Raw genomic sequence first — 72,089 nt, 5'->3', positions numbered from 1 at the left:
TGTTTCTTTATCACTCTAAGATTTTGTTCATAATATATCTATACTTATAAAAACTTCAATCCACCCCTATCTAAAGGGACAGTGTTCAGTTATGTGTTCTACTAGTACTATTAATATTATAAATTATGATTATTATATATAAAATAATAATAATATTACTATTATTTGGTCCTACTATAAGCCAGGCATTTTGATAGGCACTGGGTTGGGATAATACAAGGGTGAGGGAGTGGGAGGTACAAACTATTTGGTGTGAGAGGCTACAGTAATGTATTGTACGACATGGGGAATATAGCCAATATTTTGTAATAACTGTAAGTGGAGTGTAATCTTTCAAAATTGTATAAAAAGTTTTTTTTTAAGTTTTCATCCTTTTAGAGTTAATGTTCTAATTGGATAGATAATAAAATATTGTGTGTGTGTGTGTGTGTGTGTGTGTGTGTGTGTGTAGCAAAGAAAGAGGAATTGAAGATAGAGAATGGCAAGGACATTTTAAATGGGGTGATCAGGGAAGGCTCTATGAGCATATTTGAACAGATACTTGAAGGAATTCATTGTAGCTGGGCAAACTCATGCTCTCCCCAGGAAACAGCCAAGTATCACCCTTTAGAAACTTCTCTGGCATTGGGCTCTTAGGGCAGAATCTATGGCACCCCCTTTGCTCTCGCTGCCACTTCCTTGCTTTGCCCCATTCGGCGCCTGTTGGGAACACGGTATCATTCAACGTCATTGTCTTGATGCAGATCTATATAACGAGGAAAGGTGAAACTGAAATTGCCTTTTGTATTTGTGCTCTGCTGACAAGGCGTGACATTGTGAGTTTGCAGCTGCCCACAGATGAGTTTGGATGTTCTGCCCTGTTACTCTTTAAAAGCTTCTATAAGGGGCCACATCCCAAGTCACAGCAATGTTCTTCCTCTTTTCATATTTTGCTCAAACTTGATTTTATTTCCTTTCTTTCTATATCTTGAACGCAAACTCGGTTCTTTTCCTCCAGTGTACTGTTTTCATTTCACACAGTAGTTTCTCCTTCCTTGCCTAAATCAGGAAGGAGAACAGACGAGGAATCAGATTCCGTGTCACGGTGTGGTCTGCTTTCTGTTAGTGCTGTCTCAACAAGTCTGTAAAAAGAAGAGTCCAGGTCCACAGCCTCACTATTCATAGGAAACTGATAGCAGTTTCTCACCACCCCAGTTATTTTTGCAAAGTTGTGTCTGGCTTTGCCTATTTTCACTGTGATCATTCAATTCCTCCCTGAGTGGCAAAGCCTTCAGCACACTCAGAGGGCCTGAGACTTTGGTGCTCAGGAAGCATCACATGTTTGCAAAGTCATCCCACCGAAAGGCTTAACGATTCATTATCAGCATGGCCTCCGGGAGTTCTGCCCTCTCTCCTTGGCTTCCCACAGATCCCATTCTAACCCACTGCACGGAACTGCTTCAAGCTGACTCTCTCAGGAATGAGAGCTTTTCTTTATAAATGCACTTGTTTGGTTGTCGTTTTGTTTATTTCTAAAGCAACAGGCTGGAGGTGTTTGAGAACCATCCTTGACAGTAATTTTTTGCAGTGTTGTTGTTAGCAGTTCTTTTACAGCAGGGTATGGTTTCACACAATTAAAGTAAGAGTACTGCTTTTTTTACGAGGATACTTTTCCAGAAAATTATAGCAATAATAGCCTAATTTTATGACCCCAACTTTACACATCATTCCACACTTTTCAGTGCGCCAGTTACTGTGCAAAGTGTTTAAAAGCTTTATCTACCTTATGAGAATACTAGAAGTTAGAGGCTGCTGTGATCCCTATTTTATACATGAAATTCAAACAGGTTAAATGGTTTTCCAAAGTTGCACAGCTACCAAATAGCAGAACAAGTGCTCTGTTGAATTAGCAAGTTAATCTCAGGGCGTGACTTTTTGGTTCACACCGGTTATCAATTTAAAGCCAGCTTTTATGTAGAATGCGGTGCCTTGATGTCTCTATCTGGTTGTGGCTAAATAGAAGAGAAAACTCATAGTTTTCATGCTCACTGTGCATTTGTATACTCTTTAGACACTATGGACTCAGCTTTAAGGTTGAGATTTTATTGTGTCCTTTTGGACAATCTCAGTATTATGATAAGTGCAGTCTACGTGAAAGTGTATATGAAATGGCTAAGTTGAAAAAAAGTCCTGTATAGAAGGATCTTTAATAGTGCTGTACAAAAAGTACCCATGGTATCAAGTTAATATATAATGAGGGATCCCTCTTCTACTCTGATGGTAGGAGGCAAATGCTTATATAAGAGAGTAACAGAAATCATCCCCAACCCCAAGTAGGAGAACAATGATGTTGTAGATCAGAGACGGCTCTGATTAGAAAACACCCAAAAATTAGAAAGAAATTTTCTTAAAAAGTAGCATGCTGGGCTTCCCTGGTGGTGCAGTGGTTGAGAGTCCGCCTGCCAATGCAGGGGAAATGGGTTCGAGCCCTGGTCTGGGAAGATCCCACATGCCACGGAGCAACTGGGCCTGTGAGCCACAACTACTGAGCCTGCGCATCTGGAGCCTGTGCTCCGCAACAAGAGAGGCCGCGATAGTGAGAAGCCCGCGCACCGCGATGAAGACTGGACCCCGCTTGCCACAACTAGAGAAAGCCCTCGCACAGAAACGAAGACCCAACACAGCAAAAATAAATAAATAAATAAATTTTAAAAGAATAACAACCCAAGCCAAGCTGCAGGATGTTAAAAAACAAAACAAAACAAAAAGTAGCACGCTGCACAGTATTTTGAAGAAGGCAAACCTCTGAGTATAGAAATAATATTTCTAAAATGTCTAATACAATGGGAGCATTTGAGGTGAGTATTGAGCAGGTTCATAAGCAAACCTTAAATGTTTCCTGCATGCAATAAAAATAACTTTGAATTAAAAATGGGACATCCTGGGCTTCCCTAGTGGCGCAGTGGTTGAGAGTCCGCCTGCCAATGCAGGGGACACGGGTTTGTGCCTCAGTCTGGGAAGATCCCACATGCTGTGGAGCGGCTGGGCCCCTGAGCCATGGCCGCTGAGCCTGCATGTCCGGAGCCTGTGCTCTGCAACGGGAGAGGCCACAATGGTGAGAGGCCCACATACCGCAAAAAAAAAAAAAAAAGGGACATCCCAGTCCAAAATGTATTGTGTATTATTAATGTAACATAAAGAGTTTTAGTGATAGAGTGAATGATTAATAGAATTTTCAAAGTACAAGAAAAATTAAATTTTTTCACTTAGTCATCATGTTAAATAATTTTCACCAATCATTTTTATGAAGGAATTTGAGGTTTACATTAGATCCACAGTGAATATTATTTCTACTTTTTTTCTAAACAGTTTTAAAAGTTTATTATAAAATATTTATAATTTTCATTTTATAGCATAGAGTTGTCAATTTCAATCAGTTTTTTTTTTTTTTTTTTGCGGTACACAGGCCTCTCACTGTTGTGGCCTCTCCCGTTGCAGAGCACAGGCTCCGGATGCACAGCCTCAGCGGCCATGGCTCACGGGCCTAGCCGCTCCGCGGCATGTGGGATCTTGCCGGACCGGGGCATGAACCCATGTCCCCTGCATCGGCAGGCAGACTCTCAACCACTGCGCCACCAGAGAAGCCCCTCAATCAGTTTTTATCCTTATAAAATCTTATCCAAGAATTGCAGTCATTGATAACTGACAGTGTAGGCTCATCCTTTCTAAGTAATGTAATCGAGATTCTAACAACCAGAGTGGGCAAAACCAGGGATATATTTGCAATGTAAGTAATCTATATATTTGATGTCTATCATTCCTATTTGGTTATAATATGAATTATGAAAAAATTACTGTCCCTTGTGTCCTTTTATCAGTTTACAATAACAACGCTTACTTGGAATACAATGATAACTCATTTTGCTATCATTCCTGTATTGGAAACTCTTCATTATGATTACCACATTATAAATAATCCTCCCAGAAGCCACAGCATGGACAATGGCTGTCATCAGTGTGTGAAAATGGAAACAACCTATGATTTACTCTTTAAATTCAGAGATTTATCTATATAAAGCTTTCCTCACAACCCATTCCAATCCTGTTTTTGAAAATGCTCAGACCTTGAGATTCTTTTTCTATGTATTTTTTATGCTCACCACCATGTGGTGCTTCACAAATTCTGAATCTTTTTTTTTTTTGCGGTACGCGGGCCTCCCACTGTGTGGCCTCTCCAGTTGCGGAGCACAGGCTCCAGATGCGCAGGCTCAGCGGCCATGGCTCATGGGCCTAGCCGCTCCGCGGCATGTGGGATCTTCCCGGACCGGGGCACGAACCCGTGTCCCCTGCATCGGCAGGTGGACTCAACCACTGTGCCACCAGGGAAGCCCAATTCTGAATCTTTATTAACAATTTCCCTTATTCTACTCTGCATAAGCACAATTTCTAAACACTGTTGGAGCAACTAACAAAAGTGTTAAAAATACCTCAGTAAGTTTTAGTCAATGTCATTTTTAAAAATAAAGGCAATTATTGCTTGATTTATGTGCTTTATCTACTGCCATCTCATTACTAGGAATTTTCCAGGGTAATTGGTTTAACGTGCTTATTTTTAAATACATTTATCCATCAAGCAAAAAGGTTCATGGGTAATATTGTATATTATCCAATGGAAGAGTTTTCTCTCTATTTCCTAAGCAGATATGTGCTAGAATCTGATGATATAGGCACACACCAACCTGTGAGTTGCCCTTCATATTTCCTGAGAGCCATTGCTTAACTCAACATTTCATAGAGCCTTTTTTAGTACTATTGAGAGTAGCTTCTTCAATTTTCTTTCTCTTATGCTATACATAGTGCCATCTATTTAATAATATAGCTTCTTTTTAATCTTTACTTTTTGCTTAGAATGATTTTAAGATGGAGCTTGTTAAATAGACATTTCTCTAAAGAAGACATACAAATGGCCAACAAACACATGAAAAGATGTTCAACATCACTAATGAAATGAAAATCAAAACTACAATGAGGTATCACCTCACACAGGTCAGAATGGCCATCATCAAAAAATCTACGACCAATAAATGCTGGACAGGATGTGGAAAAAAGGGAGCTCTCCTACAGTGTTCGTGGGAATGTAAATTGGTACAGCCATTATGGAGAACAGTATGGAGGTTCCTCAAAAAACTAAAAACAGAACTACCATATGACCCAGCAATCCCACTCCTGGGCATATACCCAGAGAAAACCATAATTCAAAAAGATAGATGCACCCCAGTGTTCATTGCAACACTATTTACAATAGCCAGGACATGGAAGCAACTTAAATGTCCATCACAGAGGAATGGATAAAGAAGATGTGGTCTGTATATACAATGGAGTATTACTCAGCTGTAAAAAGGAACGAAATAGTGCCATTTGCAGAGACATGGATAGACCTAGAGACTGTTATACAGGGTGAATTAAGTCAGAAAGAGAAAAACAAATATCGTATACTATTGCTTATATGTGGAATCTAGAATAATGTTACAAATGAACTTATTTGCAAAGCAGAAATAGAGACACAGATGTAAAGAACAAACTTATGAATACCAAGGGAGAAGGGGGGAGTGGGATGAACTGGAAGATTGGGATTGACATATATACACTACTATGTATAAAACAGATAAATAATGAGAACCTACTGTATAGCACAGGGAACTCTACTCAGTGCTCTGTGGTGACCTAAATGGGAAGGAAATCTAAAAAAGAGGGGATATATGTATAAGTATAACTGATTCACTTTGCTGTACAGCAGAAAGCAACACAACATTGTAAAGCAGATATACTCCAGAAAAAAAAAAAAAAAAGACTCTTTGAGTAAGTAAGAAAAAACCATCCTGAAATTGTTAAGTGGGCAGGTAAGCCTTTTATGACAATATTCCCCACATGAGGAGTTATGGTACTAGTTATTTCTGCAATTTAGAAAGTTAGTTAGTAGACAACTACAGTTTTGCTCTAATTAAACTAACAAGTGACACCTTAATACACAAACGAATGTCTGTGTTATGCTGTATTCTCTTATACGATTTTCCTTTTTTTTTTTTAAACAAACCTGTTGTTAGGTTTAAATTAGCTTTCTTGGTTACAATTGAAATCCATCCAATTAAACAATAGATTGTCTGGAATTAATGGTAATTGAACAATCTAAATTAAATGGGAGAAATTGTGGACAAGTGAAGGGGAAAATAAACATGACACAATTTAAGCTTGGAAAGTCACATACATTAATGGGATCATGGAACCATGTTTCTTGGGATGCCATTTGCCTTCATACACATCTATAGAAAAACCTTTATGGAACCCTACACTGACTAAAAAATGAGTACCTTGGCGGACATTGAGGCCACTTGAATTGAAGTAGCCATAAGTCCCTATCTTTGCAATGGATTTACTTTCTCTTGGTTAATAGGACATAGCAAAATATCCCTATGTTGACATCAACCACATAAATGTGACAAGGAAGGGATTGTCCACTGCGTATATTGTAATATAACTCCATCAAAGGGTCTAAGTCTCCTTGCTCAGGCAGAATGCAATAGCTAAGACTCTAGAAAATAAGTACCATGGTGAAACTTATATTGATTTGTTGCCAGAAAGAGAGAATTATAGAAATGTAATCTAGTTCTTGCATAGTCACTGCTAGGTCTTTGGAGAGCTAACTCAAAAAACTTGGCTTTTCAAAAAGGGGTCCCTGACTGGTGTTCCAAGCAAAGCAAGCAGCCTCTACCTAAAGAAACTGCTACAATCACTTGCAGAGGCAGATGGATCCCTCACCCAAAGTTTGGTTCAGAGACACTGATGATGCCACAAGTGCACCAAGAAGGTATAAAAGAGTTCATTAATTACATAATTGAGGTCTCTCAGTTATGAGATGAGCAGGCAGGCCTCTCAAGCAGGTCAGAAATGGCTTGAGAGAGTAAAGAGAAGACTGGCATGAATTTTCTTGTGGCTAGGAGGTGGCACTGGGGTGAGGGCCCTCTGGTATGGGTTGGGACTTTCATGGTTTGAAATTCCTGCTTGTACCAAGGGAGCACCCAGGTTTCCTTCTTAGCTTGTCCAGTTATGGGACACAAGGCAAAGAGGCTTAAAAGCTGCATGCAGTCAAAAATAATTATTTTTAGATGGAGTCATACTCTTCATTACAGAGACTGGGTGTTGAGGATGAGCAACGTCTGAATGGGTATGCCTCCAATTCCACTGTTGCTCCTTCAGACTGAGCTACCTAGTGACACATGGCACTCTAGCTGATCCCTTACTGCACTAAATCAAATGCTATTATTTGTTCTCAGTGTTCAGGTGGTCCCCAACTATCTCTGCTTCTCCTCGCCCTGAACCAATGGCATCATTTGCTTCTAACTCCCAATTTTCTCTGAATCCAGACTGTTGGCACAGTATCCATATTAGAAACATACTGTGGGAAACAAAGTTTGGCAGCATCCTAGAATCGATGCCTGCTGCTTAGACTTCTGTCTTCTTTCAGAATCCTCAGCTGTGCTTATCAATTCAACGTTAGTATTTCTGCACTCTCCCCACAACCTTTCCCTTTGGTGAAGACTTTTCACTCTATCCAGGTGACAGGTGGAACTTCCCAGCCAGTGCACCTCTATCCTTAATTGCTAAGTGATGAATTTGAATATTGAGGCTCCTTATGTTTTGACTATTTCACCATGTCAGTCTTCTCTCTACCTGTGGCTATATTGTCCTTTCCAAGGGCTTAAGTTGCCTTCTATATGCTGAGTATTCCCAAATAACTTCCAAATTTACTGAAAATACAACTACCCAACATGTTTCCTCATCTAGGCATCTCACAAATGGGGATCACAAAAACTCTAAGTTCAAAACTGAACTCACTCATAATCTGCTCCAAAACTACTGCTTGTCCTTAAACCCATCTCAACATCCTCATAATTTCCTAAGCCATAGATTTATCTGGTTTGCCCTTATCTTTATCCTATATCTAAAGAAATTCCAATTATGTGGAGTCTAGCTCCTAAAATTTTTTGGATCTATCCAATTATCTCAAAATACATGATCATTTAACCAGTTTAGGCCTCCAGCATTCTTTTCCTGGATTATTTCAACAGCCTGCTAAATGATACATCTATTTCAATTCTTTTTCAGTCCAAGCCATTTGATCTATAACTGCCAGGATTATCATTATAAAATGATCATCTGATAATGTCTCTCCACTGAGTAAAATTCTTGGGAGTTTTCTCATTATCCTAGGAATAGTCTCAACTTCTTATGATTGTTTACACTTTCTGTTCTGAGTTGAATGATGTTCCTCAAAAAGATATGTTGAAGTCCTAATCCCTGGAACCAGGGAATATGACCTTATTTGGAAAAACGGTTTTTGCAGATGCATTCAAGTTGGATGAAGTCATACTGGGTTAGGACGGGCCCTACATCCTATGACTGCTGTCTTTATAAGAAAAGGAAGATTTAGAGACACAGACACACACACAGAGGGAAGACGGGTATGTGAACACAGAGGCAAAAATTCATGTGATAAAGCTACAAAGTCAGGAGCACCAATGGTTGCAGGCAACCACCTGAAGCTAGGAAGAGGCAAGGAAGGATTCTACCCTAGAATTTTCAGAGTAAATACGGCCCTCCTGACACCTTTATTTCATATTTCTAGTCCTCAGAACTGTGCTAAAAATTTTTTCTGTTATTTTAAGCCACCCAGTTTGTGGCAATTTATTACAGCAGCCCTACAAACAAATACATTGACTCAGCACACTCTGGTTCTTTCTTATTTCCACAGCTATAATTGTCACCATTCTTTTACACACACTTTCCTGTCCTGCCTCATACGTACACACACACTTTATTATTCATATTTAATACCCTCTGTTATTGATATATTCTCATTTTATATTTTATTTTATCTGCCTATCATCACCTATGTATTAGTTTTGTGTGGTTTTGTTGTAACAAAGTAGCACAAATTTGGTGACTGAAACAAACAGAAATTTACTGTATCATCGTTCTGGAGACGAGAAGTTTATCAGCTTCACTGGGCTGTAATCAAGGTGTCCACAGAGCTGCGCTCCCTCCAGGGTCTCGAAAGGAGACTTTTTTCTTTTCCTCTTCCACCTTTTGGTGACTGTTGGCATTCACGTGCTGTGGCTGCATCCTACCAATCTCTGCCACCATGTTCACATCACCTTTTCTTCTTCTGCACGTGGGGAATCTTCCCCTGCATCTCTCATATAAGGACACTTGCCATGGCATTTATGGCCCACCTGTACAGTCCAGGATAATCTCATCCCACTATCTTTAACTTAATCCCACCTGCAAAACTTTGCCTAATAAGGTAACATTCACACAAGTTCCAGGAATTAGAACTGGAATCTTGGGTGGCCATTATTTAGACAGTGCATTCTATATCAATCTTGACCCTCTGTCTCTTCCTTTAGTGGTTCTCTGTGGAGCATTTTGACCCCCAAAGAACATTTGACAGTATCTGGAGAAATTTTTGATTGTTACACGTGGTAATACTACTGGCATCTGGTGTGAAAAGGCCAGAGATACTGCTAAATGTACTGCAAGGCATAGGGCAGAATCCCACCCTACCCCCACCAACTGTGAGTTATGGTCCAGACTGCAATAGTGCTGAGGTTGAGAAACACTACAGCTAATTCAAATCTCATTTCATGCTGTTTACTCATAATATCCCCCTGTGATCCTCCTTTGTCCCAAGATTGATTTAGATGTCTATGATTATTTCTATAGCATCTTGTGATTCATTTGTAATAACACTTATAAAGTTATATTGTGATTGCCTTTTTTATTTTTTGTTTAGTTTTTTTATTTTTTTGTGATTGCCTTTTTAAATGTCTATTTTCCCAACTAGGCTGTCACCTCCACAAGGCTGTATGAGTGAATATCTTTTTTGCCCTTGTATTAATTGTGCCTACCAGGGTCCCCACATAGAATAGATAATCAATATTTAAGTAGATGAATGATGACTTAATTAACAGAGTAATGAATTCACAGTTGGAAAAATGGGAAGTATGGATCTCATTTGTCTCCAATTTATTGGATAGTTTAGACTTTAATTTGTTGACCACAAAAGAACAACTTGATGAATCGGACTTTATCAAAATTAAAAACTTCTGCTCTGTTTTCAAAATACTGCTAAGGACTGTTCAAAGCACTGTTAATGAGAACAAAAAGATAAGCCACAAAATGTGAGAAATTATTTGCAAAATATAATTGTATTTGTATAATATAGAACTTTTGTTCAAAAAATATAAGTAACTCTCAAAACTCAGTAATAAAATTTTTTAAATGCAGTTAAAATTTGGTAAACTACTTGGACATAAATTTCGTCAAAGTTTTAAGCTTTGGGTGCTTTCTTAGTAATTTTTTTTTTTTAACCATGTGGGGAAGGAGAGTACTCTGACTTCTCCCTCTCTTCTTCTCTCCCCCCAATTCCTGTCCTGAGAGCTACTGTTTCCTGCCCTGTTCTCCACCCCAGAACTTAAGAAACTGGGGGTGACACCAGGACCCTGAGTCCAACTGCTAGAGATGGTTTCACCTAGGAGGTGGCACCTCCTGGCCCCCATCTGTATAATGGGCATGTGTGTAGAGTTTTTAAATTTTATTTTCTACCTAACAAAGCCAATCTCCATTCCTGAATGCCCTTCCGCTCTGGCTCTGTGGAAGCTCCCACACAGAGAATTCCCTTCCCATCTCTGGTGGCCCAGGTCAGCCTGGCCTCTCCTGTTTCAGATCAGCAGTCCCAGGACCCAGCAGGAGAAGGGGAGAGGCAAGGAAGACAGGAGGCTGTGTTTTGTTTCAAACAAAAAACACAATCTTGTTTTCTTTACAAAATCAAAGAAGGAAACCAAAAAAGGATGCCACCCTTTGAACTCTGAAATCTGTTATATTACATTGTTCACATTAAATCTATGTTATATAGCTCAAGTGTTAAAATAAGTTCAAAGGAAAGGCTGATACCCATGACAACCAACAGAAGACAAACACTCAAATACCATACTGCATCACAAAAAAAGAAAAGAGATGGTGTAACATCCAAACATGCACATCTCTCTCACCTACAAAGTCTGATGTAGCACACTTGAATACACAATCTGAAAAGCCCAAAGCAAATTGAATAGCTTTCATGAAGTCTAATATTCAAAAACAGTTGCCAGACAGTTCACCTTCTAACAAAGCTTATTTAGGGGGACAAACTACTTTGGGAAGATAAACATAAGAAGTAATAGAAAGAAGTTAAGGGCAATCACCACTATATACTGCAGAAACATACTGGAAGACAAACTTGACCCATAGACAAAGCTCCATTGGGAGGAAAAAATGATTGAAAGTGGATTATAAAACTAGTGCCCTGCTCCAAGTTCAACAACTTGAACAGCCAAATCAATGAAAAATTCCTGGCCCCATCCTGGGGTCAATGAGATATGATGTATGATGGTAAGTTAGATAAGAGGTATGATGACAAAGAAGCCCATGGAAAAATAATTAACATCATTAGTCATTAGGGAAATACAAATTAAAACTATAATGTGACACTCCTACATACCGATTAGAATGGCTAAAATGAAGAAGACTCACCATACCAAGTGCTGGAGGGGATGTAGAAAATTTGGAAATACCACACACTGTGATTCCCACTTAATTTTTGACACAATTATACCTATTAGTTAATGACATTTAATAGTTTAAAATATTATTTGAAAGGATAAAAATAATGTCAGCTATCACCTGCCTCTTAACCCCTACTTTCCTCATCTGTAAAATAAAGCACTCTACAGGACAATATATTTTAAAAGTCTTAAGAAACCATAGTGCAGATAGATGAGTAACTTGCCCAGGGTTATACAACTAACTAAATGTAAAGTATACAACTATTCTAAATATTAAATTAATTATACAGCTAATTAGATGTGAATTTAGGGTTTCAGAGTCATCCAACTTAAGCTTGTGCTATTTCCACTATTCCTGTTTCCTCACTTGAGTTTGTCTTTGCAGTAATAAGCAGATGATTATGTCACAACTTTATTGGGCATAAATAATACACATTAAAATATAAATTTCAAAAGTATAATTTGATTATCTTAACATAGGTATACACCCATGAAATCATCATCACAATCAAGATAATAAATATATTTATCACTCCCAAAAGTTTCTTTATGCCCATGTATAATCCCTTTTTTGTCACTGTAGATTACAGTTCCTGGATTGTTACCCACATAGAATCATATAGAATGCATTCCTTCTTTTTGTCTAGTATCATCCACTTGGCATAATTATTTTGAGATTAATTCATGTTGTAGTGTTTATCAATCATCCAATCACACAGTCAAGGCAGTCCTATGCATACATTACTATTTTGTGTTTATAAAATAGTTCCTCTCTGATAGACTCAGGTGGTTGTCTCGCATATGGCTCTTGTTTTTTAATTTAATTGGATTATAGCACTGTTAAACTGCACTGTTGTGTTAGTTTCAGGTGTACAGCAAAGTGGTTCGGTTATACATATACATATATTCATTCTTTTTCAGATTCTTTTCTCATATAGGTTATCACAGAATACTGAGTAGAATTCCCTTGCTCTACAGTGGGTCCTTGTTGGTTATCTATCTTATATACAGTAGTGTGTGTATGTTAATCCCAAGCTCCTGATTTATCTTTCTTTTCTCACGTGCGTGTGTTTGTATGAGAGAGGAAGAAAGCTCTGATATGAAGAGAGATGTAATGAACTATACAGGGAATGAGACTTATGAAAAGTAATTCATTTGTGGTAATGAAAAGATGTCTTTCTTAGAGCTTATGGCAAAGCACTTTGAGATATTAAGTACATTGTTAGAGGGAACATAAACAAAATTAAAACACAGACATAAAACAGATTACAACAGTGGGCTAAATGGAATTAGAATAGAAAAAAAAAGGATCTTAAATTTTGAAATGTGCTGTGCTGTGTATATCACATGATTCTAAGATAAGTAGAATTGCATATTACACTGGAGGTATCTGTTTTCTATAAAACTGTCTGCAATAGATCATTTCAAACATTATGAACCATATATTTCCTTTCCAAACCTGCCTATCTATTACAAGCCCACAAGTAGTGAAATTGAAAATCTGCACATGAGGAAACCTTTTAATTATACAAAGTGCTACAAACAGTAAACCAGAGAATGGATTTAAAAAATCCATTTAGAAATAATGTGTGCTACCTTTTTAAAGTGAACCCTGAGCCTATGTATTTTCCTGGTAGAATTCCTCTCTCAATGGTTTGGTGTCAATGGTATTTTACTTTTTCCTCTCTTAAGCCTGATTTTCTTTTGATGAAAAGAATTCTTTCCAAATACTCTCCTATCTATAGGATATATGTAATGCTGTCACTTATCTACCCTGTATGAGGTAGGCACTTCAGAGTGGAAATAATATATCATTTTCCAGTTTTACTACTTATATCTACTTTCTTTGAAAGAAGCTTGGTGGTTATTTGCTGCAAATTGGCTATCGTAAATAGAAAATATAAAAAAATATATTTTGAGGAATTAAACAGGGCTCCCAGCAACTTGAGAAAAATATATGCAATGGGCATTCTACATAGAAGAAAATTTTTGTGGCTATACATTAGTGACATAACACATGCATATTTATTTTTAAAAGTATGGACACTTAAACATAGACACATTTTTTCCCCAAAATATTTGCTTCACAGACATAGTTCTGTGTACCTGTTCCACTGCATTTAAAATACACTGAAATTTTCTTCTCCCTTGAAACTAACTTAGAAAATATGTATAAATAAACCCATCACCTGAGAAACAAATAAATAGCTCCAACTGTAAAACATATATAATGTATATTTTAACAAAAGCACTTAAATGTACAATTTATAACAAAGAAATATGAAGATGGAAGAGAGGATGGGATTAATGACAACTAAGAAGCAGAGATCCTGAGACCTGGTTCAGACACAGATCTCTCTAAAGTAAGTGTTAACATCTTGAAATATCTATTTAACAATGTTCTGATTAAATATTTGAGATCTAAGGCTATGGGTGGGCCATGAAAAAAGAATACTATATTTTTTAATGGTAATTGAGTCCCATATTATAGAATGAAAGGAGAGTGATGTTTAGAAAAGGAGGGGACTCACAAATATGTGATATTACTCTTTTAATACTTATCTTCTCTTCATAAGATGCCTTCTTATATTAAGATAAAGAAGGAAAGATAAGCTTCAAGGTACATCTATGAACCACATGAAGCAAATTTATTAAGATATTGATCAACAGGCAGCACAGGATAATGATAAATAGGAGAAGATAATAAAAATAAAAGTGAGACCTACAATAGCCTCAGTTTACTGATTAAAGAAAGTTTCAGGCTTCAGCACAGGGACGAGAACTCAAACAGAGCCCACTGTCCTTGCTGAGTTGAAGAGACAGAGTTTAGAATTTGGAGAGGCCAAGTTAGCTCAAAGTTGAGCAAATACTAGACAGGAACTTCACAGATTGTTCTAGAGATCTACAGAATGGTCCCCTTGGATTCTAAACTAAACTAAGCAGTTTTCTGCACATGCATCTGAGGCACTTAAGACTTGAGAAGGGAACACCAGAAAAGAATAAACAGAACAATCCAGATAGCTCACATAAGGACCAAAAGTTCATGTTTCTACTAACCAGAGTAGAAAGACCACCTAATGCAGGGAGCAATGTGTATAGTCCTCAGAATACTATTGTACTATTAGTAGAAGAGTACTTCTATTCTACTATTATATTATTAATACTTTTGTACTATTGTATACAATAGTAGAATAGTAGTACTATTCTACTAATACAATACTTCAGTAGAGGAGTCATATTAGCTGCTCTGGACTACTTTAACAAAATTAAAAATAAAAGGGTTAGGGCTTCCCAGGTGGCGCAGTGGTTGAGAGTCTGACTGCCGATGCAGGGGACACGGGTTTGTGCCCCGGTCCGGGAAGATCCCACATGCTGTGGAGTGGCTGGGCCCATGAGCCATGGCTGCTGAGCCTGCACGTCTGGAGCCTGTGCTCCTCAACGGGAGAGATCACAACAGTGAGAGGCCCGTGTACAGCAAAAAAAAAAAAAAAAAAAAAAAAAGAGGGTTAAACAGAATCCAAATAATATAATGCACATTCATGAACAAAGAACAGTAACATTTAAAGAAATATGATTAAATTCAGAAAAAAAAATCTAAGAAACAGAAAAATATAACCAAGGAGAAATAATAGTCAATAGAAACAGACCTAAACTGACAAAGAAAGAGAAAACTGCAGACCAACATATTAAAACACTTATTATAAATATTTTCCATATGTCAATAGAGATAGAGGAAAGCATGGGCAACAATTTAAATAGAACTTCTAGAAATGGAAAGTACAGTTTCTTAAATAAAATTTACATTGTATGAAATTAACAGCAGATTAGATACTGCAGAACAAAAGTTTAGAGGACTTAAAGACATAACAATGGGAGCTATCAAAATGAAACAATGAGAGAAAAAAAGGTCTCAGTGAGTTGCTGGAAAACTTGACATGGATGAATGTATATGCAACTGGAGTTCCAAGAGGAGAGGAAGTGGAGCAGAAAAAATATTTGAAGATATATAATGACTTTTCCAAATTCATTAAGAAATATAATATTAACCTCCAGGCCCAAAATGTTCAACAAACCCCAAGCAGCAGAAACATGAAGAAAACCACAACAAAATACACCATGTCAATTTGAATAAACCCCAAAACAACAACAGTAAAACATTTATAAGTAATAGTCTTAAAAGTATCCAGAAGGAAAAAAATAAATATTACATATACAAGAAGATAAAGAAATGACAGCAGACTTGTCTCCAGGAACCATGCAAGCCAGAACACAATGGAATGACATCTTCAACGTAGTGAAAGATGACATTTGTAAATTTAGATTTCTGTATGCAAAAAAAAATCTGCAAAAAATAAAGGTGAAATACTTTAGTTTTTTTTTTTTTCTCCAACATAAAAAGGGGGAGAGAATTCACCATTATAAGACTACTATTACAAGAACCATTACAGGCAGTGTTGTCCTTCAAAATTAAGGAAAATGATACCAGATGTAAATTTAAATATATCATAATTAACCAAGTAACCATGAATAAAAGTAAAGAAACTATAGGTTTTCCTCAGGAGAGGAATTGGGGTGGATGTTGTGAGGTGTTTGTGTAGTAGTAAATGCTGTGATGACATGAGAAAGGTTTGAACTGTGAACAACTTAAACATGTAATCAATAAACTTTTGGACAAGATACACAAGTTTTGTTTTTTCTCTCCCATGGACATGTTGCAACTCACATATAAATCAAGTATTCCTGAATTCATATTGTCTTACCTATAGTTAATATCAGAATTGTTGCCAAAAGAAACTATGTATTGAGAGACAGATGGGCATGTTTATCCACCTTCAAACATTCTTCCATATTCTTTCTGCTAATTTATGTCATGAAAAATAATCTTTTCTACTCAGCTTGTGTAGCAGAAGGGGGGATCAGTAGAATTATAGGACACAATGTAAGTAATGTAAACGTTGGCAGTATAACTAACAATCAAGAGATGGAGAGGAAGGGCAGTGAGAGGAATTGTAGTATAAGCTAAATTCCTTACTTTTCATAGCAGAGCCTCACAATAATGAAATTGATAACATATTAACATTTCTTCTGCAATATTTTTGCTTGTGTTTTTTGTTTTGTTTTGTTTTAATTTAGAAGTCTGTTTCATAGAGTGATTACATGATATAATGAGAACATACTTCCTATTATGTCCTTTTCTTTTTTGTCTCATTTTGCTAAATGCCAATAAAATTATTTTAAATGAAATGGTGTACCTAATAAAACCACTTTAAATACACAGGCATATATATAAATGGAAACATCTCTCGATCCATTTAACCCTTCTCCTGTCTTCATATCTACATACAAAAATATTTAGCTCAGCCTCATCAATATTAACTATGGTTATTTCTGGATGTTGAAAGTTGTGGAAGTTGTTTTTATGATCCTTTTTTAAAAAATCTTACTTTATTGTTTAATTTTTCAAGATAATCAGCATACATCATTATTATTTGAAAACAGTTTATGGCTTAAAATGTCATTTAAGGTTTATCCAAATTTTCTGGGAATAAACTGGGGCTTAAATTCAGAAAGATTTTGTACTTCTATAGTAAAAATAAAGAAATCAAATTATATCTAAAGAACATTGAAACCTCTTGACTTAATTTATTTGATTTTAAACATATTAAAGAAAACATATGAAACAAAAAATAAACATTTCAATGCACATTTTTAAAAGTGAAAGCTTAGAAAATAAATTACCTAACAATAAGATAATAGGTAAACAAATGATGAAACATTAACTGAATGGAATATAATCCAATCATAATATTTATGAATTATATAAACAAATTTGAAAATGCTTAATATAATTTTAGAGAGAAACTAGGAAATAAAATTGTATATACCGCATGTTCACAACTCTATAAACGTGCCTGAATTGCAAGATGAGAACACATCAAATCAGTCACCTTCTTGGGATGATTTGGGATTTGTTTGTTTGTTTTTAATTTTTCTACTTTAACTCCTTTGTATTTTATAAATTTGCTCTTGTGGCCATTTTTTGTTTGGGCCATAAGAGTGAATATAAATTATTTTTTTAAAAGTATGCATGCATAAAAATGAGGAGCGGGTAATATATTTTTTCTGTAAATATCTACTGATCATTCATTTTACAAGTTAGCTTGTTATCTCTTTGGAAAACAGAGAACAGAACTAGGGAATGTGGGGAATAAGGCAGGTCCATTTTAATAGAAGGCACGAAGGGAGAAAGAACACTTTACAAAAGAGGCCAAATACCCCATCAGGAGGTTTAGCTCTGCTCCCCTTATGACTTGTTTAGCAGATTTCAGTAGATCAAGCCCAATCTTTAGAAACTCAGCATAACATTCTCCTTTGTCACTGGTGTCTTTGGCATGGTAAGCCTCTTACAGTATCTGGACTGCAGACTCATTATAAGTCCCTTTTAGAACTGAGTCCCATCCCTGTCTTTTGATTCCACAATTTTTTCTTAGGGATCTGGGTAATTTCACCACAATGGATCCTCATTTCTCGTTGACAGACCAATGCAGTGCTTCCCACACCGGGGAGATCTAGAATATCTCATTTTCCATTCGGTTTCCTTCCATCAGTATCCAGTCCTACGTTATTGAAGACAGTACTTCTGACCACTGTTGGACTATATCCTGCTATTCTCTTGGAAAATATGCTCCATCAAGATACAGGTATCTATTCAAAATTGACATCTAAAGAGATGATGAAACTAACCAGGAAATGGTCAGTCAGGCTCTAGGTAACTTAATGCTCTTACAATTAATTAATCAGAGACCTGTAGCAACTAATAGTGTTACTACTAAAGTAAGTATGCAAAAGTCAGAGTGTGTATGTGTGTGTGTGTGTGTGTGTGTGTGTGTGTGTGTGTGAGAGAGAGAGAGAGAGAGAGACAGAGAGAGAGAGAGAGAGAGAGAGAGTTTTTAACACCATAAGAAATACCTGTGAAATTACCCAACCCAGTGGTCCTCAACAGCCCTTTTGCTTATTTATTTTTTATAATTGAAGTATAGTTGATTTACAATGTTGTGTTAATTTCTGCTGTACAGCAAAGTGACTCAGTGATATACATATATACATTCTTTTTTATATTCTTTCCATTATGGTTTGTCACAGGATATTGAATATAGTTCCCTGTGCTATACAGTAGGACCTTGTTGTCTATCCATTCTATATGTAATAGTCTCTATCTACTAACCCCAAACTCCCAGTCCATCCCTCCCCGATTTCCCCCTTCCCCTTGGCAACCACAAGTCTATTCTCTATGTCTCAACAGCCCCTGTTGTGATAGATTGGTTGGTCATAATCGGTTTATAGGGTGTTGCATGTAACATCATTTTGCATGATATAATTTCATGTTAATTAGAGCAGATAATTAAAGTACATTGTTGTCATTTTCATTCTTCTGAATTCCGCTATGGTCCCTTATCTGACAGAGAAGGAGAAAAGCTTTCAGCACCCGAATTTTAGCACTCAAGAGTAGTATGTTATGGAGAGCATACGAATGGCTTTGATTAGGAGAGTTGCTGATAAATTAACATTGAGAACTGCTGATCTATCCAAAGCTTCTTTTTTCTACTGAGGATAAAATTAACTCTCCAAAAGGGATAGTGACTTTTCCAAGGTCACATAGCAAGTTAATTTCTGATTTATTTTTCACCCAGCTCTTTGAATTCTCTCTACTCCATCTCCATGCAGCATTATTGGGATCTGATCCAGAACATTCAGGATAGTCATGGGAGATTCAAACCTATGGCAATGTCCTATGCAAGGGGCATGGGTCTGTTTCTGTACACTAATTATGGATACAACTAAACTGCTTTCAAAGAGGAAAATAATTGCTCTCCTCTAATGTCCTTCATTTATTCTTTACCTGTCATTTGCAGCTTCCATTAACTTTTCCAGATGCTGAAAAAATGAGAAAAAAAATGTGCAAAATAGCTCACATTAATGATGTGTCATGGATATATTTCAACTACTTTTAAGTATAATATACTTTAGAAACAGAGACTTCATCTTCAGACAGGGAGCAGTAGGAAGTTGTGAAACCCCTAAGTTAATATTATAATATATTTTTCACAAATCACATAAAAAATTCTTAACATCTGATTAGTCTAAATATTTAATTAGTACTGAAAATGAGATAGAGAAAAATAGTTAACACATGGAATTTTCTGAGATAATCTGTTATCTACAGAATTTTTTGTTGCTGTCTCTGAAGCTACTGGGATGATGAACCATTTACCAAATCTAAAGTCTATATGGCTTCTTAGGAGCAGATGGTAAGGGAGTGTATCAATTGAGACAATCCCTGGTATCCCAGTGACATTTATTTTTAAAATAGTAATTGTTTATGAGGCTGCTGCAGCATTTTAGATTTTAAACAAGATTAAGAAATATTTTAATTTTAGTAGACCGTAAATGTGGCTTGCTATTTCAAGCACAGTGTTTTTTAAAAAATATTTAATACTAAATATAAAATAATATAGTTTTAAAAAGAAAAACTGGACTTCCCTGGTGGCGCAGTGGTTAAGAATCTGCCTGCCAATGCAGGGGACACAGGTTCGAGCCCTGGTCTGGGAAGATCCCACATGCTGCGGAGCAAATAAGCCCGTGAGCCACAACTACTGAGCTCGTATGCCACAACTACTAAAGCCTGCACACCTAGAGCCCATGCTCCACAACAAGAGAAGCCCCCACTCGCCGCAACTAGAGAAAGCCCGTGTGCAGCAACAAAGACCCAACACAGCCCAAAATAAATAAATAAATAAATAAAATTATTTTTTTAAAAAAGAAAAACTAAGGTGATTTCTATAGATTAGCATCTTGTCAGTTAGTAGCTGTTAAGCAAGCTAGTTAACCTGTCTGAGCTTCTGTTTATGCATCTCTACATGGATAGGATTTAGGTGAAATTTATATTGGAAATCTTTCCAATATAAAAAAGTGTGTATCACTGAAAAGAGGGCTATATGTTTTTCTTATGTGGGGAAATAAGAGCACTGTTTAGTATAAATAAAAGGATCAGACAGAGAATCTACATGGTTTCTATAAATGTGTTTATGAAACATATTTAACTGTGTTAGGTAAAATGAGTCCCTTGTTGAGGGCAATGGCTTAATGTGAACCATTGTGTCAATAGGTTTCTGCTAAGAATGGTTTCATATAGAAATTGAGTTTTAACCACTACTGTATAGGCCTTAAATAGTCTGATTAATTCAAGGGTGAGAAAGTTCATTCTTGGCACTTAGGGGAGGGCTAGTTATGACAGTTGGTAGGAAGATTTCCTATGAGGAATATGGCTGTTAGAAAAATAGTAGGAGGCCAGTGAGATTTCCTGCAGGGAATGACACATAGAAGAGTCCACTTTGACATTTTTTGGCATGAAAACAGGAGATGAAATACTATTGCTGCATCTTTATTATGTCCTACAATCTATGCTTGACACACTACAAGCCTACATCATTTCATTTTTCAAACCACCCTTGATGTAATGACAATAACACAAACACTAATAATGAACAGTTTTTAACCACTTCTTTCCAGGTGCTATTATAAGAAATTATGCATTCAGTACTCAGAACTGCTTTACAGGATAATCTAATTTAGAGATGAGGAAAAGGCACAGTTAAAAAACCTTTACCAAGAATATAGACCTTATAAGTGATGGGAACAGAATTTGAACCTGGGAAGTTTACTTCCAGAGTATGTGCTCTTAGCCACAAGCTATAATGCCTCTTCAGTAGGCAATATTACCTTCCTTTCATATCAGCGGTACTGAAGTTCATGGAAGTTAAGTAACATACCCCATCTCACAACTCAGATGTGGAAGAGTTGGAATTTAAACTCAAAATGTCAGCCATCAAGCCCATTCCTTTCCCTTGTGAACTTTGAAGGAGAGTCTCCCCAGCAAGCTTTATATGGAGAAAGCCACTTCAGGGGTATTGTTTTGTTTTGTTTTGTTTTGTTAATGTTTTGACCTACCTTTCTAAACGTATGACCTCATTGCTACCTCAAATACCATACCCTGACCACTGACTTATCACTCATATTCCAACAAACCAGATCTTCTCCATCCATGACATGTCTTCCCTATAAAGCCCTTCTTGCTTTCATTTTAAGGCCTGACTCTTCTTGCATGTCTTTTCTGACCACGTCAGTTATTATCTAATCTTTCTCTTAATCTTTAACACTTGCTATTTACTGAAGACCATTATCTAGCAGGCTAACTAACCATATATGTATGAAGTCTTCCCACCTTACCATCATATGTTTATGCCTTTCCTTTCTTTTTAATTTTTTAAACATTTTTTTTTTTTAATTTGGTTGCATCGGGTCTTAGTTGTGGCATGCGGGATCTTCATTGCAGCATGCAGGATCTTTAGCTGCGGCATGCGAACTTCTTAGTTGCGCATGGGGGATCTAGTTCCCTGACCAGGTATCAAACCCAGGTCCCCTGCATTGGGAGCGTGGAGTCTTAGTCACTGGACCACCAGGGAAGTCCCTCTGCCTTTCCTTTCTAATTTAATTCAACTATGAATAAAATCCAGATATTCTTTTAGCTACATTAAAATGAAAGATATTCCAAGTACTCTAGCTGGCAGAATCAAAGGCTTTATTCAGTCTTTTGGATGTTCTCTTTTAGCATGGTCATAGCGCTTGGTAAGCCAATGCTCTTTCTGGGGACCATAAATGCCGATGAAACCCAAACAGTCTTCTCATTTTCAGTCATCAGCGTCCCTGAACAGGGCCATTTATCCCACCTTCAGAAGAAGTCTTTTTGCCTCTTAGATGCCTTTGGTAGCATGTAATTAAGGAAGAATCAGATCTGACTTACACATACACATGCACAACAATAGACACACACCTGAAATAATTCATTTAAGAATATATAAAGTACTCATATTTCTCATGACGGTCTTTAACAGCCAAAAAGTATCTGCCTTCATTTTTCAAAATAAATTTATAAATATTGGGGCATCAGGACTAGTTTATATTCTGAAGTCAGAAGCATGAAACTAATGTGAGCTTTAACTTTTCTTTTATAGTAAAGTTTGTATAGCTGTGAGCCACTGTTTGTGTTCCCAGTAAGCTATACGTGTGATTGTGATTGCTTTATCCATGATCAAAATCCAAAATGTACACGCACACACATTTCACCTATTTATTAGTTGAATCTACCAGGGTCAAAATCACCCCCAAGATACCCATTTTGACTATTGCTTTCCCCAAGAATACTCATGGGAATTAAGAATATGGGTCTAAACACCCAGCTCTGCTCATTCGGTTTTCTTTGGGTCACATCAGTTCTTTTGACATTTTTAATGGGGTAGCATTAATGGATTTTTATATAGTTAGAACCATTCAATACTTTTCTACAAAGACAAGGTGCTGCTGTCTGAAAAGGTGATTACTCTAGTTGTGCTATCTATTCTTTGAGAGGACAATGCCACTTTTTCCATTTAGATTGAGTTGACATGGGTCAAGAAGCATCAATCAACTTCCACATAAATGGCCCTAGAGAAGTAAATTTGGTATGACAAATGAAACGCTTAGAGATATCCAAAAACATAAGTATTGTGGAAACTGTTGTTTTCACAAGATCTTGACATCATATTGTTTATGAGTGTAATGTATGTGTTTGTGTGAATGTGAAGATAAAAGGGATTGGAGGGCTAATCAAGTCCTTTATTCATTTTCACACTTATAAAGAAATGATAAAGAAAATTAATTACATGTTTCCTTGGACCATTCTATTCTTGGTCTCCCAGCTATGAAGTGCACTGGGGAAATAGAGGCAGTTTAATAAATATGCTTTTGCCAAGACTTGCAGAAGAAACTAACAAAGAAAATATCTGGAGGAAAAGACCAAAGCCATGTGATTTCTGTAACCACAGGAGATCTTTTCATTAGCCTCCTCTTTGGCTCTTAATAGCTTTTCAGATGCATCTGGAGACTGGCATGATGATTATCTCTGTACAACTGCTCTCTTTATTGATACACAGAACTTCAGTCTGAGTGAAGAGAAAAATTCTATCCAATATGCTTTATGTTATGATAAAGTTATTGCTGAGATAATGTTATGTTAAAGTAAAATTGGATCCAATTCCCTTTTAAGTATTTAAGTTGAGACATTTCAAACACCACCGAAACCCTAATAATTAGCTCCAAGCAACTCTTGCTTACCTGCAAGGATTGGTAAATGCCTAGGAAGACCCAGAATCTCCTTCTACTATCAGTGCTAAAAAGTATGAAATAAACTAACTTTATCTTATTTCTTTGCCAGTTTTTTTCCTGCCATAGAGTGCCAGACATACACAAATTGTGCCCCACCCCCGCAAAAAAATAATAAATTAGGCAATCTTCTCCCTATCATTTCTTCTTTCCAAATCTCTCATAAGGAAACACAACCACAAGCAGCAACACCAGCAGCAGCAGAATCAGCACCAGCATCATTATATCTCCACACTTACTGAGACTGGATTAATCCAATTTTCTCTTTCTCCAATCTGCTCCCCACACTGAAGTCTGCCTGAGCTTTTTGCCTAAAGCTCGTAAGGAGTTTTTCTTTGTTCTAGAGATGAAAACCAAACCTCTCCACAGCATGCAAGTCCCCTGTATAGCCTGACTCAAATATTTTCAGCACCACGTGCAGCATAATCATCTTCAAACTCTGCTGCAACCACAATGCTTTTTTCCATTTCCACCCCTCCAGGCTCGCTTCTCTTTGGGGGCTTTGTCGCATACTGTTTCCTCTGTCTAAAGCAATCTTACATACATTATTCACCAAAATAACATCTCCTATTTTTATTTACATCTATGTTCAATCTCACTTTCACAGGGATACTTACCCTTCTTATGAACATTAATATGAACTGGAGGTCGGCCAGTTGAACACTCTTGTATTATTACTGGTAAGCTATCATCAATTTTATATTTGCGTATGTTATTCCTACCACCAGACCAAGTTATCTTATTACACATTCTTAAGTCATCATAAACAACTCAATATCAATTATTTCATTCGAATTTTCACGTATTTATTTGATACTTGATTAATGTGTATCTTCATGATTAGACCCATGAACAGGAGTAGCTCTGCTCTCACAGTGCAGTATTTGACATATAATACACATATAGCAAACTATTAAATGCTATAGAGTGTTAATATATATGTCCAGCAATATCTAAGGTGGTGCATATATTATTTTCTTTAATCTCCACAAAAAACTAGTGGCTTTTGGTATCATTACCATTTTACAGTTGATTAATAAAATAACTTGCCCAAAGACACATCAAGTAATATAACCCATCATTTATCCATGTCTACTACTCTAAGATATATCCAAGTTGCCACAATCTCTTGCCTGTGTTTCTGCAACTGACCCTCTCTATCTAATTTTACAAAACAAAACAACAAAACAAAAAAAAACTCTCCACACATTAACACACAGAGTACAGTATATAAAGGTTAAATTCAGTAACATCACACTCCTAGTTAAAACCCTCTAAAGGTTTCCTCTTCCTTACATTACAATCCCAAATCCTTGGAATTCTGCTTCAAGAAATGTTATCAGAGCTTGTAGCCAACTATTCATATTTCAAATGATTTTTATAAACTCTGAACCAAATTTGAACTTACATACTCACACATATATACATACAAACACAGACAGAATTATTTGAAGGCAATAGAGAATGAGAAAAACAAAGAAGAAAAAAATAGGAGGGTTGTCAAATTTTGAAAAAGAGCAAATGTATTAGCTGATAATTCCATTTACATGGTTTTTACCTAAGGGTTATCAATATTGTTCTGGATGCCTAAAACGGAAATGGAAAAATCACATTACTGGATTGGGGACTAAGAATAAAGGTTGGAGCTTCCTGAGCAACTGGAAAGTCAAAAGGGGGATAGCTTGGAAAGTAGAAGTCCACAGATGTGGGATTTCAAAATCTGAATATAAATACTGCTCAAACCCTTGCAACATACCTGAATTGCACTAGAGAGATGCTGAAGAACCAGTAGAAAACAACTGAAAAGATGAAAGACCGGAGCAGAGATCTCACCTACTGCTCAGTACAGGAAATACAGATTTTGGAGTTTTGAGTCCAGCCAAATTAACTGCCTAAAAGAAAAAAAAAATCAATAGTGTCTGAAGGAAGGTGACAGAATCCAGATTCTCTAAAACATTCCATCTACAACTTCCACAATATAGCTAAAGTCACTATGCTTGTGAAAAAGTAGCAAAATATTTTCCCTAATCAAGAGAAAAAAAAAAGTCAATAAAAATGACACCAAAATGATCTAGATGTTGGAATTTGCAGAAAAGATTTTTTAAACAGTTAACATAAATATGTTCAAAATACATAAAGAAAAGCATAGTTGTAATGAATGAGTTAGTGGGAAATACCATCAGAGAAAAATAAACCACAAAAAAAGAACAAAATAGAATTTCTTGGACTAAAACTACAATACCTAAAAAATAAATAAATAAAAAAAGCACAGGCTTACAGGCAAAATAGACATGTCATAAGATAGTGTCAGTTAATTTGAAGATATAACAATAGAAATTATTCAATATAAAGAAATAAGAGACAATAATGAAGATAAATGAGAAAAACCTCCTAGATATGTGGGGCAATATTAAGTAATTTAAAATATTTTAAATTGAATTCACAGAAGGAGAGGAAAGAGTAAGTGGGGAGGTAAAAATATTAGAAGAAATAAAGGACCCCAATTTTTAAAATTTAAATAAAAATTTTAAATTAAAAAAAGCTTAGAAAACATTAAACAGGATAAATATGAGGAAAATAAATAAGATTTAGACACATCATAGTCAAAATGATGAAATCCAAGATAAACATAGATTTTAGTAAATAGTGTCTTTTCAACAAACTGTATAGGAAAAATCGAATATCAGTACCCACAAATTAACTTCAACCTAAACCTTATACCTTATATACACATTAACTCAAAATGGATTACAAATATCACTGTAAAATTTTTAACTATAAAACTTTTAGGACAGATTATAAGAGAAAATATTAAACCTTGGCCTAGGCTAAGACTTCTTAGATATAACAGTAAAACATGACCCATGAAAGAAAAAAAAAATTGATAAACTGAACTTTGTAACAATTAAAAACCTTTGCTCTCTGACTCTGTTTAGAAGATGAAGAAGTAGACTACTGACTGGGAGGAAGTATTTGTAAATCATGTTTCCAATAAAAGACTTGTTTCCAGGCTACTTAAAGAACTCTTTAGACTCAATAGTGAGAAAACAAATAAAAAATAAGCAAGCAAAGAAAAACATTCAGAAAATGGACCAATGACTAGCTAGACACTTTACCAAAGAAAACATCAAAACGGCAAATAAACACATGAAAATATGCCCAACATTTTTGGCCAACAAGAATATTCAAATTAAAGCCACAGTAAGACGTCACTATAAACTTACTAAAATGTTAAAGTTAAAAAAAATATGGATAGGGCTTCCCTGGTGGCACAGTGGTTGAGAGTCCGCCTGCCAATGCAGGGGACATGGGTTCGTGCCCTGGTCCGGGAAGATCCCACATGCCGCGGAGCGGCTGGGCCCGTAAGCCATGGCCGCTGAGCCTGCGCGTCAGGAGCCTGTGCTCTGCAACGGGAGAGGCCACAGCAGTTAGAGGCCCGTGTATCGCAAAAAAAAAAAAAAAAAAAAAAAAAATGGATAATACTGAATGATGGTGAGGATGCACATATACCAGATCTCTCATTAATTGCCAGGGTGAATGTAAAATGGTACATCCACTCTGGAAACCTGATTGGAAGTTTCTTTAAAAGCTGAACAAACACATGTTTCAGCAATTTCACTCCTGAGTTACATCCTAGATAAATTAAGACTTAAATTCACACAGAAACCTGGACATGACTGTTCACAGAAACTTTATTTGAAATAGCCCAAAGAGGAAACAACCTAAACGTCCTTCAAAAGGTAAGTGTGTAAACAAACTCTGATACATCCATACAGTGGACTACTAGTCAGCAATAAAAAAGCAGACTCTTGATATATGAAACAAATTAGATGGATCTCAAGGGCATTATTAGAAAAACCCAACCCCCAAAAGTTATATACTGTATATAGTCTTGTACCTAACATTTTCTCTCTAACAAAATTATAAAAATGGGAAGTTATACATAAAGATTTGTATTGGTTTCCTGAGGCTGCTTTAAAAAAATTACCACAAATTTGTAGCTTAAAACAAAGAAAACTTATTCCCTTAGAGCAAGTTCTGGAGGCCAGAATTCTGAAATCAGTATGACTGAGCCAAAATCAAGATGTTGGTAGGGCATTTAGTGTCCATTGGGATAATCAAGGATAACCTCACCATCTCAAGATCTTTAAGTTAACCACAACTGCAAAGACCGTATAAGATACTATTTGCAAGTCACAGAGATCAGGATGTAGTTGTTTTATTTTTTTGGAGGGCCATTAGTCATTCTATCAAAACATAGCACAAAAATGAAAGTGCATGTAAAATCTCATGAAACCTGAGTAAGATCAGATTGTATTCCATGCCAATCAACCTCCTGGTTTTGAGGATGCATTATAATTATGTAAGATTCTACATGACAATTTAAAAAGCTGGGTAATAGGCACATGGAAACTCTCTGTAAAATTTTTCAACTCTCTGAGAGTCTGTAATTACTGTAAAACAAAATGTTACCCCAAAAAGAGAGCTAAAATAAGCACACATTACATGCAAGGGACACAATACAAATGATGGCTGACGTGGGTCAGCAGATGCCAGAACACTGGAATCACATTTCAAAAGAGGAAAAGAAAAAAAAGTATAAATTCAGTAGTCTATATGTAGCTACATATCCTTCAAGGGTAAAAGCAGAATAATGATGTTTTTAGAACAGATAAAAACTAAGGTAAATAAAACTCTTGCCAACAGACATGCACTAAATGGCAGCTGAAAGAGAAAGAACACAATATGGAAACTCAGATTTGCAGGAAGGAAAAAGAGCACCACAAACGTTACATATGTGGGCAAGTGTCAAATATTACATATTTCTATATACTTTATTATCTTAATCACTTGAATAATATAGAATTATTTTAAGCAAGATTATGCCTCTGCATTGTAAGATTTATAATATAGTTGGGTGTAATAGATATGATAACAAGAGCATAAATGATGGATAGAAGAGAATAAGTAGAATTATACAAAAGTATACAAGACTCTTTCATTTTGTGAGGTAATACAATGTAAAATATATTTTCATGTGATACAGGATACCTATTGCAATTCCCAGGGCAACCACTATAAAAATAACAAATTAGAGCTAAATAGCTAACAGAGGAATTAAAAGGGAAAAATAGGAAACACACACACACACACAAATTAATAAAACATGTTAAATAGTCCATCGAAAAGGCAGAGATCATCAGATTGGATTTTTAAATCAAGGCTCAACTATGTAACAGTATGCTATTTATGAGACACACACTTTATACATAAGGATAGAAAACCTGAAAGTAAATGAATGGGGAAATATATATATTTCAAATAGTAAGCATTAGGAACCAGGGAAACCTATATTAATTTCAGGGAAAATAGACTTCAAGACAAGTTGTGTACCCAGATATAATGGGGACTGTTTCTTTATGATAAATGGATCAATTCACCAGGAAAACTTAACAGGCAAAAATGTGTAGGTGCAGACTAACAGAGCTTAACAGTACATGAAGAAAAGCTGACAGAACTCAATGGTTCAATACATAAATCTATAATCAGATGTGGAGATGTTAACATCCCTTTCTCAACAATTGATTGGAAAACTAGACAAAAAAAATCTGTAAAAATGAACAATAACAACCATGTTTACCTAATCAAAATGTCACCCAAGTAACACAAAATTTATATTCTTTTTAAATGCAATGGAATGATAACTAAATAATCCTTATGTCAAGCCATATGGTAAGTCTCAGTAAATTTCAGTATATTGTAATCTTACAGAGCATGCTTTCTGACAAAAAATGAATTAAATTAGAAATCTATAATAAAAAGGTAAACAGAAAATAGTTGGAAAGTGAAGAAAATCCTAAATAAATCATTGTACAAAGAAGTAATAAGAAAAGTTAGCAACTATTTTGAACAGAATGATAATGAAAACAGAATGTATTTTCAGTTCGTAGAATGCAGCTAAGGAGTGAGTGCTTAGAGGGAAATTTAGAGCTTTAAATGCTCACAGTAGAAAAGAAAAAATGCTTAAAATCAATGATCTAAATTTCTATTTTATGAAGCTATATAAATGAGCAAATTAAATTTACAGTGAGTAGAAGGAAGAAAATTAATTGCAAGAAGTGGAATTAATAGACAACGAAAGATAGAGAAAATTAACAACACCATATGTTGGATATTTTAAATAATAAAGTTGATTAAGCTCATAGGAATAGCGATCAAGTAAAAATAAAAACTATATAACCATCATGTAAGGAGCTTGAAAGTTGCCACTCCAGCCTAACAATAAGTAAAAAGATTAATTAATTGGAAAAATCAAAAACTGTTCTTAGATCTGTCAGAGAAGTGAGTTACAGAGCACCTAGCTGTCCCCAGAATTGGAGAGGAAGACGGAGGGATACAGAAAATCACAAGTCACCAAGAGCAGAAACACACAAACAGAAGCTTCCACAGGAACCAATGCTGGGTAAATCATGTCTGGATTTCAACAAAAAAGTATAAGGCATACTAAAAGACCAAAAGCACAGTTTGCAAAGACTGAACAAACATCAAGACCAGAGTCAGATATGGCAGGAATGTTGAAATTATCAAACTAGGAATGAAAACAAACTATGATTAATATGCTAATGACTCTAATGGCAAAAGTAGACAACAAGCAAGAAGAGAGGGATTATGTAAGCAGAGAGGTGGGAATTCCAAGAGAGAATCAAAATGAAATGGTAGAGTTCAAAAATACCGTAACAGAAGTGAAGAATGCCTTTGATAAGCTTATTCTTGGACTAGACACAGCAGAGGAAAGGATCTCTGAGCTTGAACATATGACAATTGAAACTTCTAAAACAAAAAAGCAAAGACGAAAAAGACTAAAATAACACAGCAGAATATCCAAGAACTGTAGAACAACTACACAGGGTGTGACATATGCAAAAGGGTAATACCAGAAGAAAAGAAGAGAAGCAATATTTCAAGCAATGATGACAGAGAATTTCCCCAAATTAATATCAGATACCAAAGCAAATATCCAGGAAGCTCAGAGTATGTTAGGCAAGATAAATGCAAAAAAAAAAAAAAAAAAAACTACATGTAGGTATATCATATTCAAACTTTAGAAAATCAAATATAAAGGAAAAATCTTGAAAGAAGCCAGAGCGGGGGAACACATAACCTATAGAGGAGCAAAGATAAGAAGTACATCTGACTACTCCTCAGAAACCATTCAAACAAGAAGAGTGAAGATTGATATTTAAAGTGTTGAGAGAGAGAAAAAAAAAAAAACAACAACATCGGCCTAGAATTCTGTATCCTGCAAAATTATCCTTCAAAAGTGAAGGAAACAAAGTCTTTCTCAGGCAAATAAAAATTGGTGGAATGTGTTGCCGGTAGATCTGCCTTGAAAGAAATGCTAGAAGAAGTTATTTAGAGAGAAGGAAAATAATAAGCTCAGATCTACAGACAGAAAGAAAAAGCGTTCAAGAAGGAATAAGTAAAGGGAATAAAAACTTTTTTTTATTCTTAATTAGACAAATAACAGTTTCTTGAAAAATAAAAGCAAGTATTACATTACATATGCTTATATATCTCTCTTATGTATATGCTTATATATAAGTGAAATGAATGATAGCAATGATACAGGAGAAAGGAAGAAGGAATTAGAATTATTTTGTTACTATAAAGTACTTACACTACCCATGAAGTGGTATCATGTTATTTGAAAGTGGACTTGGACTAATTGTAATTAGCTATAAATGTATATATTGCAAACTCTAGGCCAACCAATTAAAAAAGTTTAAAAAAGGAAGTATAACTGACATATAAGGAAATAAGAGAAAATGGGATCATATTAAATGCTCAGTTAAAACAATAAAAGGCAGAAATAGGGTGGAAGACAAAAGTAAGAACAAAGAACAAGGGCAAGAAATAGAAACCAATAATAATTGTGGTAGATATTACTTCAACCGTATCAATAATCACTTTTGAATGTCAATGTTCTAAATGCACAAATTAAAAAACAGAAATTGCAAAGTGTATGAAAAGACATGATCCCACTAGTATTTTCAAGAAACCCACTTTAAATACAAAGACACATGTAGATTAAAAGTATGAGTGGAGAAAATTATACCATGCTGACAGTAATCAGAAAAAGGCAAAGGTAGCTATTGATATATCAATTTTAGACAGAACAGACTTCAAAGTAAAGAAAGAAATAATTTTCTTTCTTTTTTATTTCTTTGGGTGCTCTTCACTTGATTGTGATTGTCTGCATTCTCTTGGTCCTTGATTTGTTCTTTTTTCCAAGAAAATTAAAATTTATTTCTCTCTGATTTAGCAGTTTAGTATAGGCACATGGTTCAGGGCAGTAAGCAACACCATAGCAACCACAGAGGCCGCTGGAGATGCAAGGACAAATCAGAAGCATTAATAATAGGAAGGAGATTTACATATCTCTCAAGCCAAAAGAAGTTCCCTCTTTTCCCCCAAAACAGTATGGTTATAGAAACAGTAAGATTGTGTGTGTGTTGTGTATGTGTGTGATTGAAGTAATATAAATACTATGACCTTATTACAATTAAAACCAAAAAAAAAAAAAAAATCCCCAAATTATAAAACAGAAAGCCTCGTCCACCTGGAATGAATTTTATATATATATATATATATATACACACACGTACATATGACTTATTATAAGGAATAGGTTGGATCGTGCAATTATGGAGGCTGACAAGTCCCAAGACCTGAAGGGTGAGTTGGCAAGCAGGACACCCAGGACACCCAGGAGCCGATGTGTAGTTTCTGTCCCAAGTCCAAAGGCCTGAGAACCAGGAGGGCTAATGATGTAATTTCCAGTCTGAAAGCCAGGCAGTCTTGAGACCCAAGAAGAGCAGGTATCTCCGTCTGAATCCAGGGGCCAGTTTACAGCTCAAACAGTCAGCAGCAGGAGTCCCCTTTTATTTGCTGGAAGGTCAGCTTTTTTATTCATTTCACACTTTCTTTTCTTTTTTTTTTTAGATTTGAGATGCTCTTTTATTACAGATTAGAACTGTACATTTTGAAGATCTGTGTAACACTCTCTTCTCTATTTTTTTAATTTTTAAATTTTATTTTTTTATACAGCAGGTTCTTATTAGTCATCAATTTTATACACATTAGTGTATACATGTCAATCCCAATCTCCCAATTCATCACACCCACCCCCCGCCACCGCTTTCCCCCCTTGGTTTTAATCCTCTGATTTATTGTCTGGAGCAGCCATACTACATTAGCAAATAATCATCTTTATCAATCTACATTGAAAATATGAAGTATGTATGTGCAAAAATACATACAAACACACACACACAACTGCACATATGCGCATTGGCAGTAACCAACAGAGGAAACTTGATCTCTCCAAGGTCCTACATAGCTCCATTTTGAATGGATGAAGCTAGTTGCTGCTTATTTGCTGAAAAATTATAAAAAAGCAATCATTAATTTTACCTCGAAAAAACTCTGTAACCTATTTTGTTCTGTCTTCTGCCTCAAAAGGACATCTCTGGGCTTCCCTGGTGGCGCAGTGGTTGAGAGTCCGCCTGCCGATGCAGGGGACACGGGTTTGTGCCCTGGTCCGGGAAGACCCCACATGCCGCGGAGCGGCTGGGCCCGTGAGCCATGGCCGCTGAGCCTGTGCGTCCGGAGCCTGTGCTCTGCAACGGGAGAGGCCACAACAGTGAAAGGCCTGCGTACCGAAAAAAAAAAAAGAAAAAAGGACATCTCTGCTCTGGGTATCATGTCAGTGGGTCTTGAAGCACTGGATTGTGGTGGTGAAAAGATCTGGTAGTCTCTACTCCCCTTCCTTTCTCACTTCAACTCACAATCTGCCTTCTCAGTTCACAGGGGTCTGGGTCGCAGAAAATCTTGGTTGTTGACTTGCAGAGTCTTAACCTCAGCTGGTGCTATCTCTGGTGCCATTCTGTGGTATTGATTTCTTTCATGCCATGGTATCTTGATATCACTAGGTTTTACCTTTGTAAATAATTCTGGATCTTGATACTTATTTCAGGGAAATTTCCATCTTGCTTCTGAACTCTCAAGTTCCCTCCATTTTTCTTGTGGCCCAAATTTCTCTATGTTTCAAAGACTATTTTTCTTAATGGCTGATAGCCATGGATTTCTCCTTCCCTAATTCCATTAATAATAGAGCATTCACAGCAATCAGAGAAGAAAAGGAAATAAAAGGAATCCAAATCGGAAAAGAAGAAGTAAAGCTGTCACTGTTTGCTGATGACATGATACTATATATACAAAATCCTAAAGATACTACCAGAAACTACTAGAGCTAATCAATGAATTTGGTAAAGTAGCAGGATACAAAATTAATGCACAGAAATCTCTGGCATTCCTATACACTAATGATGAAAATCTGAAAGTGAAATCAAGAAAACACTCCCATTTACCACTGCAACAAAAAGAATAAAATATCTAGGAATAAACCTACCTAAGGAGACAAAAGACCTGTATGCAGAAAATTATAAGACACTGATGAAAGAAATTAAAAATGATACAAATAGATGGAGAGATATACCATGTTTTTGGATTGGAAGAATCAACATTGTGAAAATGACTATACTACCCAAAGCAATCTACAGATTCAATGCAATCCCTACCAAACTACCACTGGCATTTTTCACAGAACTAGAACAAAAAATTGTACAATTTGTATGGAAACACAAAAGACCCCGAATAGCCAAAGCAATCTTGAGAATGAAAAATGGAGCTGGAGGAATCAGGCTCCCTGACTTCAGACTACACTACAAAGCTACAGTAATCAAGACAGTATGGTACTGGCACAAAAACAGAAATATAGATCAATGGAACAGGATAGAAAGCCCAGAGATAAACCCACGCACATATGGTCACCTTATCTTTGATAAAGGAGGCAGGAATGTACAGTGGAGAAAGGACAGCCTCTTCAATAAGTGGTGCTGAGAAAACTGGGCAGGTACATGTAAAAGTATGAGATTAGATCACTCCCTAACACCATACATAAAAATAAGCTCAAAATGGATTAAAGACCTAAATGTAAGGCCAGAAACTATCAAACTCTTAGAGGAAAACATAGGCAGGACACTCTATGACATAAATCACAGCAAGATCCTTTTTGGCCCACCTCCTAGAGAAATGGAAATAAAAACAAAAATAAACAAATGGGACCTAATGAAACTTAAGCTTTTGCACAGCAAAGGAAACCATAAACAAGACAAAAAGACAACCCTCAGAATGGGAGAAAATATTTGCAAATGAAGCAACTGACAAAGGATTAATCTCCAAAATTTACAAGCAGCTCATGCAGCTTAATAACAAAAAAACAAACAACCCAATCCAAAAATGGGCAGAAGACCTAAATAGATATTTCTCCAAAGAAGATATACAGACTGCCAACAAACACATGAAAGAATGCTCAACATCACTAATCATTAGAGAAATGCAAATCAAAACTACAATGAGATATCATCTCACACCAGTCAGAATGGCCATCATCAAAAAATCTAGAAACAATAAATGCTGGAGAGAGTGTGGAGAATAGGGAACCCTCTTGCACTGTTGGTGGGAATGTAAATTGATACAGCCACTGTGGAGAACAGTATGGAGGTTCCTTAAAAAACTACAAATAGAACTACCATATGACCCAGCAATCCCACTACTGGGCATATATCCTGAGAAAACCATAATTCAAAAAGAGTCATGTACCAAAATGTTCATTGCAGCTCTATTTACAATAGCCCAGAGATGGAATCAACCTAAGTGTCCATCATCGGATGAATGGATAAAGATGTGGCACATATATACAATGGAATATTACTTGGCCATAAAAAGAAACGAAATTTAGCTATTTGTAATGAGGTGGATAGACCTAGAGTCTGTCATACAGAGTGAAGTAAGTCCATATGCTAACACATATATATGGAATTTAAGAAAAAAAAAACTGTCATGAAGAACCTAGGGGTAAGACAGGAATAAAGACTGTGTCCTACTAGACCTACTAGAGAACGGACTTCAGGATATGGGGAGGGGGAAGGGTGAGCTGTGACAAAGCGAGAGAGAGGCATGGACATATATACACTACCAAACGTAAGGTAGATAGCTAGTGGGAAGCAGCCGCATAGCACAGGGAGATCAGCTCGGTGCTTTTGACCGCCTGGAGGGGTGGGATAGGGAGGGTGGGAGGGAGGGAGACACAAGAGGGAAGAGATATGGGAACATATGTATATGTATAACTGATTCACTTTGTTATAAAGCAGAAACTAACACACCATTGTAAAGCAATTATACTCCAATAAAGATGTTAAAAAATAATAATAATAGAGCATTACTTTCCATTCTGTTTTGCTATTGATATTATATATTCTGATGGTAGTATTATTATTGTTCTTGACTTGGATGTATCATAAATGAGAGAGAAATAAAAAAGTCCTTATACTGTCATTTTTAACTAAAAAATCAGTGCTAAGTGTTTTATAAAATGTACTACTGTAGTCTATCCTCAAAGCAACCTTAAGCAATAGGTATACTTAATTTCATTTTGCATGCAAGAAAGCTGAGTTTCAGAGTCAAGATAACGTGCCAAAGGCATATAATTAGGAAATGGCAGAGTTGGGGTTTGGTGCTAGGAGCTATCTGATTGTGAAGCTATAAAAGCATATTATGCTAAATAATAATTAGAAAGGATAGATTACAATAATATACAAAAAGGGTTTTCTCTGTTTTTCTGGTAGTAATATAATTGCAATATATTACTTATCCTGATGATATGGATGTTTGTAGTCAAGAAAAGGAAATAATTGATTTTTCACTCTTAAGGTGAAACATTAATTTAAGTCCTCCTCCCATTACAGCATAACTGTGAAATAACATTGATTTTCAGGATACTTAAAGATTTGTGCTGTGTTCTAATTATCATGAACACCAAAGTAGCATGTGTGCTTTAAGCTCTTTTGACGGCACTTAAACATTCTGTAATGAAATCTACCTTTTAACAAAAAAAGTTTTGGTGGAATGAATCTCATTTGTCAGTAGTTTAATTTTGCCTCTTGATAAATTAGAAACAATATGCCATTGTTTAGCAAGTAAATTATTCATTGTAAGTTTAAAAAAATATAACTTTAAAGAAGTTTTTTTCCTCTTCAAATATGTAGATATTTTTATTTTAGTATGAGGAGAGTTAGTTCAAATCATATGTTAATATGTTCAGGTTTGAAATTAGAACCTTATATGAAATTATTTCCGGTACCATGGTATACTTGAAAATCTTGGTGAATTAAATATGATTGACATATTTTAACACTCTGTTATGCTTATGGTGTTTGCAAGAGGATTTAAACATTAGCTGTTACATTTTTTTTTAATTCTGTTCTCTTTTCTCTAGTTTCAAAAGAATTCTTCAAATGAGTAAACCTATTGGAAGTTGAATATGATATAGAAGCAAGTACATAGTTTTAAAACATAAGCTGTGAACTTTAAAATTATCCAAAGTGTTTAACTATATAGATATCATGTTTATGTTTTGCATCACCCTTATTTAACATTTTGTTGGAGTGAGTGTAATAAAGATCTCCTCTTCGTAATCAAGAGTATAAACTTCATTAGACTCCAGTTCAGCATGGCAGTGTTTTTTCTTTGACATCCAGACAAATTTGGCCTGGGGTGAATTTTCCTGGAAAAACCATACTTCCTGTATTGTTGCATTATTACACAACTTTAGGGGTTACATTGTGCTCCAGGAACTTGAGTTTGCATGCTCTGTAGTATATGTATTTAAATAGTACCACCAGGAGGTGTGCACTGGGCAGACCTATGTCCAGGCATACAAGTTTATGACCGTCTAATGCCATAGTTATACTAATGTGACACCAAGTATGTCACATATATAGACACCATGAGCTGAACTAATCAAAAAACCTGGGAATCCCATATTCAGCATATGGGCAATGAACATTTGTGATAGATTGCTGCATGGTATTCACACAACCTCCTCAGCCAGAATATAAAATTCATAGAGTGAGAATACTTAATCTTGGACCCCTGGGTTCACAGTTCTTTGGGGGAACTGTTATTCCCATGAAATTGTGTAAGACATTCAATCATAGGTTTGAATGTGTAAAGCTTTTATTACCTGATTCTTCAATCTTATGACTCAAAAGCGATGAAAAAAAAACCCACCATAGGAAAAAACCCAACAAAGGAAACAAAGACATGGAGACAGGCAGCAAAATAAATCAAGCCAACCAGGAAATAGAATTTTGATCTCACTTTCTTTCCTTTTCCCTCTTTTCTTTGGCTTACTGATATGTGTGATGGAATAGCATGTCAAAGATAAAGGAGTGACCTCTTGGCTTTCTAGCCATAATATCCACAATGGAAAAGTTATATATATTTTATTTTATATACATTGTTTTCTAGCCATAATATCCACAATGGAAAAGTTATATATATTTTATTTTATATACATTGTTTTCCACAGACTTTCATTTGCATTAAATGTAGATGTAAATAGTACCCCCAAGAGGTATTCACCAACAGACCTACATCCAGGCATAAAAGTTTATGATGGTTTAATACCATAATTATGCCAATATAATAACAAATGAGACTGGTTCTACAAAGAAACATGATATTCTATAAAATTAAAAATATACATATTTTAATTTGCTCCTATGTATATATCCCCACTTGCCTAATCTGTGATTTACTAAGAATTATCTAGTAATAATAATAATAACAACAGAAACAACAAGAGTAGAAAAAACCAACAGCTTGACAAATAGTACTTGAGTCTTTGAGCTGGATATGGGAAGGGTGAGGTCAAGAAAGGTTTTCCGTTGAGGAAGATATAGCAACAAAATGACAAAAGTAGATGATTACTGAACAACTACTATGCCTCGAGCTATGAAATAAACCCCCAAATACTCTGTAAGTAAATAACGCTAATATACTTAACCACTCACAGGAATCTTCACGGAAGAAAGAAAAATTAGCAAAGAAGAGTAAGACATCATAGGTGAAAGGAACATAATTAATAAAGGCAAGGAAACATGAAGTAACATGCTGCATTTGGGCCCTGCAACTTGTTTAGTATAATTGGGAAAAACTTTCTGATATATCAGCTAGGGAGTTCCAAATCTAGGTTAGTATAACTCAAACCATTTATAAAGTGAACGTCACAACATCTTAGGTTTGGGAAAAAGCTTTATAATCACTTATCCATACCATTCTCTGCTTCAGGCATCCTCTAGTATCCTGACCATGAACACTTTAATGGATCGGCAACATAGGGACTCTTTGGCATGGCTGTTATATGTTTAGAGATTCGTCTAAGTAAAAAACAGCAACAACAGTTCTCATAACATCACAAAATCAATCTCCCTGAATTCCACACATGCTCTAAGTTTTAGATTCTCAAAGATCCAATGACTTGTCCTTATGTAACACTTAAGGTATCTGAAGAAACCTCTTCTCAGGCCTCTACTCTGACATTTTTTCAACTGGGAACACAAAGATAGTACAGTGACATTTGGATAGTGAATATTAGACCTAGATATTTATTTTTCCTCCTCTTGGAAAGCGCTACTCCAGGGTTCATTAATTGTACTTTCTGCCCTTTATCAGTTTTTCTCCACGTGTTGTCAGCGTATTGTATACCGTCAAAATTCTTAAAAGCAAATAATCTTTAGAATACTAATTCCTTAAATAGGACAAAATATTAGAATCATTTACCATTTTAATAACTGGTTATCAACTTAGCTGTGTTAGGTTTGGAGGTCAGACCCCACGTTGAGCTACAAGAAAGTTGAAGGTGAAATTGATAGGAAAAGAACCTTTGTGTCTTCTTTTGGTTGAACCTCACTGTTAACATTTCACATAAATTATAAGTTGGGCCACATATAAACCACTTGTTAAAGGTTTCAACCATATGGGGAGTTTGAAGACAGCTCATAGAACTAGTATTCCTAAACATGGTTTGTCTGAAAGAGTAGAACCAGTAGTATGGTGAACCCAAAACGATGATGAAGACTAGGTGCTTATAGTGGTGGTGAGACCTTGCTGAGAAGTTGTTGGCTCATTGCAGTCTGCAACAGCAGAGGATATTTGGAAATTCTGAGAGCAAACCCTAAAAACCTGATACCTCAAGAGGGCAGAATTAGATGTAGGAACATCTAGAGACTAAAGGAGAATGGACAATGGGAAGGCAGATAGCTAAAGTTGAAATGAGGAGATGGCGCTTTTGAAGAGGTAATCTCAAAACTATTGAACACTTCCCTAGGCTTATCTCCAGGGAATTCTTAAAAGGCAGGACTGATCACATTATATAGGATAATCTTGGGTAATTTTATATCCTATCTGGCTCATCCAGTATTACTTACTACTAATAAAAGCATAAAGAGTTATTGGTGAATGCTCAAGTTCAAGTCATAGAATAAGTAAAGAATAATAGTTTATTCTCAGTACAGCCTAAATGTTTTCTTTAAATTTTATTGGTAAAATACATCATACATGATGGGGTTTTCGAAAGCACGGTATCATTTAGATTCAGCTTTTAAACAGTGTATAGTTTGATGTATCATAGAGTCTAATAAAAATGCTAAACCAGGCCATTAAATATTTATGTGCCATTTGTATATTGTGCAGGAAAGGGACATTAATTAGTTCGCTTCACAAGAGAGAATCTGCATTTCCATAAGGAGAAGAGATGTTAAGATGAATGTTTTAGCCATAACTTCCTACATAGAATGCTTTTGGGTCCAATCTGGAAACTATTCAAACAATATTATAGAAATAAGAACAAGATGGACTAAGGGCAAAAAAATATAAAATGAAGATTACTCAACCAATGTCAACATGTTACACTGTAATTAAGGTTGATGTGATGAAATGTAAATTACAGAGCTTTCTGTTTATCTGATGGTACTTTAAAAACCCCATTTTATAGCCTTACTCATGCCAGTTTGGGCACATTCTTAAGATTTTAATTAAGCTAATACCTTTCAATGCCTCAGGAGGGATGCCTGGAGAATTGGAAATAACTTTAGATTTTGAGGTGATTGGGCTCAAGAAAATCCAACTCTCCCATATCTGAGCTGTATAAACTTGTGCAGGGTATTCTCTGAGCCATATTAGTTTTGATTTATTCATTGGCAATACTCATTGTTTTCATGGAGACTTTGTGAGAAGCTTGGAGAAGTTACAACTTAATTAATAATTACAGTTGTTGGCTTATAATAGATGTTCAGCCAGTGTTCTTCTTCTCACCCTTGTCTGAGTCATTATCCTGTATACATTTTTATTCCTCTGTTTGCATTTTCAATGAGTGTGTTTCTTCCAAGTCTTCCTGACTGCCATGACTATGATTTCCTATCAGTCCTCAATGCCACAATTTAAAATTAGATACTTAACAGAATCAGCTTTCTAATGAATCAGTCACCGACCACTCAAACTCTGCCAACTCATGGTTGTATTAATTGTTCTAAAGTATTGATTCCAGATTAAATTTTAATCCCTTGCCTATCTATCAAAGTCCTCATCAGTGCATCTCTAAACTTAGATTCCATGACTCCCAACATCAAGTTTTTGCTCTAGATGGTGGAGAGTAACTATGAAAAAAATGATGCACACTAAGAACATCACCTGCACACCACTTTCTTCATTGTTTTCCCCGAATAAAATAACTCTCATCTCACTCTCTCTGAGCCAGTTATTTTATCTATGACTCAATATCCTCATCAATAAAATTTATATAATAAATATTGTCTAGCACATAGAGGAATGCTCAATACATATCTGTTGTCACTGTTAGAGTTGTTATTAAACTCTGCACATCCTTAGAACACCAATCCCCCAGGGGAATTTTCCAATCCCCACAGGAATTTTCATCCTTAGAACACCAATCCCCCAAGAATTTTCCTGTGACCATGTAACTTCACAATGATCTTGCTCCTTTGAACTCTATGACATTTGATGCTGATCACATTATCGTTAATTCACTTGGCTTTTGTTTAAGCCTTGACCTCCAAGTAAAAAATAATTATTTGAGGGCATGACCTATGAGTTATAATTATTTTGCATCTCCAGTAGAATTGTGGGTAGAGTGAAGTGGAGAATGAAGAAAAACTAGCTATCATAGGGACCTCACAATAAATATGTGTATGTAACACAGACTTAGTTGTTTATTTTTATTGTTGTTATAATTAATTTTATAATAATGTGTTTTAGAGGTTTTTCTACATTAAAATTATATAATTTACTTCAGTATCCTGACCACTTCCCAAGGAAGTCTTCTGTTTTCCATCTCCTCTCCAAAACTTAAGTGCTTATAAGAAAGGGAACCATTAATTAGAAAAGTCATTTATTTGCTCACTTAGAATTTGAATTAAATTCTAACACTTTGATCAAGTTTTGCCATAGCTATACAATAACTCAGAAATGGCAGTGAAGCAATAAGTGTTTCTCAATTCATTTTTTTCTTTCTTGTTTTTGCTTCTTTCTAATCACACTTTTCTACAAAGCTTTCTATGATTTTATTCATCCATACTTCCATCTATATTATGCTGTTTCCTTGAGCTCAGAAGTCAATAACTCATCACTATTACTAAAACTTTAATTAATGGTAACAAATTAGAGAAGTATAACTGAAATCACCAAGGTGATAAATATTCTATGTGGAACTTGGTGTTGAAAACAGGTGGGATTAATTACCAACACTGTGGAGTGATTCAGGTCTTTTTATTCCCATTATCAGGGGATAAAATCAGAAGCACAGAGTTCACATTCTAATAAAGAATCGAACACATTTAAAATAAGAATCTAACCAATGGAAAAAAAAAATACCAATCAGTAAAAGTGCTGTGCTTGACATTAAGTGGTAATATTTCTAAAAAACTCAGTAATATTTGGTGAAGAAATTCACACTGGATATTTAGGACATAGATAATAGAAGACAGAAAAAAAAGCAGTCAAAGTACTATGACCTTGGAGAATTCTCAAATGTGAAAATATGAGCAATGCTAGGAAATATGATAAGAAATTCTACATTAAAAGGAAATGCACATTCCAAGAAAAAAACTTCATATTCTCTTTGAAATCATCCGTCCTTTTCTGAGGACTTACCCATTTGGCATGGTGAAAAAGGAACTGGATTAACCATTTAAGAAATGCAGACGAAAACAACAAATAATAGGAGCATTTTTAAAATTCTGAATCATTTCTAATCTATAATTTTATGACAACAGTATTATCTGGCACATAGTAGGTACTAAATAAAATTTACTTTATTTGTTTCTTCAAATGTCTAATATTTTTCTACTGCATCTCTTTCTACTGCAGTTACTTATACAATGCTTTGTAATATTAAAATAAAAGTCAAGTAGCATTAAGGCAAATGTGTTATCAGTCTTTCTTAACTACATGATAGCAGTTTCCTATAGTTATATTTTAAAAGGTTTCAAAGACTAAAATAGCATGAATATGATGTCATGATTGAATGGAGAGACAAAAGATTGACAATTTTCCAAGCTTTATTTACTCTATTTCATAATGTGGGTTTAATATTTCCCATAATTCTTAATTATGGAATACTCATTCATACTTGATGGCAGAAAATTATCCTTAAGAGTTAACATTCACTAGTCTTTTTAGGAGAAATGGAGAGTCCTACATGACAGATGAATGTGTAGTGAGCCGAAAGAGGGTTATGCACATTAGTGCTGTCATAGTGGATAATATATGATGTGCCAGGAACATAAATAACTTCTAATATGAGGACTGAGCATAGGCAGAAAGGCAGTGGACTATGAAACCTTATGAGCAGGATGGAACACATGCACCTATATCTTTAGTGAAACCTGAATTAGATTGGACATAATACCTTGCTTATTTTTCAAAAAATATGAATAACTGACCAAAGGATCGGAACACAGTCAGCTACATCATAAGGAAAATATTATGACCTGCTTAAAACCCATGACATTGTCTCTATCCACAACCATAGTTTACCCCACTTTCTGAGTACCGCCAAATTATCTATCTTTGTTGCCTGACACAAAGGGAAGTATTTTTATAATAGGAATTTGAACATGGACTTCGGAACCAGATATGATTGTAGCATTTATTTGCTGTCAGATCTTAGATAAGTTACTTAACTGATCTCAGTTTCATTTAACTCATTTGTAAAATGTCAATAAAAATAGCACCTTTATAGATAGTGGTGAGGATTATGTGAAACGATATTTGTAAAATATTAAGTCCTTCTCTTCTTCCCATAGCATCTTGTGTGTGTGTGTTTTACATACGCTTCTCATGAGGTACTGTAATCATTGATTTACTTGTCCTTTTTATCTGCACTCACAGCTCTCTGAAGAAATAAATAGCCTTTTGAGCAATGCCAAACCCATAGTGGATATTCAATATATATCCATGAATAAATGGAAGTGTTGTGAATGCCACTGGTTATCTGACAAAATCTTCCCAATATTCCCCTACGTCAACTTTCTTTACTCATGTTTTATCATATTTGTCCCATATGACTTTCATGTATATAACTTTGAAAAAAAACATTTTGCTAAAGATATGAGTATGAAGGTGCTATGGAGGAATGTAAAAGTGATGAAAGAGAGTTCTTCATCAGCCCCATCTCTTTCAGCTTAGCCTCACCCTCAGTCAGTCGAACACCTTACCTTCCTCTGAATGTGTGCTCTTCTCCACTCTTTTGGTTATGTACCAATTACCCTGCCTCATATATACTCCCAGACAATCTCTACCTTTCTTAGGACTACATAATTATCCCTTGACCTCTGGCTTGCAGGTGGTTTTAGCCATGGAGGCACCAACAGTAGTTCTTAGCCAAGGAAGAGAGATGTTGGGATATTTATACCCCTGGCTCCTTTCCTCCTGGGTACTGTGGTACCCCCTACCAAATGCAACAGCTTTTATCTTATAGATCTCTTTATCCAGTTACACCTCTCCAGGTTCCTTTAACTCCTTCCACTCCTGACCCTATATACAGGTGGGTGGCAAAACTGCATACTCCCTACTCTAGGTAACCCAGTGGTACACTACTACCCCTTGTTCTCCTAAATTTACCCAAACTTTATAGATAACTCCTTTATTAAACTCCCATCAAATTACCCTGTTTCACTGTGTGATCTACCTTGTGACCTTAGACAACTAAATCCCTCTAAACCTTTCTGCCTTCATGTGTAAAATAAGATTAATTATTGTATAAGTGCAGTAAATATTTGTGGATTAAGGGGCTTTCCCTGGTGGTGCAGTGGTTAAGAATCAGCCTGCCAATGCAGGGGACGCGGGTTCGAGCCCTGGTCCGAGAAGATCCCACATGCCGCAGAGCAACTGAACCCTTGCTCCACAACTACTGAGCCAGTGCTGTAGAGCCCGCAAGCCACAACTACTGAAGCCCGCGTGTCTAGAGCCTGTGCTCCACAACAAGAGAAGCCACCACAATAAGAAGCCTGTGCACCACATGAAGAGCAGCCCCTGCTCGACGCAACTAGAGAAAGCCCAAGTGCAGCAACGAAAACCCAATGCAGCCAAAAATAAAAATAAATAAATTTATTTTAAAAAATTGTGGATTAAAAAAGATTATTTAGGTAAAGTACCCATCACAGGATTTCAAATTGGAATAAATGAGATAAGTCAAAGAAAACATTTAAAACTCTGGCATATATTACTAGCTCAATAAATGTTAAAATACATTGCTGTGATCACTATTGCAAATATCGTTTCCTCCTTTGGTATTATATAGTTTCATTTATCTCTTATCTCAATGTGTTATAAATCATCTTTTCAAAGTGTGTCTACCTTAATAGTTTGCAAGTTCCTTGAAGGATGGGTTTTTGCTTCATTCATCCTTCTATCACTACTGCTTATCACAGGGTGAGGCCAGACACTCATAAAATTTCTGGGAAGCCTGAATAAATTCATTACTCACAATTCCTTTGTCAAGAATGTTCAACATGTACAGTTACTACATTAAATATAGTATCAAAAATCACTTCCTTTAATTTATTGTCTATGTTTCTACAGAAATAAGACACATCTTTTGAGAACATGAGTACAGTTACAGTCAAGCATCTGGAGTCTTCCTGAAAAATGAAATGATTAGAGAGATTATGTCCCTAACAGGCTTATACAACATCTGCTAAAGTGAACTTGAGCTATGGAGTAGATAAAACCTCACATAATATTCCATTACCAGTCACAAGACATCTTTCAAGTTTAAATATTTATAGGTGTTTTTCCCTTTGCTAAATTTATTGTTTGTGAAATTGTATTTGAAACTGATTTTTTAATATTTCTTGCAGGTCACAATTTAACAATCTAAGAAATCTTCAAAACTTATTCTGAACTTTAAATAGAAACAAACCATAGAAGTACAGTGCATTACTAAGGTGTCTCCAGGATAAATGCATAAAGGGAGATTTCCCAAACATTTTAAAAATGTAAGTAAAGACCCTTAAATCACTTTTCAATCGTCAGACCACATTTTTTTTTAGAATTCCAACTGCTCTGAATGTGGACTATGTAAGTCATAGCTTCAATAATTGTTCTTATTAATTGGGACTAATGCAACTAAATTCAATGTTACTATGAGGAATTGATAGAAAAGATATATGAAAATAGCCAGCATAATTCCCATCACATGGAAGGCACTTATTTAATTTATATTAAATTTTATTTAATATAAATTTTAAAACCATAAGCCAACTAAATGGCAGGGATGAAAAACAAATCAAAATAAACACAAGCAAAGCAAAATAGAGACCAGATTACAGACAATTATGAATTTTGTGGATCAAAATCTGTTTACCTGAAAACATAGTATCATTTGATTTTTCTCTCAGAAGGGATGCCATCAAGCTTCCTACGAAGGAAAATAGGTCAGGAAGCAGAACTTGTTTCTGTCTCTACATCAGTCCTTATCTTCCTGAGTGACTATGGCCAAATTACTTCTATAGCCTTCAGTTTCCTCATTTACCCTATATAGACTTGGAATTTATACCCTCATAACATTGTATAAATCTCTCAGATTTGAGTGGATCCCTTGGCCTAACAACTGATTCATTTTTGCCCCATTAAACAAACCAGTGTTTTGGAAAAAAATGACCAAATGCATCCAAGGCCATGATGGGTAAGTAACTGACCTGGACTCAGAAACCTCGGTTTTTGGTAATCATTCTGTAATCATCTTCCTTTATGGCCTTAGAAATTTTGCTTGGTCTCTGTGAACTTAGATTTTCTCATCTGTAATAGGGAAGTATATGAAAACCAAGACGCCTATCCAGTACTCTTATTTTTTTCCTACAACAAACTATACCATTTTATAATGTAGAATTTCCTCAGCTTAAAGTATATTATTTATAGTGTAAAAAATAAACAATTTTCCTTAATTTTCCTCAGTAGTTTGCAATGTTAAAAATACATATTTTAAATTCATACATGTTGTCAATAATATCAATGATATAAAGTCTCGGGGGGGGGCGCCTTCAAGATGGCGGAGGAGTAAGATGTGGAGATCACCTTCCTCCCCACAAATACATCAAAACTACATCTACATGTGGAATAACTCCTACAGAACATCTACTGAACGCTGGAAGAAGACCTCAGACCTCCCAAAAGGCAAGAAACTCCCCACGTACCTGGGTAGGGGAAATGAAAAAAGAAAAAACAGAAACAAAAAATAGGGATGGGACCTGCACCTCGGGGAGGGAGCTGTGAAGGAGGAAAGGTTTCCACACACTAGGAAGCCCCTTCGTGAGCGGAGACTGCGGGTCGCGGAGGGGGGAAGCTTCGGAGCCGCGGAGGAGAGTGCAGCCACAGGGGTGCGGAGGGCAAAGTAGAGAGATTCCCGCAGAGGAGCGATGCTGACCAGCACTCACCAGCCCGAGAGGCTTGTCTGCTCACCCGCTGGGACGGGTGGGGGCTGGGAGCTGAGGCTTGGGCTTCGGTCAGATCCAGGAAGAGGACTGGGGTTGGCTGTGTGAACACAGCCTGAAGGGGGCTAGTGCGTCACAGTTAGTAGAGAGTGTGTCCGGGAAAAAGTATGGAACTGCCAAAGAGGCAAGAGATTTTTCCTTGCCTCTTTGTTTCATGGTGCGCGAGGAGAGGGGATTCCGAGCACCGCCTAAACAAGCTCCAGAGATGGGTTCGAGCTGCGTCGAGCTGCGGCTATCAGAACGGACACCAGAGACGAGCATGAGATGCTAACGCTGCTGCTGCCGCCAACAAGAAGCCTGTGTGAGAGCACAGGTCACTATCCACACCTCCCCTCCAGGGAGCCTGTGCAGCCCGCCACTGCCAGGGTCCCGTGATCCAGGGACAATTTCCGAGGGAGAACCCATGGTGTGCCTCAGGCTATTGCAACGTCACACTGGCCTCTGCCATACTCCTCCCCTCGCCCTGGCCTGAGTGAACCAGAGCCGCCTAATCAGCTGCTACTTTAACCCCATCCTGTCTGGGCAGGGAACAGATGCCCTCAGGCGACCTACACACATAGGCAGGGCCAAATCCAAAGCTGAAGCACCGGAGCTGGGCGAACAAAGAAGAGAAAGGGAAATTTCGCCATGAAGCCTCAGGAGCAGCGGATTAAATCTCCTCAGTCAGCTTGATGTACCTGCATCTGTGGAATACCTGAATAGACAATGAATCATCCCAAATTGAGGTGGTGGACTTTAAGAGCAAGATAGATTATTTTATCCCCTTTTCCTCTTTTTGTGTGTATGTGTATGCTTCTGTGTGTGATTTTGTTTGTATAGCTTTGCTTTTGCCATTTGTCCTAGGGTTCTGTCTGTTTTTTGTTTGTTTTTTAGTACAGTTTTTTAGTGCTTGTTAACATTGGTGGATTTGTTCTTTGGTTTGGTTGCTCTGTTCTTTCTCTTTTTAAATTACTTTTTAATTTTTTTATTTTTAAGAATTTTTTTCTATTTTAATAACTTTATTTTACTTTATTTATTTATTTTTTCCTTCTTTCTTTTTTTCTCCATTATCTTCTGAGCCATGTGGCTGACAGGGTCTTGGTGCTCTGGCCGGGTGGCAGGCCTGTGCCTCTGAGGTGGGAGAGCCAAGTTCAGGACATTGGTTCACCAGAGAATTTCCAACCCCACATAATATCAAACGGCAAAAGCTCTCTCAGAGATCTCCATCTCAACACTAAGACTCGGCTCCACTCAATGACCAGCAAGTTACAGTGCTGGACACCCTATGCCAAACAACTAGCAAGACAGGAACACAGCCCCACCCATTAGCAGAGAGGCTGCCTAAAATCATAATAAGTTCACAGACACCCCAAAACACACCACCAGATGTGGTCCTGCCCACCAGAAAGACAAGATCCAGTCTCATCCACCAGAACACAGGCACCAGTCCCCTCCACCAGGAAACCTACACAAGCCACTGAATCAACCTTACCCACTGGGGGCAGACACGAAAAACAACAGGAACTACGAACCTGCAGACTGCGATAAGTAGACCCCAAACACAGTAATTTAAGCAAAATAAGAAGACAGAGAAACACACAGCAGATGAAGGAGCAAGGTAAAAACTCACCAGACAAAACAAATGAAGAGGAAATAGGCACCCTACCTGAAAAAGAATTCACAGTAATGGTAGTAAAGATGATCCAAAATCTTGGAAATAGAATAGGGAAAATACAAGAAATGTTTAACAAGGACCTAGAAGAACTAAACAGCAAACAAACAATGATGAACAACACAATAAATGAAATTAAATTCTCTAGAAGGAATCAATAGCAGAATAACTGAGGCAGAAGAATGGATAAGTGACCTAGAAGATAAGAGAGTGTAAATAACTACTGCAGAGCAGAATAAAGAAAAGAGAATGAAAAGAATTGAGGACTATTACAGAGACCTCTGGGACAACATTAAACACAACAACATTCAAATTATAGGAGTCCCAGAAGAAAAAGAGGGAAAAAAACGGGACTGAGGAAATATTTGAAGAGATTATAGTTGAAAACTTCCCTAATATGGGTAAGGAAATAGTCAATCAAGTTCAGGAAGTGCAGAGAGTCCCATACAGGATAAATCCAAGGAGAAACACTCCAAGACATGTATTAATCAAACTATCAAAAATTAAATACAAAGAAAAATTATTAAAAGCAGCAAGGGAAAAGCAACAACTAACATACAAGGGAATCCCCATAAGGATAATAGCTGATCCTTCAGCAGAAACTCTGCAAGCCAGAAGGGAGTGGCAGGAAATATTTAAAGCGATGAAAGGGAAAAACCTACAACCAAATTACACTATCCAGCAAGGATCTCATTCAGATTCCACAGAGAAATTAAAAACTTTACAGACAAGCGAAAGCTAAGAGAATTCAGCACCACCAAACCAGCTCTACAACAAATGCTAAAGGAACTTCTCCAGGCAGGAAACACAGGAGAAGGAAAAGACTTACAATAAAAAACCCAAAACAAGGGCTTCCCTGGTGGCGCAGTGGTTGAGAGTCTGCCTGCTGATGCAGGGGACACGGGTTTGTGCCCCAGTCTGGGAAGATCCCACATGCCGCGGAGCGGCTGGGCCCGTGAGCCATGGCCGCTGGGCCTGCGCATCTGGAGCCTGTGCTCCACAACGGGAGAGGCCGCAGCAGTGAGAGGCCCACGTACCGCAAAAAAAAAAAAAAAAAAAAAAAACAATTAAGAAAATGGTAATAGGAACATACATACCAATAAGTACCTTAAATGTAAATGGATTAAATGCTCCAACCAAACGACATAGACTGGCTGAATGGATAAAAAAACAAGACCAATATATATGCTGTCTACAAGAGATCCACTTCAGACCTAGGGACACATACAGCCTGAAAGTGAGGGGATGGAAAAAGATATTCCATGCAAGTGGAAATCAGAAGAAAGCTGGAGTAGCAGTTCTCATATCAGATAAAATAGACTTTAAAATAAAGACTATTACAAGAGACAAAGAAGGACACTACATAATGACCAAGGGATCGAATGAAGAAGAAGATATAACAACTGTAAATATTTATGCACCCAACAGAGGAGCACCTCCATACATAAGGCAAATGCTAACAGGCATAAAAGGGGAAATAGACGGTAACACAATCACAGTAGGGGATTTAAGAGCTCACTTTCACCAATGGACAGACCATCCAACATGAAAATAAATAAGGAAACACAAGCTTTAAATGATATATTAAACAAGATGGACTTAATTGATATTTATAGGACATTCCATCCAAAAACAGCAGATTATACTTTCTTCTCAAGTGCTCATGGAACATTCTCCATGATAGATTATATGTTGTGTCACAAATCAAACCTTGGTAAATTTAAGAAAATTGAAATCATATCAAGTATCTTTTCTGACCACACGCTATGAGACTAGATATCAAATACAGGAAAAAAATCTGTAAAAAATACAAACACATGGAGGCTAAACAATACGCTACTAAATAACCAAGAGATCACTGAAGAAATCAAAGAGGAAATCAAAAACTACCTAGAAATAAATGGCAATGAAAACACAATGACCCAAAACTTATGGGATGCAGCAAAAGCAGTTCTAAGAGGGAAGTTTAGAGCAATACAATCCTACCTTAGGAAACAAGATACATCTTAGAGACTTCCTGGAAGATGGCGGAAGAGTAAGACGCAGAGATCACCTTCCTCCCCACAGATACACCAGAAATACATCTACGCGTGGAACAACTCCTACGGAGCACCTACTGAACGCTGGCAGAAGACCTCAGACCTCCCAAAAGGCAAGGAACCCCCCACGTACCTGGTTAGGGCAAAAGAAAAAACTAAACAGAGACAAAAGGATAGGGACGGGTCCTGCACCAGCGGGAGAGAGCTGTGAAGGAGGAAAAGTGTCCACACACTAGGAAGCCCCTTCGCGGGTGGAGACTTCGGGAGGCGGAGTGGGGGAGCTTGGGAGCCGCGGAGGAGAGCACAGCAACAGGGGTGCGGAGGGCAGGGCGGACAGATTCCAGCGCAGAGGATCGGGCCGACCGGAACTCACCAGCCGAGAGGCTTTTCTGCTCGCCCGCCGGGGCGGGCGGGACTGGGAGCTGAGGCTCCGGCTTTTGTCGGAGCGCCGGGAGAGGACTGAGGTTGGCGGCGTGAACACAGCCTGCAGGGCGATAGTGCACCGCGGCTAGCCGGGAGAGAGTCCGGGGAAAAGTCTGGACCTGCCGAAGAGGCAAGAGACTTTTACGTCCCTCTTTGTTTCCTGGTGCACGAGGAGAGGGGATTAAGAACGCTGCTTGAGAGAGCTCCAGGGACGGGCGCGAGCCGCGGCTAAAAGTGCGGAGCCCAGAGGCTGACATGAGCCGCTAAGGCCGCTGCTGCCGCCACCAGGAGGCCTGTGTGCGAACACAGGTCACTAGCCACACGCCCTTCCGGGGAGCCTGTGCAGCCCGCCACTGCCAGGGTCCCGGGATCCAGGGACAACTCGCCCGGGAGATCGCACGGCGCGCCTCAGGCTGCAACGTCACGCCGGCCTCTGCCGCTGCAGGCCCGCCCCACACTCCGTGACCCTCCCTACCCCCCGGCCTGAGTGAGCCAGAGCCTCCGAATCAGCGGCTCCTTTAACCCCGTCCTGTCTGAGCAAAGAACAGACGCCCTCCGGCGACCTACACGCACAGGCGGGGCCAAATCCAAAGCTGAGCCCCTGGGAGCTGTGAGAACAAAGAAGAGAAAGGGAAATCTCTCCCAGCAGCCTCAGAAGCAGCGGATTAAAGCTCCACAATCAACTTGATATACCCTGCATCTGTGGAATACCTGAATAGTCAACGAATCATCCCAAATTAAGGAGCCCTGTGGATGAAAGGCTCTTGGTGCTGCAGCCAGGAGTCAGTGCTGTGCCTCTGAGGTGGGAGAGCCAACTTCAGGACACTGGTCCACAAGAGGCCTCCCAGCTGCACATAATATCAAACAGCAAAAATCTCCGAGAGATCTCCATCTCAACGCCAGCACCCAGCTTCACTCAACGACCAGCAAGCTACAGTGCTGGACATCCTATGCCAAACAACTAGCAAGACAGGAACACAACCCCACCCATTAGCAGAGAGGCTGCCCAAAATCATAATAAGTCTACAGACACCCCAAAACACACCACCAGACGTGGACCTACCCACCAGAAAGACAAGATCCAGCCTCATCCACCAGAACACAGGCACTAGTACCCTCCACCAGGAAGCCGACACAACCCACTGAACCAACCTTAGCCACTGGGGACAGACACAAAAAACAACAGGAACTACGAACCTTCAGCCTGCAAAAAAGGAGACCACAAACACAGTAAGATAAGCAAAATGAAAAGACAGAAAAACACACAGCAGATGAAGGAGCAAGATAAAAACCCACCAGACCTAACAAATGAAGAGGAAGTAGGCAGTCTACCGGAAAAAGAATTCAGAATAATGATAGTAAGGTTGATCCGAAATCTTGGAGATAGAATGGACAATAGAATGGACAAAATGCAAGAATCAGTTAACAAGGACCTAGAAGAACTAAAGATGAAACAAGCAACGATGAACAACACAATAAATGAAATTAAAAGTACTCTAGATGGGATCAATAGCAGAATAACTGAGGCAGAAGAACGGATAAGTGACCTGGAAGATAAAATAGTGGAAATAACTACTGCAGAGCAGAATAAAGAAAAAAGAATGAAAAGAACTGAGGACAGTCTCAGAGACCTCTGGGACAACATTAAACGCACCAACATTCGAATTATAGGGGTTCCAGAAGAAGAAGAGAAAAAGAAAGGGACTGAGAAAATATTTGAAGAGATTATAGTTGAAAACTTCCCTAATATGGGAAAGGAAATAGTTAATCAAGTCCAGGAAGCACAGAGAGTCCCATACAGGATAAATCCAAGGAGAAATACGCCAAGACACATATTAATCAAACTGTCAAAAATTAAATACAAAGAAAACATATTAAAAGCAGCAAGGGAAAAACAACAAATAACACACAAGGGAATCCCCATAAGGTTAACAGCTGATCTTTCAGCAGAAACTCTGCAAGCCAGAAGGGAGTGGCAGGACATATTGAAAGTGTTGAAGGAGAAAAACCTGCAACCAAGATTACTCTACCCAGCAAGGATCTCATTCAGATTTGATGGAGAAATTAAAACCTTTACAGACAAGCAAAAGCTGAGAGAGTTCAGCACCACCAAACCAGCTCTACAACAACTGCTAAAGGAACTTCTCTAGGCAAGAAACACAAAAGAAGGAAAAGACCTACAATAACAAACCCCAAACAATTAAGAAAATGGGAAAGGGAACACACATATCGATAATTACCTTAAATGTAAATGGACTAAATGCTCCCACCAAAAGACACAGATTGGCTGAATGGATACAAAAACAAGACCCATATATTTGCTGTCTACAAGAGACCCACTTCAGACCTAGAGACACATACAGACTGAAAGTAAGGGGATGGAAAAAGGTATTTCATGCAAATGGAAACCAAAAGAAAGCTGGAGTAGCAATTCTCATATAAGTTATATATATATATATATATATATATATATATATATGTAGTTTGCTTGAGTGCAGTGTTTTTTGTTTTCTGTACTGAATTCATTAGCATGGGTCGGTATAAAATTTAGCATAGGTCAATATGTAATTTGTAAACTAATAAGGTCTTAAAAGTGAGGAATTAAGTCTTTTAAATTTAATTATTTATTGTAAAGAGCAGAATAGCATACATAAACAGGTGCCTAAGGAAAACTTGTATTCTAATATGGAACTCTCATGAACACCTTTTTTTTTTTTTTTTTCTTCTAATGGTATGATAGTAGGCCATTTGATTATTTTTATGGCTTTAACTTTACAACAATGAAATATTCGTAAATTTTAAAAAGTATTTTTCTTTATTTGATGCGGGTGGGATACTGGAGAAATGAAAGGTCAAACATCTATTGAGGAATCCATACTTGTCTATATATTGTGTACTTTTATTTCAAGAACTGATTTAAAATTCCTAAAAGGATGCTATAATAAGTTATTATGCCATTTTACAGACTGAATTAAGTGAATTTCAGGGAGGTATGAAACTTGCCTAAGGCTATCCAGCTACCAAGCGGTAGAAGTGAGAATTAAATCCAGGTATACCTATTAAAAAAAAAAAAAAAAAAAAAAAAGAAGGCGAGGGCAGCACCAGGGTATGGGGTTGTTAGTTTTATAGGGGTGAGTAATTTCATACGCTGATGAGTGGGAGGAGTATTCCAGCTATTTTGGGGAAGGGGTGGGGATTTCTAGGAATTGAGCCACCACCCACTTTTTGACCTTTATGGTCATCCTTGGAACTGTCGTGGCACCTGTGGGTGTGTCGCTTAGCTTGCTGATGTGTTACAATGAGTGTATACTGAGGCTCAAGGTCTAGTGGAAGTAGACTCGCCCGCCATCTTGGACCTATTTTGTTCTAATCAGTTTATGTTGTGTCCTCGGGCTATGTAATTCTTTTAAAGGTTGTGCCCTGCCCCCTTTCCTCCTGTTTCATATTGAATATATAATATTTACCAGAGTATGTTTTAATAATTAATACACGATATATTGTATAATTAATTTATATATCATATATATAATGATATCTAAAAAAAAAAAAAAGATACATCTTAAATAAACAATCTAAACTTACACTTAAAGCAATTAGAGAAAGAAGAACAAAAAAAAACCCAAAGTTAACAGAAGGAAAGAAATCATAAAGATAAGATCAGAAGTAAAAATAAATTAAGGAAACGAGAGCAAAGATCAATAAAACTAAAAGCTGGTTCTTTGAGAAGACAAACAGAATTGATACACCATTAGCCAGACTCATCAAGAAAAAAAGGGAGAAGACTCAAGTCAATAGATTTAGAAATGAAAAAGGAGAAGTAACAACTGACACTGCAGAAATAGAAAGGATCATGAGAGGTTACTACCAGCAAGCATATGCCAATAAAATGGACAACATGGAAGAAATGGACAAATTCTTAGAAATGCACAACCTGCCAAGACTGAATCAGGAAGAAATACAAAATATGAACAGACCAATCACAAGCACTGAAATTGAAACTGTGATTAAAAATCTTCCAACAAACAAAAGCCCAGGACCAGATGGCTTCACAGGTGAATTCTATCAAACATTTAGAAAAGAGCTAACACCTGTCCTTCTCAAACTCTTCCAAAATATAGCAGAGGGAGGAACACTCCCAAACTCATTCTACAAGGCCACCATCACTGTGATACCAAAACCAGACAAAGATGCCACAAAAAAAGAAAACTACAGGCCAATATCACTGATGAACATAGATGCAAAAATACTCAACAAAATGCTAGCAAACAGAATCCAACAGCACATTAAAAGGATCATACACCATGATCAAGTGGGGTTTATCCCAGGAATGCAAGGATTCTTCAGTATATGCAAATTAATCAATGTGATAAACCATATTAACAAATTGAAGGAGAAAAACCATATGATCATCTCAATAGATGCAGAAAAAGCTTTCAACAAAATTCAACACCCATTTATCACAAAAACCCTCCACAAAGTAGGCATAGAGGGAACTTACCTCAACATAATAAAGGCCATATATGACAAACCCACAGCCAACATCTTTCTCAATGGTGAAAAACTGAAACCATTTCCACAAGATCAGTAACAAGACAAGGTTACCCACTCTCACCACTAGTATTCAACATAGTTTTGGAAGTTTTAGCTACAGCAATCAGAGACAAAAAAGAAATAAAAGGAATCCAAATTGGAAAAGAAGAAGTAAAACTCTCACTGTTTGCAGATGACATGATACTATACACAGAGAATCCTAAGGATGCTACCAGAAAACTACTAAAGCTAATCAATGAATATGGTAAGTAGCAGGATACAAAATTAATGCTCAGAAATCTCTTGCATTCCTATACACTAATGATGAAAACTGTGAAAGAGAAATTAAGGAAACACTCCTATTTACCATTGTAACAAAAAGAATAAAATACTTAGGAATAAACCTACATAAGGAGGCAAAAGACCTGTATGCAGATAACTATAAGACACTGATGAAAGAAATTAAAGCTGATACAAAGAGATGGAGAGATAAACCATGTTCTTGGATTGGAAGAAGCAACATTGTGAAAATGACTATACTACCCAAAGCAATCTATAGATTCAATGCAATCCCTATCAAACTACCAATGGCATTTTTCACAGAACTAGAACAAAAAATTGCACAATTTGTATGGAAACACAAAAACCCCGAATAGTCAAAACAATCTTGAGAAAGAAAAATGGAGCTGGAGGAATCAGGCTCCCTGACTTCAAACTATACTACAAAGCTACAGTAATCAAGACAGTATGGTACTGGCACAAAAACAGAAATATAGATCAATGGAACAGGATAGAAAGCCCAGAGATAAACCCACGCACATATGGTCACCTTATCTTTGATAAAGGAGGCAAGAATATACAATGGAGAAAAGAAAGCCTCTTCAATAAGTGGTGCTGGAAAAACTGGACAGCTTCATGTAAAAGAATGAAATTAGAACACTCCCTAACACCATACACAAAAATAAACTCAATATGGATTAAAGACCTAAATGTAAGGCCAGATACTATAAAACTCTTAGAGGAAAACATAGGCAGAAAACTCTATGACATAAATCACAGCAAGATCCTTTTTGACCCACCTCCTAGAGAAATGGAAATAAAAACAAAAATAAACAAATGGACCTAATGAAACTTCAAAGCTTTTGCACAGCAAAGGAAACCATAAACAAGACCAAAAGACAACCCTCAGAATGGGAGAATATATTTGCAAATGAAGCAACTGACAAAGGATTAATCTCCAGAATTTACAAGCAGCACATGCAGGTCAATATCAAAAAAGAAGCAACCCCATCCAAAAATGGGCAGAAGACCTAAATAGACGTTTCTCCAAGAAGGTATACAGATTGCATGAAAGGATGCTCAACATCTCTAATCATTAGAGAAATGCAAATCAAAACTACAATGAGTTATCTCCTCACACAGGTCAGAATGGCCATCACCAAAAAATCTACAAACAATAATTGCTGGAGAGGGTGTGGAGAAAAGGGAACCCTCTTGCACTGTCGGTGGGAATGTAAATTGATACAGCCACTATGGAGAGCAGTATGGAGTTTCCTTAAAAAAAACTAAAAATAGAACTACCATATGACCCAACAATCCCACTACTGGGCATATACCCTGAGAAAACCATAATTCAAAAAGTGTCATGTACCACAATGTTCATTGCAGCAGTAGTTACAATAGGCAGGACATGGAAGCAACCTAAGTGTCCATCAACAGATGAATGGATAAAGAAGATGTGGCACATATATATAATGGACTATTTCTCAGCCATAAAAAGAAATGAAATTGAGTTATTTGTAGTGAGGTGGGTGGACCTAGAGTCTGTCATACAGAGTGAAGTAAGTCAGAAAGAGAAAGACAAATACTGTATGCTAACACATATATACGGAATCTTAAAAAAAACAAAAACAAAAACAAAAAACAAAAACCAAGTGGTTCTGGAGAACCTAGGGGCTTTGTGTCCACCTAGAAGGGCGGGATAGGGAGGGTGGGAGGGAGATGTGAGAGGGAGGAGATATGGGGATATATGTATATGTATAGCTGATTCACTTTGTTATACAGCAGAAACTAACACACCATTGTAAAGCAATTATACTCCAATAGAGATGTTAATAAATAAATAAATAAAGTCTGTGGGTTCTGACACTTGGTCACCTCAACGCTTTCTTTCAAAACTCAATTCAGTTTTGACTCCAAGACACAGGACAAGAGGAAGCCTGACTATCTAGGAAAGTTTCTAACAGATTCAGTAACTCGCAGAGGCCATTTCTGAGTAAATGGGACATTTCTTCTCCTCGGTTCTCAGCTACAACCCAACCCAATAATAATGAATATCCACAATGACAATGTGAATGCATTTTTAATATACTCATAGATTCAACTTTGAACATTTACTAAAAAGCTAAACATTGAGTTTGAGATAAATTATTTTTCCTTCTCAGATGACCAAAGTAAACTGAGACATCATTTGTTACATAGTAAAGATTAAAGACATTTCCCTCCTAGAAACTGAAACAGATAAAATGCCCATTAAAATCTCTATGGAGTTATAAAAATGAAATATATTTGTTCCACTTAGGCAATAATAGAGCTACTGAACTAATGTGTTCTTAATTATCACATATGGTTGTGAAGAGAATTTTCTATTATTTCTGAATAACCTTTGCATTTTAATATCTTTTTTATAATCCTAAATGCATACAATTGTCTCCTTTACAGTATCTATGCAACATCTGGCTGAACACTAAACCAGTAGTAAGTGTTTGTAGAGGGGCCAATCAGAGACAAGTTATAGGTACCTATGGAAAGTAGACATGACTTTATGTCAATAATATGGTCTAAAGATAAATAAATGCTATTTATCTCTAGACCACACAAAAAAGTGTCTAGAACCCAAAGTGTTAGGCAAATCTAGAATTCAGGTGTTGTGGCAGATAAAGAGACTTGGGGGAATGTGATGGTAAAGGGGGCTTTTTCCCTAAACTGAAATAAGTTTCCTGAACCTCCCTCTTACTGTCAACTTCTAATGCCTGTTTGGTTTCATGAATATGGCAAGTGGTTTGGGCCTTCCAGCTCTTAGGAAAAACAAATGAATCTAAATGTTTCACACTTAATGGTATTTGTAAAGGAAAGAAACAATAAAAGGCATTAATAGGCTCTGGGCTGAGTCAGCAATTCTAACATTTCTGTATTAAACATGGAAGTCAGCCAGAACAGAGCTTTAAATAACTTTTTTGTTTTTAAAGTATGACATAGAATAAAAATAATGAATTAAAATTGATTCTTTCCTAGCATGACTGTTTATGATGTTTGTAAAAGAAATTTATGAGACGGTCTCTCTTTCCAGTAAAATTTACTGATTGGTTTATTCTTTGACAAAAGATGTGAACAGAACAATTTTGCAATTGCCTAAAAATAATGCTGGATTTATGGCCTTGTCAGAATGTAAGAGAAATTTAATCATCCGGAACAGATGGAAGTGATGTAGTCAGCAAAATCTGCTTCCCGAGTACAAATGGACCAGCAAAAGCTATCGTACTACAGAGGCATCCTGGTAAGAGATGGCAGAGACTTGGAAGTAAGTAAGGAGAGATAAAACAAAAGACAGCTGGAAGACACGTTCCCAGAACCTTCACTCTTGAATAACTGCAAAAGGAAGCTACCAATAAAAATCCCTAATATATCCAAAACCCCCACTCCATTTCAAGGTCAACAAGAAAAACCTCTTCAAGAAGTCTAACCTTACTAAGAACTCTTTATTCCACTGCATTCTGAGGGTACTGATATATATTCCACGGTGAATTCTATAGCTGCTGATTTCAAGCATCGTAATTGCATTGTAGTTAGTTGTCCAGTACGTGATCTCCCTATATACATATTAAGTTATTTGAAAACAGAAGGTTTTCTCCTTCTAGCAACTAGGCAAGAGCCAAAAATGGAAATGTGCCTAATCAAAAATAAATAAATAAATAAAATCAAAGTAGCCTAAAGTGGTAGGCTTTAGAGCTAAACACTTTGGAATCTAAAATCTGACTCTCACATTCAACACATACCTACTCAGCCTTAGGACAATTACAACAATTAGATATTTATACAGATACAGTATTTGCTACACTGCCAACATACAGAAGACAATTGATAGCAGCTGGTAAATGGTAAATGGCAAAGTGTAGGAGAAGGGTTATATAAAGAATGTGTAGTTACAGAGGTATATCAAATCTTGAATTTTCTGACCACGGGAAGAGGCTTCAATATCTTGAGCCTTGGTTTATTTATCTGGATAAGTAAGATGATAATGGATAACTTGGTAATTAAATGAAAGAGACCTTTGTCTGCTAAGTTATATGAACTCAACGAGTTCTATAAACTCATTGAGTATTAGTTATCTCTCCTTTAATATATGGAATAATTAGAGAATTGCAGATATGTATACAAGTTGCATACTATTTCCTTTTGATATGTCATTTTATAAGCATCCCTCTCTCACTGATTTGCTGAACTGTGCCCTCACTAGGCGTCTTATTTTCTTTGTTCTTAGGAGAGAAAGACTTTTAGACACTTAAGCCTTTATATTAAGCCCCAGATCCAGAATTAGGTGGTCCATGAACAAAATTGTCTTGAATCAGTGTTCTTTATCACCAGACCAGATTTAGATCCTAGACGTACCCTCTCATTTCCTTGGTTAAATGGCAAGCCCAACATTAACTCCAGTCAACAAAATTGATGAATTGAGATCCATCCTAGTCCTCCCGGATCTCTCTGTCTCACGTGTATAAGGTAAGACTCATTTTCTGCACCTAACAGATTTTTCTTAAGTTAACAAATGGTGTTAGCTATATTATAAGAAACCATGATGTTCCACAGAATCCAGACTTTTGTGTCACAAAGTAAACCAGAATCAGAGGTTCTGATGCCATGAGGGACCCTTCTCCATTGTCCCTCCTTGCTTCCCGCATGACTGCTTTGTTCTTTTCTGGTCAGACTGACATTTTTTGTTTCTTTGTTTCATAATGCAATTTAGGGCCATGCATAGTCTCTAGATTACATGGTAAATATCCAACCACTTAAAGAGAGAAAATAACTTCACCCAGGTTTTCCAAATTACTAATGGAAAAATTCTGACTATACCAGCTAGGATTATGTTCCTAACTTCAGTCCAATTCACTGAGCATATGGGGTTGAAATTCTGTTTTAATAAGAGGCTCTACTGTTCCACTGAACTACATGAATGGAGGGTGGCAAGATCGAAGATTTCCTGAAATAAGGTCTGGGAAGGCAATCAAAAAGATATCAGATATTCCTAGTCCCTTTCTATGTCAGGGACCCTGTGTTTAATCACAAAAGATTTGGAGAAACAGTTTCCATGGCAACTCCTCCTCATCATGAGTTTAATGATTGATTTGTCCCACTTTCTGGTCATTCTGTAACTTCCTTGTTTGTGTAGATCTCTGAGAGCCATGACTAATGTCTAGTTAGCTTCTGGGTGTCCAAAGGACACTTGAATTGACTGTTGGCATGCATTTTCCTCCTAAAATCACCTTCTGAGTTCTGATGCTTGGAAGCTCTTATTATGGCTTTTGGAATATCAAGATATACCTTGGACCACCAAGATCAACTTGTATTGTTGCATTCATTTTCCTTTCACTATTACCTTTCTCTAACATCTGTTATCTAATTTGTACTACAGTCTGACCTTATGGAGATACTAGAGAGTCCTTCACATTTTGACAGCACTCTCCTCCAAGTAGCCTTTAGAAACACTTTTGTCTTCCTTGACACAATGTACTGATATAAAGAGGGGACATGATTCTACCATATCCTGGAACACCAATATGCTGGAATGGCCCTCCTGCTTGACAAACCTTATGACAGAGACCAAATTGCATGCTGATTAGTTGGCATGGCTATTAACCTTCTTGCTCAGCTCCTATGCCAGAAGGAAAGACAAACAGGACTTTACTGGGGCAGTAACTATTCCATACAGCCTTGGATAAAAGTAGTTACATCTGTGAAAGATTTACATTTATAGTCAACATAAATTAACTGTCCAAAGAAAATGAAAAATATAGATGTCTACATAATTTACTAGTGGATTACCTTGCATAGCTTCAAAGTATATTTAAGTGATTACCAGTAGAGCCCTAGTGATGACAAGCAGTTTAGATTCACTGTGAGGATATTATTGTTTCCTACACAAATGAATGAAAGTATAAATAATGCAGCTTCAGGAGGACATTCTTCTTTTCTTTGTATCAAATACTTGGCTGTCATAAGACAGGGTGGCAGAAGCTTTGGGAGGATGCTAATCTCACACACTGTACCAACTTGAAATTATGGAGGGAAGACGCATGTGCTCTGATTCCTTGTGATAAAAATGTATTTTATGAGTTAAATGAACATATGCTTCTGAAAGGATAATGACCTCTAGGAAACACTACCCTAAGTGAAATTTGCCTGATCTAAGAACAAATGTATAAATTAAAATATTAGCACAAGAAATATATAACAATCTAATTATTTAATACATGTTATTCTAACAATAGAATGTTAGCATTCAAATGAATCTAATATATCCTTTTGGGTTACCCTTCTACTCCAGTAAGCACAGCAGATGAACAGAAAAGTGAAGGCTGCATTTTGAGATCACAAAGTGAAGACACAACCTACTCAAAACTAAAACCTTAGTATTATGACTCTTACTAGAATATTCATTAACTTTTACCATTCTCTTTAAGAAAAACCATTCAGAAACTCTAGCACATTTCCTAACACATAAGTGGTACTCAGTAAATATTTGTGGAATGGATTAATCAATGACTCAATATTTATTATCTTCAGTAGAAAAATCAAGGTTCAGAGAAGTAGAAGACAGAGTCCTCTTACCTAATTACTCTATAATTCAGTAAGGAAATACAACTCAATATATTTAAAGCTCTTAGTTTAAGCCAATTATTCCAGACACAATGTCATTTTTTTTTTTCTTTTTTTTGCGGTATGCGGGCCTCTCACTGTTGTGGCCTCTCCCGTTGCGGAGCACAGGCTCCGGACGCGCAGGCTCAGCGGCCATGGCTCACGGGCCCAGCCGCTCCGCGGCATGTGGGATCTTCCCGGACCGGGGCACGAACCCGTGTCCCCTGCATTGGCAGGCGGACTCTCAACCACTGCGCCACCAGGGAAGCCCCACAATGTCATTTCTGACAAAAGTTTTCCTGGAGAACATTTTATTACTGCCACTTAAATGAACACCAACTATAATTTGGGAATGTGAACTTATGAATACTTGGGTCTTTCTCAGTCTAAACGGTGCTTCCAAAACATGAACAAATTTTGGAATTTGACCTTTTCAGCCTACTTTGTTGAGCTGCTTCACTGACTTTGCATGTTTTCATCTTCTGAACTGTGAAGTTAGGTTGAAAATAAATGTAGATGTTCCTCTTGATAAATATATGAAGTGAAAAGGACTGTCTCTAATCTATACTGAAATACAATATTCATTCTATTCTCAGAATCATAAAAGATACCATTAGGATTCCACCACTTTTGTATCTGTGACAATGTTTTAGTACTATATCATATTATATCATTGGTACAAACTTCCATTAAAAGCTGCAAGAGGGCTTCCCCGGTGGTGCAGTGGTTGAGAGTCTGCCTGCCGATGCAGGGGACACGGGTTCGTGCCCAGGTCCGGGAGGATCCCACATGCCCCGGAGTGGCTGGGCCCGTGAGCCATGGCCGCTGAGCCTGCGCGTCCCGAGCCTGTTGCTCCGCAACGGGAGGGGCCACAACAGTGAGAGGCCCGCATACCACCCCCCCAAAAAAAAGACTGATATTTGAAAGGGAAACCATGGACAACAGTACTATATGACAAAATGTGAGAGAGAATCAATCATCCCAACATTTGGTCTGCACTGTTTCACTGCAGTATAGCCACTGTTTTCACATGGACCAGAGCTGCCAAAAATACAGACTCATGTTCAGCTAGATGACACTACATCAGTAATCTCCAATGAGGGAGATTCAAACAAAAATGTCCAGTAGCAGATTTTTGTAACTTTAGCTTAAAAGACAGTTACTACTCACCTTGGCCCTTTTCCTCCTTTTGGGTTGGACTGTGAACATGATGGCGAGATTTGGATCAGCCATACTGCATTATGAATTCATATTGGAAATAGCATCCAGGCAAGGAGGAAAAACAAAGTCAGAAGGATCTTGGTTCCATGAGGAAACTCATGCAGCATATTCCCCAAACTGTCTTTGGACTACCTGTCTCTGTACTCTACTTTGAGAATAGAACAAATTACTTATTGAATTTAAGATTTTGTTACACCATGGCTCTCTAATTAACAAATTCAATTGTTAATTATAAAGGTAATTTGTATCCAGGAAAAGTTTTTGTTGGTTACTACACTCAAGTGGGGGGAAATATACATATTCATAAATAGAAAGAAAATGTGCTTAAATGGTACCTTCAGAAGGCCTAAGAATTTTTTATTGTTATTTGGCACCTCAATTATTCTACCTTGCTAGAGTAATATGTACATAGGGAATAATAACAGAGTATATCTTATTCATTTTAAAGGGCATTGACTACAGAAGTGAGTACTTCATTACAGTGAACAATTTTAGAAAAAGAATAATCCCCCCTGCAATCCAAACTTCAGTATCTAATGATACAGATTTTAGAAATGACTGACACAAATGAGAAGAAAAGTTTTTTGAAACACAGAGAAAAAATATTTGTCTCCAGAGCTTAGGGCTGTAGTGCCCTGTATTCAATATGCAGGTCTTCTCAAAGTCAGGAGGCCTCTGGACCCAATAACCAAGGGGAAAAAGAGACGAGTGAGAGACAGAGAGACAGAGAAAAAAGGAGGGAGGGAGAGAGAGAGAAGAGAGGAAGGAAATAATCAATCGTCAGTTTTTTCTCCTTCAATTCACTGATAGAAAATAGTAGCCTCATATTTAAGCAAAACCCCTCTTCTTTTTTTTTTTTTAACATCTTTATTGGAGTATAACTGCTTTACAATGGTGTGTTAGTTTCTGCTGTATAACAAAGTGAATTAGCTATACATATACATATATCCCCATATCTCCTCCCTCTTGCATCTCCCTCCCACCCTCCCTATCCCACCCCTTTAGGTGGATGCAAAGCACCAAGCTAATCTCCCTGTGCTATATGGCTGCTTCCCACTATCTATTTTACATTTGGTAGTGTATATATGTCCATGCCATTTCTCACTTCGTCCCAGCTTACCCTTCCACCTCCCTGTGTCCTCAAATCCATTCTCTATGTGTCTTTATTCCTGTCCTGTCCCTAGGTTCTTCAGAACCACTTGTTTTTTGTTTTTTGTTTTTAGATTCCGTATATATGTGTCAGCATACAGTATTTGTTTTTCTCCTTCTGACTTACTTCACCCTGTATGACAGACTCTAGGTCCATCCACCTCACTACAAATAACTCAATTTCATTTCTTTTTATGGCTGAGTAATATTCCATTGTATATATGTGCCACATCTTCTTTATCCATTCATCTGTTGATGGACACTTATAGGTGGAATTTCTGTCTTTCAAACAACTTATCCTTGAGGAAGAAAAGGGGAAAGGAGAAAGTAGGAGGTTTAAAGTCACTCTGTGATAAAGTTGGGACCCAAGAAATACTTGTTGAATGGAGGCATGGATGAATGAATCAATAAATGAACAACTGGGTAAGTGATGTCAACAAGTTGCATTACTTTTTAAAAATTGTGTTCTGTGTGTATGTATAAACACATATACATATTTACATATGGTCTTTCTTCAAATATAATAATATAAATATAAATAAATATGTTTAAATTTACATTTGGTAAAAAAATCACTTTTTCGTATGTAACTGTATGATTTTTAACATACATGTAAATTTGTGTAGCCATCACTACAAACCAGATACAGAATAATTCCACAACCCCCAAAATTTCTCTTGTGCTGCCCCATGCTAGTCAAGCACTCCCAAAACTCCTAACCCCAGCCAATAAGAAACCTATTCTTCATCCCTGTAATTTTGTCTTTTCTAGAATGTAATATATTTAGAATCAGATAATATGTAATATTTGGTTTCTTTCACTTAGCATAATGCTTTTGAGATTCAATTGTGCTGTTGGGTTTATCAATAATTTGTTCCTTTTTAACTGCTGGATAGCAATCCATTATACCACAATTTGTTTATTCAAATGTTAAAGAAAATTTAGGTTGTTTCCACATTTGGGTGACTATGGATAATACTGCTAGAACTATCCATGTACAGATTTTTGGTTGAATATATAGGCATTTCTCTAGGGTACGTGCCTAGGAGTGGGATTGCTGGGTCTCATGGTAGGTGTATGCTTACTTCAACCACCAGGCTGTATTCCAATGTGGCTGTAACATTTTGCATTGTTACCATCAGTGGATGAGAATTCCAAATGTTCCATATCCTTGTCAATTTGGTATTGTCATAGTTATCTTTATAAATTTTATTTTAGCCATCCTAATAGGTACGTATTAGTACATCAGTCCAGCTTTAATTTGAAATTCCTTAATGACTAATTATATTTTTCGTGTGTATAGTTGCTTTCGAGTATCTTCTTCAGTGAAGTATCTGTTCACATATATTGCCTGTTTAAATTGGTTTGTTTTTTCACTGTCAAGATTGCAGAATTCTTTATACATCCTGAATAAAGCGTTTTGTTAGGTATGTGATTTGAAACTGTTTTTATTTTTGGTGTGTGTGAAATCTACAGATTGTCTTTTCACGTCCATAACAGGGTCTTTTACAGAGCAAAGGTTTTTAATTTTGATAAAGTTCAGTTAATCATTTTTTATTAATCATTATTTTATTGTCATAAATAAGAACACTTAGCATAACTCTAGGTCACAGAGTCTTCCTATGTTTTATTTTTAAAATGTTTAATAGGCTTATGTTTTACATTTAAATAAATCTATGATTCACTTATTTTTTATATATAGTATAAAGTTTAAACTTCATTTTTTTGCATATGGATGTCTGATTATTCCAGCAATATTTGTTGAAAAGGCTATGCTTTCTCTATTGAATTGCATTTGCAACTTTTTCAAAAATTAATTGACCATATTTGTTTCCATTTCTGCACTCTTTATTCAATTCCATTGTTCCGTGTGTCTACACCACATAGCCTTGATTAATGAAGCTTTTTTTAGGTCTTAAAATCAAGAGTCTTCTAACTTTGTAGTTCTTTCTCAAAATTATTTTAGCTCTTCTATTTCACGTCTCTTTCCAAATAAATTTTAGAATCAGCTTGTTTATATTTATAAAATACCTTCTGAGGTATTTAGAACTGAAAAACACAATAATGTAAATGTTTAAATTACCAAAAAGACTCAATAATAGAGATGACATATTAAAAGATCAGTGGGGGGCTTCCCTGGTGGCGCAGTGGTTGAGAGTCCGCCTGCCAATGCAGGGTACACGGGTTCGTGCCCCAGTCCGGGAAGATCCCACATGCCGCGGAGCGGCTGGGCCCGTGAGCCATGGCCGCTGAGCCTGCACGTCCAGAGCCTGTGTTCCGCAATGGGAGAAGCCACAACAGTGAGAGGCCCGCGTACCCACCCCCCCAAAAAAAAAAAAGATCAGTGGAATTGAAGGTAGATTAGTAGAAATCATAGTCTAAACAACAGAGAAAAAAGATTGAAACCTTCTGAGATTTTAATGGAGATTGCATTAACTCTAAAGATCAGTTTGTGAAGAATTGGCATCTAAATTATACTGAGTTTTCCTCTCCAAGAACACTGAGATAAAATAAAAAGCTGCAAAGCCACTCGAAGTAAAATATCCCATAGGGATCTCTAATTTATGTGGTAGTTGTCATATGTATTATATATACATAATTTGAAAAAAAATCAATGTAATAATTTTTGCTTTCAATAGTCATACATATTTTAAAAATTGTAAAAGGCAAAATGTAATCTATTACACTTACACAGATAGCTGCCGTCTTTGTTGCTCTTAATTCATCCCTAAGGTTCCAGATTTCCCTCTTTTGTAGTATCTTTTCCATTGAATAAGCTCCTTTGCATCCTTTTAAAGCATGTTTATGGATAACAAATTGTCTTAATGTTCTTTCATCAGAGAACATATTTCACTTTCATTTCAGAGAGATCGTTTTGCTGAATAGAGAATTCTAAGTTGACATTTGTTTTTCCTCTAAGAACTTTAAGAAACGCTGTTCTACTCTCTTGTTGCCACCACAGATTTCGATTAGAAATCTGGAGCCATTTGAACCAGTTTCTTCTATGTGCAATGTATTGTTTTTCTCTGTCTGCTTTTAATTGTTTTCTCTTTATCCTTGGTTTTCAGAAGTTTGATTGTAATGTGTCTGGCATGATTTACTTTAAGTTAATTCTGCTTGGAGTTTGCTGAGTTTCTGGGATCTACAAGTTTATGGGCTTTACCAAATTTGGAAAGTTTTCAGCTATTGTCAATTCAAATATTTTGCCACGACCTATCTCTTGTGTCTTCCTGTTGAGTCTGCAATGACACAAAAGTTAGAACTTCTGATATTGTCACACAGGTCCCCGAAGTTCTGTTCATTTGGATTCAATCTCTTTTCTCTGTTGTTTACAACTATGATTTCTACTAATCTACCTTCAATTCCACTGATCTTTTCATACGTCATCTCTATTATTGAGTCTTTCTGGTGATTTAAACATTTACATTTTTATGTTTTTCAGTACTAAAATTTCCACTTTTAAAGATTCTTCTTCACTGACAAATCTTCTCTATTTCCATTCATTTGAAGACTGTATTCATGGTACATGATTATAATGCATAATTTAAAGCTATTATGAGACTTTGGGTCCTGTAAAAATCTCTTAGATAACTTTTTTTAAAGCAACCAGTCAAACTGGTTTGGTTCAAATCACAAGTCCTGACTTACTGTTTTTGGAGTTGTGATGCTGGTGACAGTTTAGCTTTCAAAGCCTTCGCTGGCCAATTCTGGTTGGTCCAGTATGTGCAACAACCAAGTTTCACACTGGGGCTGGCAGTGATCCACACATTTGTTCAGTCTTCAAACGTCTTGCGTTGTTGATTCTGATCAGTTCTACACATGGGTAGTTCAAGGAGGAGCCCAAGACTTACTCATATGTATTCAAAGCATCTCTTTTGTCTGTCTGTCTGTGATCTTCTCCATACTCCTGAATTCCCAGTGTCCTCCTTCCTGCTGCTCTGGTTAAAAACCTGAGGATTTAGTATCCCCATTGTATTGCACATTTCCCATGACTGGGTCAGTGCTGAAGCAAAACAGCAAGAGCAAAGAGTGTGGAACTGTTCCTGCTGCCACCACCCACCGTCTCCCCTCCCTGCTGTCTCTGTTGCTCTCAGGTTTTCACCAGGGTTTGCCGAGCACAGTGCCGGAGGAGCCAGAAGAGTTTCATCCTGCTACCTCCTATGCCACCATCTCATTCCTTTGTTGAGAACCACTGCTTTTTCTTATAACATTTCTGTCTATACCCATGTACAAATCTTGGAGTTATGAGGGTCTAATCAAGAAGATACAGGAGAAAAATGAGCATAATATAACAACAAAAGCACAGAGCAAAACATAACAACAAAAAGAGCAAACACAAGCAGGTAATTTATCACCATATACCCCTTTTTTGTTTTGATTTCCCTACTCTATCTGCCTGCTCTCATTTACTGCACACCATCCTCTAGCAGCTGCTTGATTTCCTTCCATGATTTTTACTAATAATCAGTGAGCAGCAGTAGCTAAATGTGCATACTCCATCTTAACTGAAACTAAAAACTTCTTGCACCAACAATATATAAGAACCGCTGAGTCCAATAGACTATTATGAATGGCAGAAGAGAGATGCATGTCAAGAGAGGTGAGAGCAGAAAGCATTATTGTCAGCATCTGGGAAAGGATACTCTGTAGTCCTGATTAGAGTTCCAGATTTTGATTACTGAAATAAAGATGGAAAGTCATTTCCTTAGAGATGGCATTTGATACTTTCTTGACAGTCAAGGTTACAGAATGCACTAATTAAAAGGCAGAAAGAAAGTGATTGAAAAAGAGGGAGAGAAGGAATTCTTCTACATGAGAGGTTTGAAGCGGTAGAGAGGATTATTATATATGGGAGATTCGAAGAGGTTGTCAAAGATATTTCTCACATCAATATTTTTTCTTGTAAGTCTTATTTTCCTTGATGTATTATATCTTATGTTCTTTTTTCAAAGCAGGTTTAAATGTCTATATATATATATATATTTATACATATGTATAAAACATATACACGTATTTTGTTTAATTTGTGGAACTATATTAAAGCAAATATGGGAAAATTGATTTAGGACAGTAACTAGGGAAGACTAAGAAGAGACCACAATATAAAAAGTAAATAGTTAAAAGAAATTATGAGTGTATGATTAAATTTAAAGTCATAATCAACAGTTTCAGTTGCTTGTTTAAGCAAGTGTTGACTCAGAAGATGGTGGTGATATGAGATGAGGGTTAGATGCTGTAATAGGTAAATCAAGGGAAAGCCATTTTGGTGTCAGTCTTGTCAGGGAGAAAGTTATTGTCATGTTCACTAAACATGCACAACCCTAAGAGTCAAAATACCCCAATATCTCATACTCAGGAACCGTCAGAAGACCACTGATCCGAAATAATGTAGACATCTGAATTCTATTGGCAAGGGATGAGCCCAAGGACAAGAGGCCATTAAGTTGATTAAAGCAGGAGGATGTTTTTATCTTCATTTTAGGTTGACCATTTTGACAGGAGTGTTAGGAATGCCCCAATTGAAAGGGTCAATACTGAAAGGAGGATAGGCAGTCAGGATGCATGGCAACAGTCTTTGACAGAAGGGGAAGAACTGTTATCTAATGCAGTTTCTGTGACTATGAAAGTTGGGCAAAATGTTAATAGATGTTTAGGCATCCTTAGAGTGGATAGGACATGGTCCTTTATTGTATGCAGGTTATTGGTGGTTATGGAGACGGAGGAGTTAGGGTGAATTTCAGATTTCCAGTTTGTGAAATTAGCAGATAGCAACTGTTGAGACATAAGTGGGAGTCAACATCTACCAAAAAAAAGTAGGCACTGAGAGAACCAAAAGTAAGTGGTGGGGTAAAAGAAGGAAAAAATTGTGATTTTATTTATGGATATTTCAAGATATTTTTCAGCCATAAATTTTTGATGTCCAGTAGGTAGATGGAATTGCAGGATGAGATTTTCTACCATGGAATCTGGGAGTTCAGTTCCAGAATCAGGAGTTTATAGTTATAGGAGAGTCACATTCTAGAAACGTGAGTTACAGAAATGGCTCTGAGAATAGGGCAATTGTTATCCCAGATAGTGGTGGCAGCATAATTCTCCATTAACCTGGCTTCTTTGAGGTACCAAGGTTAGATGACACTGAAGGTGCTTTAAGTAGAAGTGCTGAGGAGAGGTAGACAGAATTGGGTGCTATGAGTCTCATTGTGGTGTTATGAATTATAATAAACAAAATCTGATTTTGTTCATACTGCACAGAACATAAATCTCTCCACAAATGTGGAAGTATTTTAAAGCA

The 72,089-nt window shown here is 36.8% G+C and overlaps 1 long non-coding RNA gene across 1 annotated transcript; it reads right to left on the bottom strand.

The window, feature by feature from the left end:
- Positions 1 to 19,531: 19,531 nt before the first annotated feature.
- LOC125962685 (uncharacterized) lies at positions 19,532 to 47,853 on the bottom strand. Its single transcript, XR_007474219.1, has 3 exons — positions 47,816 to 47,853; positions 46,747 to 46,800; positions 19,532 to 19,574 (listed from the first exon to the last, which is right to left on the bottom strand). It is a non-coding gene; the product is annotated as an uncharacterized LOC125962685 (long non-coding RNA).
- Positions 47,854 to 72,089: the final 24,236 nt, after the last annotated feature.

This window comes from Orcinus orca, chromosome 20 (genome assembly GCF_937001465.1).
Source record: "Orcinus orca chromosome 20, mOrcOrc1.1, whole genome shotgun sequence".
NCBI classification, from domain to species: Eukaryota; Metazoa; Chordata; class Mammalia; order Artiodactyla; family Delphinidae; genus Orcinus; species Orcinus orca.
Note: the sequence above shows the minus strand (reverse complement) of the source record. Positions and strands in the feature narration are given on the sequence as shown.